Genomic DNA, 72,089 nt, shown 5'->3' on the forward strand with positions numbered 1-72,089 from the left:
GATCCAGATTGTTCTGAGTAGCCTTTAAATTGAGTGTTGACGAGTGTGGCGGGCATTCTTTGTTCGACAGTCGACGAGCACGTTTGTTGCTATCGCCGCCGCCGAGTTGCTTAGTTCTTTTGCGGGCGCAAGTCATCCCAATAAGGAGTTTCTTCAGTGCAATCACCGACCCTTCATTTGTGTCATCGACTCTGGTCACCACCACGTGACATCTGGTAGAGGTGTTGCCCTTGATCCTTCAAGCGAAGACCTCAGCCTTGTTACTGTTGCCCTGGAAGACCAGCCTACCGTTCACCGAGCTAGCCGCCGACGCCAAAACCTGCGACCCGAACACGGTCTGCTGCCTGACCCCGTTCGACTCCGGAAGGCTTCAACTTTGAAAATGGCCCAGTCAACAGCACCAGTCGTCTTCGTGCAGCCCAGGGAGCCCTCCATCTTCCAAGGATTGCCCAGTGAAGATTCGGAGGACTGGATAGACGTTTTCGACCGTGTAGCATACTTCAGCGGCTGGAACGACGCCGCGAAACTCAGGCAAGTCTACTTTTTTCTTCAAGGACATGCCCGAGTTTGGTTCTAAAATAATGAGGCAGGGATGAATAATTGAGAGATTTTCAAGGAAGCGTTACTGACTGCCTTTTCAAGCATCGTCCTAAGGTGAAATGCCCAGACCCTCATTCAGTAAAGACTTCAACTCCCTTACGAGCCTGTCCTGGCGTACGTTGAGGAAATGAAGCGCCTCTTTGGCCGCGCCGACCGTAAAATGGCCGAAGGGGAGAGAGTCAAATATTTAATGTGAGGCGTTGAGAATCACATTTTTCAGGTCTTGTCCGAAATCCGCCAAAAACCGTGGCGGAATTTCAAACGGAAGCGTCTACCATCGAGAAGACGATGGACACTCGGATGCGCCACTACGCGCGACCACTTCAACCGGACTACTCAAGCCACTACACCAGCGCATCTGCAAGCGGAGAGAACCTTCGGGACCTAATCCGGGAGATCATGCGGGAGGAGCTCCGCCGGTTGCTGCCATCATCACAACAACCCCAGGCGGCGACACTCTCGGATGTCGTACGTCAAGAAGTCCAGCTGGCACTGGGCGTTCCTCAAATGATGACTCCAACGGCTCCAGTGCATGAACCAGTAGCGATAAACTATGCTGCTGCATTACGTCGTCCTGCACCCCGACGCGACCTCCCAAGCTCTCGTCGCTACCATCCTGCCCCCGAAAGCCGCCCTTGGCCCCCGCCCGCCAGGTCTACCAAAAATCGCCAAACACCAAAAAATGCGACGCCTGGAGGACATCTAACAGCCGACCGCTCTGCTTCCATTGTGGTCAGGAAGGACACATTCTCTGTCACTGCCCGTACCGACGAATCGGTTTCCGCGGATTTGCTATCGACGCTCCACGACCACGCCCAGGTGAACGACCGCACGAAATCGACAACTATCTGCGTAGCAGTGAGATTGCGCTACCAAGCCGTCGGTTCAGGTCCCCATCGCCGTACAGGGCCCGCTTTGCATCTCCAGGCCGTAACTACAATGAGAGTGTGCGCCGACGGTGCCCAATCCCGCGCATGGGAAACTAAATAGAGCAACCTTTGGAAGTAAGGTTGCTTCGCGGCAAAAACACGAAGCTCCTCCATCCCCGATGATGAGTGACGACGATGTAATCATTAAATCGCCTATCCACAGGACGACAATGTCAGCGATATCACGACCAGACTTCATGTGGACATCGCCGCCCAGCGACGTTACGACGGTGCGCCCAGCCCGTGACCTCAGCACAAGACGAAGCAAAGATCGAACACCGAAGCGAACGTACAATAAAAGGACCCGAACAAGCGATCTTGAGGTTGCTGTCGACGGACGCACGGTTACCGCCCTAGTGGACACCGGTGCCAACTACTTTGTCATCAGTGGAGCTTTCGCCACCCAGCTCAAGAAAGTGACGGCCATTTGGGATGGCCCGCTAATCCGCACCGCTGGTGCTAACCTTATTACGTCGTCGGGGCGATACACCACAAGGATTACAGTAAATGGACGTACCTACCCTACAAGCTTCGTCGTCCTAAGGCACAGTTCCCGCGATGTGATTCTGGGCATGAATTTTCTGAACGAACATCGAGTGATCATCGACCTGCGATCCAAGCTCATCAAGCTCTCTGCAGACAAAGCCATAACTGCTATAATGACGTCGGCGCAACACGTCGCTCTAAACGTCCTCGACGGAGAATTGATTGTGCCGCCCCGATCAAGCATCGCAGTCAGCGTAGGTAGCGCAGACATTGAAACCATTGAAGGCATCGTCGAAAAAAATATCCATTTGCTCTTGAAACGAGGTGTCGGCATCGCAAGAGGCAATCGCAAAATTCCTGAGAGGACAAGCTCTGGTGCTGGTAACAAACTTCACCGAAGAATACCGGTATCTCAACAGAGGCACGACGATCGCTTTTCTCGACAAATTAGCGGACCTCAAAGACGTATTCGTGCTCCACGACCAACCACTTGAAGATTCCGGTCACTTGCGTACGTTTCTACAATGTTCCAGGTTGTGCTAGTAGCAGTTTGTGACGTTATCTAGATTGTTCTGAGCAGCCTTTAAATTTAGCGTTGAAGAGTGTGACGGGCATTCTTTGTTCGACAATCGACGAGCACGTTTGTTGCTATCGCCGCCGCCGAGTCGCTTAGTTCTTTTGCGGGCGACGTCAGCCCAATAAAGAGTTTCTTCAGTGCAATCGCCGACTCATTTGTGTCATCGACTCTGGTCACCACCACGGGACAATATCGACCACTATAACCCAGTCATTCCTTGTTGTAATGTCCCCAAAACTGGCGGGCCCACATCGACCACTATGCCAAAATATATTCAATGTAGATGAGTGTCACCCGTCAATAATTAGGGGGTATTATTAACGATGCGCCCTTAACGGTGCGCACACTCCCAGACACCCTTAGAGTGAGTGGGGGTAGCTGTTCCGGTCGCGAAGGAGATGCCCTCGACTTGCGTGGCAAGCTGAGCCGGAATCCAACTACCTAGTAGTGGCAGAAGGGGGTGGCCGTTTGGTGCCCAGCTGTCGCCGGTTCAAACCAGATTAAGGATCGGAGTCAGAAGTAACAAACAAAACACAATTTATACACAGCAAGAGACGATACAAAGGAACACACAAGATCACTTGAAATACAACAGACGAGAGGTTCACAGAATAACAAACGCTAAGCATGCAATTACACAGGTACCCAATAACGTAGAGGCTTTATAACAGATGAAACACGAGAGAGTACATAAACAAACACCAAATTGTTCACCGGGCACTGTTGCAGTCCGACGCCTCAAGAGTCACGATGTGGCCGCCATAGGAGACGAGCGCCGCTCCCTTGAAAGTCCGTGGGCTTGCCAGCAGCGGGTGATCCCCGGGAGTCCAACCGAAGCACAGGCGAATACGCCGCAAAACACGGACGAGCTGACTGACTGACTGACTGACTGACTGACTGACTGACTCATCAAGCGGCGCGGTCTCTTTAAATAGGGCGCGCCGCGTCTGTTTGTTAGCACGTGCCAAAGCTAGCGCGCACACACACTTAGCTTCGCTGGTTATAGCGCTCTCTCTTTCTCCCGTCGAGCCGCGCGTCGCCATTGGCCAGATCCCATAGAACATACTGGAGATTTCTGGCTGATTCCAGTCCGATGAACTACCGTCCTCCCCGGGCAATGAGAAAGAGGGTGACGGCAACGCGTACAAAGCTACGCGCACTCCCGCGCGGGGAAGGGGGCTTTTCTCTCTATGCCTTCCACGCGACGCCGTGCGGGCCTCGCGCCGTACCGGCTTGATGAAAATGGGCGCCGATTTCGTGACAATGAGCCAGCTATACTTAGAGGATCGTGTCAATCAATGCATACAATGATGCGTGCAATATTGGCGTGCAATCGCAGCTGCCCATAATTTATCGACCACTGTAACCCATGATGGATACAATAATGGGAAACCATCTCAACTAGTAGTAAAATATTTACCATTGTATGGCAGTACATATTTCGAGTTGACAAGCCATCAATGATGGCAAGAGAATATTGATGAACCTATGTAAATATGTATAGTATTCTGGCCATTACACTTTGCCAGGCAACGTCGACCACTGTAATTGCAAATATAAAATTCTGGGAAGCCAAGACGACTGGCGGTAGGATATTGACCAATGTATGCCAAAATACATTCGATGCTGACAAGCAATTATACTGGCATTGCAATATTCATCAATGTATGCCATGACAGGTGCAATGCTGGCCGGTCTCCAAAGGTCACTGGAACCCACTAGAACCAACAAGTATGCATTGTTGGTAAGCCACTAAGACCGATGGGATAACATTAACCAATATATGCCAAGACATAATAAATGTCGGCAAGCAATACTGGCAAGACAATATTTACCATTGTATTCCATTGTCAACCATTTTATCTGCAGATATACGCAATGTTGGGAAGCCGTCACGAATGGCAGGGGGATATGACCAATGCATGCCAAGATATATTCAATGTTAACAAGCCGCCAATACTGGCTGGATAATATTGACTAATGCATGCCATGATATGTCCAATGTAGGCAGTGGCTACCATTCATTGGGTAATATCGGCCATAGGAAATGAAGATGCATACAATGTTGGCAAGCCACTAAGACCGTCGCGATGATATTGACCAATGAATGTCAAGCTATATTCAATGTCGACAAGCCATGAAAATATTTAACAATGTGTGCCATGATTCGCGAATTATGGGCAGGAAAATATTTAACAATGTGTGCCATATATATATATATATATATATATATATATATATATATATATATATATATATATATATATATATATATAAATTGTTTATTTATATCAAAAAATTACATACAAATACGAGCCTGCCCAAGCCAACAATGGGCTTGTGGGGCAGCGCTCGGCAGAATGGAGCAAGCCCAGGGGCGGCACAGTAAGTCAATTACACAAAACTAAAAACTAAAGAAAGGCAGTAAGAAATTACGGGGAAGAGAAAAATAAAATAAAAAATAAAACACAAAAAGGAAAGAAACAAAATTACACATACAGATCAAAGATATAAGATTTTACTTCTTTCCGCGTGCTGGAAGATAAAACATTATCTGGCAGGTCGTTTAACACATCAGGTACATAGAAGGCACGGACACGTTTCCCGTATCTTGTCCGTACTCTTGGTAAAGAAAAACGGTCGCGTGGACGTAATGTTCTGGCGGGGACATACGGGAGGCAGAAATCATTGTTCCATATATAGGAAAGGATTACTGTTTCTTTGAATAACAGCCTAAACGAGGGCATGTGCGAGCATGAAAAAAGACTGGGATTGTTAGTAATGTGCACACCATACATCACCGCCCGAATTATGGATTTTAGTAACGAATCAACTTTATTGCGCCAAAACACTGAACAGAAATAAAAAGAACAAATTCCATATCTCAGCACACTGTACGCCAATGCATGTGCTATTGTTTTCCTTACGTAAATTGGGCATAGTGCTTTGATAGAATACAGCAGGCAGGCTATTTTGCGCAGCTTTTCACAAACGTTAGCCAAGTGAGTGTTCCAAGACATGTTAGAATCGAAATGAACACCGAGATAATTGACACTTGAGAGGTATGGAATAGGAGAGCAAGAACAATTGTTACAAAGAGGAGAATGAAGAAACACTGGAGTGATGACAGGAATAGATTTCAGCGGATCGTGAAAACATACTAATTTCGTTTTATTTTGGTTAATAGAAATCAAGTTATTACGGTACCAACTGATAACATTTGTAGTGTCAGTTTGTAATTCAGCCACGGCTTGATGGTAATTAGTATGACGAGATACTAAAAGCGTGTCATCTGCGTATTGAAACACCCGACAGTGAAAAATTGCTTGACTGAGATCATTAACGTACAAGTTGAATAAAAGGGGAGCTAAAATCGACCCCTGGGGTACTCCAGCGCTCAACTGCCTAGGTTTGCTTTTAATATTTCCGAGAACTACTACTTGGATTCGACCGTGCAAATAATTCTCAAGGAAAGTTAGGAAAGGCCCTCTGAAGCCATAGCTATGAAGTTTACGAAGTAAAATTTTATGGTTTACGGAGTCAAAAGCTTTTGATACATCTAGAAATAATGCACAAGCGAATGCACTAATTTCAAGAGTACTGTTAAGGTAATCGGTTAATTCATCTAATGCTAATCTAGTGCCACGCCCACAAGTAAATCCGTACTGATTAGGCGACAGTATGTTGTGCGCATCAATAAAGCTCTGCATTACGTGAAAAATATGCTTTTCAAGTATAAGAGCAATGCACGAAAGTATCGAAATTGGCCTGTAGTTTGTGACAACATTGACCTGTCCGCTTTTGAAGAGAGGAACTACAAGCGCTTCCTTGAGGCCAGGTGGAATTTCTTGCGTGGTTATAATGTTATTTATAATTGCTAAAAGAACATGCCATGATTCGCGAAATTATGGGCAAGGCATTGCCGATGGCTGGGTAATATTGGCCATCATATATCATTGTTTATACAATGTTGGCAAGCAATTCTATACGCAAGGTCATTATTGTCCGTTCGTGACTCATGAATGCCAATCATGGGGGCAACATGTAAATCACTGGTCCAAGAGTAATCAATGTTATTGCATGGCTGTATCATTATTAGTAGAGTATTGGCAACGCCGGGCCACTGGTGGACCAGACGTCGCCAATCAATTTCCAATATCGGGCCGGTCGCATGTGCTACCTGGGTCCCCCTTATGGAGTAGGCATCAAAACTTCAATTTGTTCCTTGCTGTATTTAGTTACATTTTATTTTAGGTAAATTTTATTGCCTTCTAAGTGCTTATACACTCCTTTTCTGCTTATCGGCAAAGGCCTAATATAGCTTCAAATTGCATTAAAGGCAGATAACAAGTTAGGGCTAAACTTTTTTTCTTTCCTGCATTCTTTTTTATTGCTAAGTGCAGTGGTGTGCAATCTAGTTTTTTAATTATATTATTACATTCCTCAGATTTGGCAATAAATAACAATACAATCAGCATTTCGCTTTTGTGTCGTCTTTGTACGTTATAGGTAGGCTTTTTCAGTGGTTATCCTATTCTTTATACCCCTTCTAACCACAGGACACAGACATTTTAATGGTGCTGAACTGTTGGTTTTCGCACCAGCGATACAACTCAATTGATCCATTTCTACGTAGAAAACACACCCGATGAGGATCTAAAAATATGAAAGCATGTATGTATAGGTTAAATCACTCACACATAATAAAAAAATATGATTTGAACAATGAAATCAAACGATCACACATGGAGCAACAAGAAAGTGGTGGAGAGATAGGAATTGAAGCAATAAAAGGCGGTGGCTTACTGAACAAAGCCAATAGCAAGAGGTGCAGCGTCTATAAGAATAGGCAATAAAATTAGGGCACATTTAAAGGTGCGCATGCAGCAGGTACAGTAATGCAGTGTTACCTTTTTTTTCACTGCAGTGGTTGGTACAAGTATTACAGCAATTGCTAGACATCTCAGGTACCCCCATTGAAAACCCCATCCAAGGTACCGAGCATAGCACAATTACGCGCAGCACAATGAAAAAGAAAATTAATGAAGGAAGAAATTAAAGAAAGGCATAAGAAGCATTCATAGGTCTTGTAGCGTCTTCAACAAACTCTGAAATAAACGCTTCCGGAGGAGGCCGCACAGCCGCTCAGCTGGGGATGCTTTCTGTTGTGTCTTGTGCGTAGACGTGTAGACGGGGGGAACAATGAACCGCTCAACCAGTGGGCGATTCCCGCCGCGGTGTTGTATTCGCAAGGGCTGCGCGTGAGAGCGAAGGACCAACGACCCTCTCGACGTTCAATTCCTATTTTTCCCCCAACCCTCACCTGTCTGCACCAGCCAGCCGTGTCTAGAGAGATATGCCTTCGGACCGCGCTGATGAGCGGCCGCCAGCTCGTACCGCTCGAGCCGAGTTGTACTGAAAAGTGTCTTGTGTTTGCGTCTGCCTTGTTTCTTCAAGCCAGCCGCGCACAAAACATTTTTTTTAAATAGGAAGCCTCCCCATCCACCGCCCATGGTTTTTTTCTCATTGTTGGCTTCTGGTTCTCCTGCCTGAGCATCGCGGAGTAAACGTCCACTCTTTCTGCATCTATCCCAGTCCCCCGCATTAAGTGCTGTTAAAACAGAAGCTTGGGTATGTTGGTAATCCATTGTGTAGAACAGCGCGAAAAAAATGACAGGGACGAAGGAAGACAACGAGACGAGCGCTGTCTTTCAACTGACAAGTTTATTGCATGCCTGCATTCATATATATGAACACGTTCACACAATAAAAGAAACAAGAACAATAAAACAATAAGTGCTGTCTTCCCAGAAAACCAAGGTGACGACGGTGCAGAGTCAGACTGTACAAATGGATGGGAAAGAGGGAGGGAGTGAGCGAGCCTCGCCTGCATAGAGAGGCCTAACTCTCTTTGACGCATAGTGCGCACTCTATTGGCGCATTGGGTTGGGAGGACGAGAGCAGAGGCGTCGAACATTAGAGAGCAGTACAGGAGCACGTGGAGCGAGGGTGTAACTGTCCTCCCACGGGAACGCTCTCTGCGTGTCCAGAGCAGAGCGCCACGACCATGTGGCCGTAGTTCTCTCCACAGCATTCTCCGCCTGCCCGCAGAGGCGGCAGTTGCAACCAGAGGAGAGGCCAACGCTTCATGTAGAACCTATTGTTTTGTATTCCTTTGTTCTCACAGGAAAAGCAAAAAGGCCACCGACACACACCCCACTCGACACTACTTCATCGAGAGCGTGGTATACCTGAGAGAAATTCTGCGTGCACAAGATAATTCTCCGGAGTGGCTACCTGTACTGGACCAGCTGGCTTCAGTAAAGCCCTTTTAAATCCAGCGCTTTAAGCACAACGTGCCTAGTGCTTTTAGCATTCCTTTTGTTTTGCTTTGTTGTTGTGTATTCAGAGTGTATGCTGTGTGCTTAAAAAAATTGGTAATAAGGAAAAAAAAAGAAAAAAAAAGCGTGGCCTTATGGTAGAGCATCCGCCTCGTGTTAGGGAGGTACCAGGTTCGATGCCTGGTGCCGCCGGTTACCCACCGACTTTTCAATGGGTACAAGCTTTCCCCCGGCCTGGTGCTCGGCTCTTGGGGGTGAAATGTTTGTGAAAGGTCTCAAATAGTTGCTCCGATTTGGCAGTGATCAGTTCCGCCATCGGACAACAATAGGTCCGCCTCGTGCGGCAAAAGATCATTATATGGCCTTTTTTTTTTCTTTGTAGTGTCATATCTTTCTCGGCAGCCCGCCGAGTGTGTTTCTTTTTTGTCAACCCGACCTTTGGAGGTCATTAGTTTGTTCGAAATTTTAAGCCCTCGAAGGAGCACAGCAGGGTTAGCAGAGCCTCTTCCAAACACACACCCCTGTGAGAGGCCATGAAAGGCTATCTTGTAATGCCATGAAAGGCTATGCGCGAAAAAGGACAACACAAAACAGAGTAAGCGACAAGGCTAACACATTCTAACAACAATATTCAGAAGCTAACCTCTAAATATAAAACATGTAGGCGCAAGCGCAACGAAAAGACCAACAGCATGCCTCATAAACGCGAACCACCATCATACCCTACAAAAGAGCTTTCAACAAAGCAGACTCGCTTCTGTATAAGGCGATAGACGAATCGCTGACACAGTTGTGCGCTTTGGTTATCAAAAAAGACTCATATATTTCGCGTGCCACTACGCTGCTGCTCCGAACAAGAATTTTAATCTCATTTAGTGACGGCCGGTACTTGCGATTTCGGCAATGTTCGGTCAAATTTGTACTGCATTCCTTATCCCCTAACTTGCGCGCATGCTCCCCTGCACGATCATTAACGCATCTTCCTGTTTAGCCGATGTAGGCCTTTCCGCACTTTAGAGGAATTTCGTAAGCAATGCCTTTCTTGAGATTGCGGTACTATTTTCAGAGTACCCCTTCAAAATAGCATCGCATTCTCAAGACGTAATATAATTAGGCGCAACCTAAATTTTTCTATGATACCACTTCGAAAGGGCCTTAAAGCCATTATGTATTGCACAGCTCACCTGATGGAAAAGTGCTAAATATTTTAAATGAGTTCTCGGTAGTCATTATGTAGGAGTATGCATGTAACGTATTAACATATTAGCGAACCTTACGGGGCACTTTACAGTTCTGTGCAAAGATAAGCCGCTTATATGGCAAACCTCGTGTTTGAGGTAATAAGGGAGTAATTACTCATTGACGTCCACCTAAGCGCCGTCATGTTTCTGCAAAAGAAATGTGTGCAACTTTCTCAAAAACCTCATATTTAAAGAAAAGTAATACTCACCCGTGGGTCGAACCCACAACCACCGCCTTTCCGAGGCAGTCGCTCTACCAGTTGAGCTAACCAGTATTTTGTTCACTTTATTGCGTGGAAGTACTTCGAGCCAATTTAACCAGGTCGCATCCTGCAACCTGCCATACACAGTTAAACCGGCATCGAGCTCTTACTTTGGCAACACATCAAAATTCAGAGGCATATACATGCGTTTAGTAAAGGTAACCAGGCAAGAGGTCGATCTTGCGCTGCTATACTTCCCGGACCTTAGCAGTGATCTCTGAACAGACTTCAATGAACATGGCGGCTCTGCGCGGCGATCTGTCATGCGGTTCTTCCATAGGCTAAAGAGTCCCATGAGCAAAAAACGGTCGCATGGCACCTCAGAGGCTTGCATTGTAGGCAAATACCTTAATGTGCAGGGCGTAATATCAATGTCCTTTTTTAGAGTCTGTTGACGAATGTCCCAACAAAACACTGCATCAAGGAAACACGCAAAGCATTTATCTATAATTTTTGGCTGCTGACGCAGGCGACAGTCCACTGACCATGACACAAAAGTTTTTTTTTTTTTTACACTAAGCCATGTTGTGCCAAGTAAGGTTAATTTTTGAAGTTTAAAAAAAAACGTCTTTGTGGCTGGTTGTATATACATCCGTTGAACACGCTTTAATAAATTATTCTCTAGAAAGTGGAGGCAAGGCTGCCAATACATCGATACAAGAATTATTATCTCAATAAGAACTTTTGTCATCTGTCTTCTGGGTAGACTGTTTAGGTATTCCAAGGAAAATCATACAGTGAGGAAAAGGAATGTTTCGGCAGCTTCCTTAAGAAAACCCCACAAAGGACCTTCACTTCTATGACAATTGGGCAAACACAAATTAGGCAAATAGGCACTTAATCAACTATTAAACGCCAGTAAGAGGAAGGATGGCTTGCTGTATAAAAAAATAAAAACTATGAAACAAGCTGATGAACAAAAAACAAGGGCAGAAGGCCAGCTCCACCAGCCTCCCAGAGGGACAAAGAAATTATCTCGACGCATAGGCTCCCACTGAGGGCGCCGCTCAAAAGTATCAAAAATTATATGCATGGATTGTACTTTGTTTCTTGCACAATTCAACAGCTGCAATACATAAGTAAGCTTCGAAATCAAGAAGAAATTGCAAACTTATGCTCTTGAAAATAGAGGCAGCTCCCTATCTATCCATGCCTGGGCTTGTCGCTTAACTGAAGAGATCTGAGAATTCCAGTGAGGCCCACTATTCCGATACTGCTGCAAAGGAGCCCCGGCAAAAAAAAAAAATTAGGCTTTGCACCCCAGTGCCCTAATCAGAACCCCTTTAATTTATAAGTGACCTAATCAGCCCCCCAAAAGTCACCAAAACGCTCAGTTACGCGCCAAACCTCGGTCATACTTTTTATCAGTACAGAAAACGGCATTGTCATCAGGATAAGCCAAAACCTTAATTGCACATTGCGATAGTGAGAAGCCATGCTTTGTTTTTGATGATACTACGACATAGGGGTTTCAAATATACCGCGAATAACAAAGGCGATAGCGGACAGCAATGTCGAACAAATTATTTAAGCGGAATAGGTTTGGTAGCGTTTTTATTAACAATCAGTCTTGGAGGGGTCGCTTTATAACATAGTTCGATGCTTTTAAAAAAGCAAGACATCACTAATGTTAGCACTCTCTGACACAGCAAACAAAAATACATGAGGCACCTTATCAAAAGCTTTTGAGATCAATCTGAATTAGGGCCACTTGAATGACCTCATCTGACACTGCTTCAATCAAAGAACGTGCAATATGAATATGGTTTTGAAACCTACGACCTTAGATCTCACAAAAGTGGTGTGGATCTAATAAATATAATGCCACAAGCTGCAGACGAGAAGAAAGAAACTTATAATCTACGTTGCATAAGGATATCGGACGGCATCCTTCAACAGTTTTCAACCAACATGCGTCTGCGGATTTCGGGATTAGTATGGTGTGACCAGTATAGAACGTGGGAGGGAAAACGTCTATGTGATAAGCTGCACTGAAAATTTCCAATATGCCAGGTTCTAAGGTAGGCAGAAATGTTTTATAAATTTCACTACTTAGGCCATTCACTACAAAGACTTCTGGCTCTGTCTCTGTAGTGAACAAATGGCCGACTTGACCTCATCTAAAGTAATAGATTTCTCGATGGCTGCCCGCTGCTCATCCTGGAGACGAGGAAATACGTTTAAAGGACTGACATCAGACCCACAGTATAGTTACGACTATTAAGAGTCACGAATAATACTTAAAGAAGGCACCCAGAATGCCTGGCGCGCCAGTGTATGTATCACTTCCATAACGAATTTCTAAAACCTCCTTAGTAAGAGCCGCTTATCTTTCATCACTAAAACCATGGCGAGATGGTTGTTCATTATCGAACCTCCGTTTGCGCGATCTAATCCAGGCACCCTGGTGTTTTTCTGCACTAAACTGTTGTAACTGCGCTTGAATATTGTTGACCTCATCAAGTTACGACCCCGGAGAAATTCTTTCCAACTCATAAAGTTTGTCAGAGGTGCGCTTCAATTCACGAATGGGAAAGCGCTTCAAGAATGTGATGCGTGATGATGTTTCAATTGCAAGACTCAACCTCTTGTTTAAAAAAATCCCCTTCTGAAAGAGTGATAGATCGGCACAAGCGTACATGTATTTGACGCACGCAACTACAAAGCATTGAAAAATATCAATCCGAAAGAAGGGAAATATTTATCTTCCATAGCTCCCACTGCGGTGGGAGTGGACGTCTAGTATGCTTTTTTATCTGAAGAAATATCATGCAGTGTTCGCTAAAAAATATCGGTCTCACCCAGTATCCATGCACAATATGTATCGTGCCAGCTGAAACGTAGATCTTGTCAAGTCAGGCATTCGAAGACGATGGGAAGTGCGTGAAATATTTGCTACCTCTTTTTAGTCGGCCAATGTCATCAAGGTTATGTCCACAAACTAAGTCAATGGGAACAGCAGCACTCGGGTCATAACATCCGCGATATACTGATCGCACCTCATTGTTACATACACAATTGAAATCTCCCAGCTAACCAAGGATGGTCAGCAGATTAGATGGTATACGGCGAGAGCAAATTGATCAATAACGCGAAGTGTGAACTGTGTTGATCAAATATTCAGGGTTATCCTTCAAAGCAGAGTAGATTTGTAAAAGGGAGTAATTACTCGTTTACGCCCATCCAATCTCAGCCATACGGCTGCAAAGGAAAGCTATAAAACATTCTCAGAAACTTTCTCAGAGGGGTCATAGCCTCAGCAAACATCTTGACCTTCAAAAAGGAGCCGAATATACAGAAACTTAGTTTGATAATGAGCTTTATAGTAAGGCGAGCTAGAAAAGGGGGAAACACCGGCGGCGACTGTCGGGTTATTTCAGCGTAAGTAAGCGCCGCTGTAACAGGATTGTGCGAACTTTTTATGAGCACCTGAGCCTCTGCTTGGAGTGGATTCTCCCATGTTTATTACAAACTACGTCAATATCTGGACAAACATTGGCCGCAGTATAAGCAGCCACAATTTGTATTTGCTCGCTCCTTGCAGTCCAAAATTGCAGTTTCGCTTTGGTCAGTACAATGTTTTGGTAATGTTTAAGCTGTACTTCTGCATGGTCCTTTGACCAGTTGTTACCATTTAATGCAGAGAACCTGACAACTACTGTAATAAATGGCCACTTGATGATTACTTATTACAGTACCCACTACAATAGCTATTTTCACAGATGCCTCCCAAGGCTATGAAAAAGCGACGCTTGCTATTTATTGCCCGGCGCTAGATTGAAGTTTTCCTGTACGGATCCCAGGTTATACACCAATATTTGTTGCTGAATTAGTTGCAATTGATATGACCTTCAAAACGTTCCCTGTAATATTACTGACGTAATCATACTCGCTGACTGCCTGTGTGTCTTAGCAACACTGGAGTGACCGAAGACGCCTCTTCTGAAGCAAACTCATCTTCTTCCTTCCCTTGCTATTAAAGAAAGTGGGTTTTCATTCGGTTCCAGGGAACAGCAGCATTTCTGTGAATATAATGGCCGATTTCATAGCGAATTAAGCTCTTAATGATCCTGTTGCCAATGTTGTGCCTAACTTCATTTTGCTAATTATACCCTGTCTCGAATGGTTCAAAATACTGCACTCCTTGAGCCATACGCCACGACTTGCGGCTCCGGAGATTTCATAGCGAAATAAGCTCTCAATGAGCCTGTTGCCAATGTTGTGCTTAACTTCATTTTGCTAATTATACTCTGTATCGAATGGTTCGAAATGCTGCACTTCTTGAGCCATACGCCATGCCTTGCGGCTGCGGAGGATCAGCATTTCCATTAAAATAAATGGTATTGTAGCCCGCGGGCGTATTGCCATTCCTCGAAAACTGCAGCAACGGAAGTGCTGGGTGGCGTTACTAAAGAAGAAAAGACAATAAAAAGTAAGTCAATAAAGCTATATGTTTTTGAGTATACATTGCAGAGCATAAACTAAAATGCATACGCAATAAAATAGTTTACTGGAATAAAATTGCTTACAGTAATCCTGTGACCATGCCAGTTGCATCCGTCGCGCCATCTTTAGTACGTTGAATCAAAACGAATAAAAGCACATATAAAGATCGCACTACCCGTCGCTTCTGTGGCGCAACCCGGTAGCAGCCTCAGGGTTCAGGTAGCAGGCGTAGCAAGTGTTGGGTTCCTTTCAGTGCGGTTTTCAACTGATTATTTGTCTACAGTAAAATGAAAGAAATTTTATCGCGCGCTGTGTCACATTATGTTCCCCGTGCCTTTGTACAGAGCCTTGTACAATGGAGGGCCAGGCGCAGATGTTTTAAAAAGAGTAAAAAGAATGCAGGTGACGGAAGGAGCAAAAACCGCCTTTTTTAAATTGCACACCGGAACCTTGCCGGGAAAAACATTTTTAGAGAAAAAGGGATTATTCATACCCTACACTCTAAAAAAAAAGGTAGTTGAGGTTACTACATTTTGGGGTAGCAACAACCGTCACATATATGACTACCTAGGTAGTGACTGTACGTAGTAACTGCAAAGGTAGTAACATTTACTACCTGTGGACAGGTAGCAACAGCAACTACCTTCTTTAACATTTACTACCACAGGGTAGTAAGAATGGTAGCTTACCTAAAGTAGTAACAGCAACAACCTCGTTTACTACCTTAGTAGTAAGCTTAGCTTTGGTTTGACGGCCAGGCAACCACTAACCTCAATAGCATGTTAGAAGCACTATGAAGCAGTGGGCCTATATGGCTTTCAAAAAACAAATTCAACACAAGTGTAGTTCAAAAGGTTTAACTTTATTTGTTGACTCAAACTTTCTCAATTAAGCTGATCGCCCGCATCACGAGGGGTGACCTTGCTGCCGAATTGAGGCCGCAGAAATGCTCCATCAGAGCAAATGTGTTCTTATTCCTGCTAGAATACTGGATGTTCATTATCCAATAAAGTTCCATGAGGGCACTTGTCCCTGATATCAGGTCAATCACTTCCACCTTGTAGGACTCAAAAGTGGTGCATATTTCTGTGGCAATTAGAGCCTTGTTGTTCATGACAAGGGAGGGGTAGCTGTCCTGTAATGAAATAGAATTAATAAGAAACGAGACAATTTCAAGCAAGCTACAATTAAAATGAACAGTATAATCTTACTGGTCCTCTCAGAAAATTGGGCTGCTCCTTCACTAAGTGCGGGAGGAGCTGCAGGACAGCAACTGCGAAGTAATCTGTGCACAAAGAAAATTTATAGAACACCCAGATGATCACAAAAACATAAAAATAAGAAAAGAAATTGGAACTAAAATGCAAAGCTCTGAACACTCACATTTCTTCAAGTCGCCTTCTGCCTCTGAAATCGCCTGTTCTGCTTCGGCGAGGGCACTTTTTGCGGTACGGGACATTTTCAGGAGTTGGAGACACCTCTCTCCATGTGTGTTAATAAAGTTGAGCAACTTTGACTCAAAGTCCACTTGTGTAATACTCATGAACTGCTGGCGAAGCTGAAAATGAACAAAAATGATAGTGGGAATTTAGCACATTATTTGCAAAATACAAAAAGACATCATGTCGCTCGTGCACAAGTGTCCAAGCCAAGCACTGGACAGTTGTGCTGTTGGTGCAAAGTTGGAAAGCTAGTCTAAAGGCTTCATAGTTGCTTTCTTTCATCATAATTTAGAGGTTGCATCATTCTGATTTCTGTTTAAATATGTCATCAGTGATGCACTGAAATTTTTTTCTGAGGGAATAAGGGTGAAGCCATTAATAAACGTAACTATGTAGGCTGTTACCATCAATCCCTAATTGTTTAATAAAACAACAGCGCAGGTGTTGTCTTCTTCCTTGTCCTTCGTCTCCGCCCTGTTATTCCCTAATTGTTCCTAATCACTTTTGGGAATGCATCTTTGAACCCGTTGTGAACCGAAATTCAGAACCTGTATCTCTTTGCCTTACATGCACGCTGACTGGTGCGTTCGCATTTCTTCCAAAAAAAAAAACACTGCAGCTGGAAAATTACGCAGTATCCATAAGCAAACACAACTAAAAATAAAGCAGCAGATGCCCCCAAATGCCACTGCAATCATGACCTTGCATAAACATTTTTAGTAGCACATAGAATACAAAAGTGGGACAGAGAGGAACGCAATTATGCAGAAGTGCTCAAATTTCAGTCGAAACATAAGAAATGATTACTTCACGACCCGCTGTGGCTTCAGCAGTTATATTTCAATGTTTTTACGATTACAAAACTGCCCATTTAGTCTACCAAATAAATAATTAGCACTAACACTCTTTATCAATCACCCATATTCACCCTTCTCCAGCAAACCTAACCTGTTCCTCCTCATCAGAGTAAAGGTTCTAAATACCCTTACCAGTGATGACTGTGCTCACCCAGATGAAGACAAATTCTTCAGTTGAAATGTTTCCTACCAAGCAATATTTCTCCCATGCTTATATGTCGTTTTATGTTGTCAAAAATGCAATCTTTCTGTTCTACCTTCTGCAGTGGATCTCTGCATCCTGATTTTGCAAACACTGCAAATGTTTAAACTAAATAGAGTATTTTCTCATAACCTACTGAGCCTCTTACAACAGCCGACTATATACTGCATGTCTCTGTGAAGCCCGACTGATGGCATGCGTACGACCCATCATCAAAAAGCATTTCAGGAAACCGGCCTGATGCTACACGTCTTAAAACCTTACCAGTTCACGAAGTGCCAGCGCTGGGTACCTTTCCAGCAACACCGCTGTTGATGGACTGCTTTCTTGAATCCATTTCCTTCGTGATGAGAAGGTGGCCTTCATTGAAGCTTTCAATTTTGCAATGTCAGGAGTGCTTCGTTTCACTTCTTTAATCATAAATTCTATGTGAGCAGCAACGACTCCATCATCTTCTTCGCCTCTGGTTTCCAAAGCACCAGTTGACTTGCAAAAGAAATGATAAAAATAACACAGTTGAGTAAAATATCACAAGTAATGCCAATCATATTTTTAGGTAATGCAGACCTAAGATTCCAAAATCTTTTTTATGATCTACAACCTGTGCAAAGGTTGAACACAACTGAATATCAGTCTGTTTGTCAGCACTTGCTCTACAGCTGTATTACTTACGTTTAGGAAGTGCTTTCCTTCCATTCAATACTAAATTCCTTATAGTTCCACCATTGCATGCGTTTTTATGTATTGCAATTAACTGTGTAGGCTACAGTTTGCTATCTCTTTTGCTCTGGCAAACCTAACAGCTTTTAAAAAGAGATGCAGGACCCAACGTTTCTTTGCTTTTACCTTTGTTTTTTTCTCATTTTTCCGTTTTTTTCGCCGCTTTTTTCTCGTTTCATGAAATGTGTGGCCAGAGAGGGGTCTGCACCGATTTCCTGCCTTCCATTTACTTTTGTGGCTATGTCTTCTTTGTTTCACCAGTGCAATACCATGGTTTTTTTTTTTTGGCTGTTATAATTTGTTCTTTAAGTCAGTATTTACCACCACCTCAAAACAAAGCAGAATTACTATAATCAATTGCGCCTACTGGAAAAGATGCAAAACTTTTCCAGATATTTGTAATACTGGTGTAAATCAGGGGTTTCACTTACCAGGCGGCACTGCTTCTTTGGATGACATTTGTCTTGAAAGTTCCCCTTCCTACAAAACTTCTTTCTTGCTTCTTCAACCTTAGGATTATTATCCACGGATTTTCGAATATTGCACATCTTGTATTTAAATGCGACCCTCCAAGAATCCTGTAAATCAAAACCATCACATTGGAAATGCAAAATCAATGAAACATCTGCAACAATGATATGACAATACAGCAATGATATATACAGACTTTCCTTGAAGAAAACAGACTCAAACGGCCATAGGCATCATAAATGCTTCCGCACAAGCCACTTGCTCTTACTGCAAAAAAAGAGCTAAAAGCAGCACTGCATTGTTCTAGCCCGAGCCGAAATGCATGAGCAATCTGTGGACGCATCTGCTGCTCAGTACATTATTAAAGCTGCAAATTAACCTGCTTAATTCCCTATCAAGGATGTTTGCAAACCATAGTGCATGTGCAGACCTCATGAACATCCCGCAAGGGCATAAGAGAATTCACATCTAATTACTGTATTGTGTTCTATCCCACCAATATTCAAGAAAATTTTGTTCACAAAAAAGTGCAGCAAACTGATGCCTTGTAAAATCATTGAAGAGGAGACAATGCATGTGCACAGAACATTCCCAATGTATGCCAGAATGGTCCACAAGCAGCAGTGAATTCCACACGAGAAAAAAATATTACCTCAAGGAAAAATACCACCTTAAGTAAAAAAGTAAGCAGTCAAGAAAATAGGAGGTGAAATTTTGCTTGCCAGGCAGTATGTAAAACATATGATGCAAACACAGGGAAAGAAGCAGCTATGATGAGGTTTGGTTTGTGGGGTTTCACATTCCAAAGCGATTCAGGCTACGAGAGACGCTGTTGTGACCCCGCACCTCCACCAAGATGTTACGTGGCAAGAGGCGTACACACCACGAAAAACACCGGTATAATGCGACACAAGCACAGGGTGCACCGGACGTCGCCAAGTGCACACACACTTCGTCTGTCCCATCTTTGATGGGTCGACCGGTCGCAATATGAACCCAAGCATGCGTTGCATACATGGCTAGTCACTTCATCGCATGCTTTTTTTTCTCTTTTTGAGGAAAAAAAGTAACGTACTCAGTGCAAAGCATGTTACAGATACTTTCCTTTTATGCTTCAAAAGACGGCTCGTTTTTATACTTTGATAGTAGGAGTAACCTCGGAAGGTGTTTTTGAGGAAGATATTACCAGCTATTTGTTTACAAAGACTAGCAAGCAGGTAGGAAACTTACGAAGCCTGTTCCCATCGTATCCCGGAGAACTGGATATTTCAGAACAAGAGCCCTAGCTGCAGGCTCGTAGAATTTCCCAGGATACCTGCGAGCGCAAGAGAGGTTGCATGAGCAGGATTTGAGCATACAACAATACTAAGTGGTACTTACAGGTCAACTTGCAGCAAATGGGATGTAATCCAAGACACAATGCGGCTTTTTGTGCGACTTGACACTTCTCCTAATGTTGTTCTGTCAATGTCGAACTTGATGTCAACTGGAACTGGAGGCAGTTCATAATGCATTTGCTGAAAACCACTGCTACATGAAGCCACCACTGATGGTCCATCGTTAGTTCTGAAAAAAGAGAGGATGGAATTAAGTGCACCGTAAGTATCATGACTGTAATGTCCCATGTTATAGCTCCAGCACAGGGTTAAAGGTGGCCTACTAACCCAGTTTTGAGTGGCAAGCTTTCTTCATCACAGCTGTCACTGGCAACCAGATTTATCTTGTCGCCATCACAAAATATGTGTTCTTCCGAGACCTCGACATATGTTTCAAAGCGGGAATTGTAGACCTACAACAAAAATGTGTTTATGAATTGGAAGCCAAAAACATAATAATGAATGTGGATACAATTGATTTAGTAATTATTTCATTACGAGCATGCTGAAACTACTTAGTTTACCATCTGTTTATAAGATTGGCCTACACATTATGATGGCTTCCAAACTCTCCACGCGCGCATGTATGGAAACACACTACTCCTCTTCCACAGCCCGTGTGCGCGCCGCGTACCTTGAACCCTGCGAAGGCGAACGGCCGCTCCAGCTCCGCGAGGCGCGCACACGTGCAGTGCAGTGTAAAAAAAAAATGTAAAAAAAAAACGTTTTTAACGAAATCATAATCCATTTGGAAAAAAATTCTGAATTCTGAAGCAACACTAGCGCTGCAGTTAACAGCGCGACAGGCATCGCTATTGAATGCTCGCCTGTTGCTCACAGCTAAGATACAGGCTCTGATATATATACATCTGGCACCGGTGTCTATCCTAAGCTTGAACGCAAATTTTGGACAAAGCACAGGCCTATAAGCAAACCACGATACTACATTGGCCTGAAGCGCATAACTAGAACGCGATTATATGCACAAGTACAGGCCCTGAAAGCACCAAGCGATTAAAATCTATCGTATAAAAAATGTGCATACCTCTATTCGGTCGCACTGCAACGATGTCCACGATTCCGTCAGCATGGCAGCATCAATCACATCGGACTTCTTGTGATCTCCATTGACAAGAAGAACCTGTTTCCTGCCTTTCCAGGTAACCAGGCATTCGATGGGCGACGAAGACATTGCTTATAGCAGGATCAAGGGCCAGCACATGCAGTAATTCGGTTGTTCTAAAGGAGGGCTCTTCTATCCACTGATGCAAAACATACGCCATTTGCAAAAGTAGCAAAAGTAAGACTACACAACGTATGGACAAGTTATAAAGACCCCATGAATATAGTACTATGGATAGACCAGTTGAAGTCGATCCCTTTTTGGCGCTGCAGCAAGCGCCACCTACCAATAAGTAAAGAAAGTTGTTTTTTTTTTGTACTTTTGAGCCCTCCGAGATTGGCAGCAGCGCGTCGGCGCGCCTCATCACGGAGGCCACGTTTACTCCTGTCACTGCTCTACCTTTTCAGACATTACGCGTTGCGCAGTTATGTTTGTTGTGCCTGTATTGACAGGCCAAGGTCACTTTCGCTAGTTTCGAGGCTCCGTTCAGAAAGTGGCTTCAACTAGCGGCGCTGCCGAGGTCTCTACTGCTCTACTCCAGTTTGCTTTTATCTACCTCCCTCGGAAATGTTTATCAACCAAGCCTCTCTCAGCTGTTGCAGTTGACAGTGCATCAAATGGCTGGCCTAATGGTGTGACAGTGAAGTATACGTCACCCGCAAGTATACGTGTTTCAAAATGATTCATACGTGTCCACGTTGTCCCTTTACGTCTGTGAAGTTTTGCAAAGTGGTCAGGCACATAGGGGACCACCGCTATGATAGCAATTTTTCTGTGATGTGTGGTGTGGAAGGCTGCGCAAAGACCTACCGTCTCTTTGAGTCGTATCGGAGGCACGTTTATCGGGACCACAGAAGCTATATGGACCTCGACACACCTGGCGATGCCGCTGTCACGGAAAAAAGCAGTAGTGGTGAGCTACGGTTGGACACTTCGGCGAGTGCTTCCATTGCGGAAGGCGACGTTTTAAGTGGAAATGAACTGCTAAGCTCTAGCCTCCTCATGGACGATACCGATGGAGAACAAGAGGCCGCATCCTGTACTGGTTTTTCAGCTGCCAGTGGAGCTATCGACTTCAAAGCGCGAATGAAGAAGCACCTGTGTTTACTTTTCTTCCGCATGGCAGAAGTACACAAATTGCCACACTCTACAATGGAACGCGTCATTTGCCATATGAAAGTGACTTTGTGCGATATGTTTCGCCTTTTTTCCACCAAGATTCAGCAAGACATTCATCCTCTGCCGCTTGGAAAAGACTTGCACACGTTGCTTGCTTGTGACTTTCTGGATGAGATTTTTGAAGATGTGGTGAGCAAACACAAGAGAGAGCAGTTTGCCAAGAAATGCCTTCCTTACACAAAACCTGTGGAGCATGTCTTGGCTGCTGGAGAAACATTCCAGTATATACCTGTCACTAATGTTCTGCAAAACCTAATGCTTTCAGAATCCTTTCGCAGTCATTTAAATGAGGAGGCATCAAATGGAGAATCATCTCCACTATTGCATAACTTTTGTGATGGTTTCATGTACAAGCAAAAGCTGTCGGCACTTATACAGGAAGGATCTCAGTTCACACTGTTTCTTGTGTTTTATACAGATGAACTTGAGATTGTTAACCCGATAGGACCCAAGCGCAACGTGCACAAGCTACTTGTTGTGTATTTCAGTGTATTGAACCTTCACGCACGTTACAGGTCCCAGCTTAGTGCCATACATATAGCAATTATTGCAAAATACAAACTTATACTTAAGCATGGAATCGATGCAGTTTTGGGACCACTTATCGTTGAGCTCTCAGCTATAAGCACAACTGGTTTCACTGTACAGCTGCATGCAACAGCTGTGAGAGTCACAGCTTTTCTTGTCGCCTTCTGTGGGGATAACCTCTCAATGAACCGGTTAGGTGGTTTCACTTGCTGCTTCAATCGAGGGCACCCGTGCCGTTTTTGCACTGTGGCATTCTCAGAACTCGGCAAAATTTTCCACGAAAAAGATGTACAGGTACGAGATGCAACTGCGCACAAAAAGCATGTTGAACTTGCAGTTATAAACCAACCACTAAGTACAGCAATTCATGGGGTGAAAAGTATGTCGCCATTGTCAGGTCTCAATTACTTTGATGTGACGCAACAACTGCCGCCTGACATCATGCATAATCTGCTCGAAGGATCCATAACTCATGTTTTAAGACAGATCTTACAAGGCCTCATCAGTTCGAAAGTAATGAGGTACTCTGATCTGGAGCGGGTCACTTTGTTTGAGTTTGGGCCACACGACAGGAAAAACAAACCTGAAGGACTCGAGAAATCTTTTGTGAAGGGGGAAGCTGCTTATAAAGGCACTGCATCACAGAAGTGGTGCCTGTTTCGTTTCTTTTCACTTATATTTGGTGACATTGTTCCAAATCTCAATGAGCATTGGGAAGTCTATCTTCAACTCAGGAGGATTGTTGACATAATATTTTCTGATGATATCCCACATGACCATATTGCTTTCCTTCAAGAAGAAATTAGGTTTTTTTTGACAAATTTTGTAGCTCTTTATCCTGGAAAAATGACCCCGAAGCTCCACTTTTTGGTGCATTATCCAAGGCTGATCAACCAGTTGGGCCCATTGAAACAATATTGGTGCATGCGTTACGAAGCAAAACACCAATATGTGAAAATGATAGTATGTCGCAACAGAAATTTCAAGAATATTTCGAAGTCAATCGCAGAACGGCATCAGCTGCTTCAGAGCTTCGAGCTGTCTGGAGATGAGTTAAACATGGGCATTCAGACAACGAAGGCCAAGCCTCTTAGACAGGAGGACTTAGCCCCATTCACTCATGAAGTCTTCCCTGAAGGTGTTCCTGTGTGGGGAGTGTCATCCGTTACTGTTGCAAGTTGTAAATACAAAGTGTTAGATGTAGTGGTCTTGGAGAAAGACCTGCTGCCTATTTTTGGACAGATCATAGGTCTGTATATGTACTGTGGGTCAGTCTTCATTCATGTGAGTGTTCTTAGAACTGTGTTGTTTCAGCGACACCGCTGGTCATATACTGTTTGTCGAACAACAGAAGAGAGAGTTATACAGCCTGCAGAACTGCAATCGTTCCAAGTTCTAGACCTGTATTTTGAGAAGGAGCTGGTACTGAGGCCAGAAATAATGATCACAGATTGAACTGGCAGTATTATCTGCAGGCTGGCTACAATTGTTTAATTGAAAATGTTTACACTTCTTTCCTTTGTGCCCCTAGAATAAAGAGTACTTTTGTATTTTATTACCATGTATTTATTTTATTTAGACAAACTGTTCTAGCCTTTGGAGAGGCTGTAGTAAGGGTTGGAACACAGCACTCATGTCGCTGACAATGACTGCTCACTTTACGGATTAAAAAAATTGCATCGTATGTCCAAAGAAAAAAAAAACCACCACAAAAGAGTAAAGCATTGAACATGGATGCATCTTGCAGTAAAACCAGAAGGAAAAATGAGTGCAAGTCAGGCACAGTAGTTTGAGGTCGTTGAAAAAGTGCAATTAAGAAATTTAACTAAGGAATGGGACACATACGTGCTGCATATATGTACTATCGAAAACAAAAACAGCACTGGCAGTTTTGTTGCCATTTAGGATGCCCTTTTCATTATATAAAAAAGTGGGGCACCAAGTAGCAATGTCACCAGAAATGTTAGTATACATGCACCTGCATATTCCGATCATCCATTTCCATATCAAGGTAGTAACGGTTACTACCAGGGCAATAGTGAGGTAGTGCAAGTGTAGTAACTGCCAAAGAACGTAGTAACAACAGACCTCACTACCTTGTTACTGCTTATTTTTTCTTTGAGGTAGTGGCAAAGTCGTAGGAACATAGTACATATGTAGTAAGGGTTAAAAAACGTTGTAACAGCAGCCGTTACTACGTTTTCACTACCTTTTTTTCTAAGAGTGTAGGGATCACACTGTATAATATGCAGGAAGCCAGAAATCATAGACCATGTTTTTTTACACAGCTCGGAAGGCGTATATATTTGGGATGTATTGCAAAGAACGCTAATGAACGATTTTCCGCTAGACCCGCATAGCATTCGCTACTTATGCGTAGAAAGTGAGGTAGGATACCATTTGATTTTATTATGCTAATGGGCCTCCACTGTATATCACACTCAAGAATGGCGGGTTACCATTACGATAAATATGCACGACCTGCCAGGATTTATTTTCGGGAAAGCGTGCCCAGACTTTTGGAAATCCAGAAATCAGCAGCAGAACCTCCCGAGTGGCTCTCAAGGCTAGAACCTTTGTTGTGTATGCGTGAATTTTAGTGTGAGACTCCGCCTTGAGAGCGAGCTGACGCGGTTCACCTCGGCTCCGTGTTTTTCGAATTGTGTATGTGGATTTTAGACCCGATATGGCCTGAACCCACTCGAAACGGTCAGTGAAGGTGTTCGGCACCTGTTTGCAACAATTTTATTTTCGGCTCGCTGTTCGATTCGAAGCTTTCAAGGACTAGCGTTTCTGACGGGCTAAGCCTAATCGACACCCTCAGGGCCCACCACGACCACGGCTGCTCCCGGGCCACAGCCGGGCGGCGCTGCCGCCACAGCGCATCCGGAAGATGTGACCTTCAAAATTTTACGCCCGGCGACCTTCACTCCGTGCCAACCACCGACTACGACCCCACAGTCAAGCCAAGTTACAAGGCGTTCCGATTATCCGCCATTACCGGCGGGTCACGAGCAGATGGATGCTGCGCCATACTACGTATCCAGCCAAACCCTGACTCCGACACCACAAACGCCACAGGTTACACCGACTACAACCCCACAGTCAAGCCAAGTTACGAGAAGTTGTGATTACCCGCTCTTACCGGCGGGACATGAACAGATGGACGCGGCGCCGTACTTCGCATCCAGCCGAACGCTGCCTCCGACGCCACAAACGCCACAAGCTACAGGGAGCGTTGATTACCCGCTATTGCCGACGGTGCAAGAGGAAATGGATGCCGCAGCTCTGACTGTCTCTGCAAGCCCTCCTGCTCAGGTTAAGACAACTACAGGATGCAGCATGACTTCAACCTATCGCAAGCGTCAAGTGTCCCCGCAACGTCTGCACACAGAACGGGTGAGTCGTCCTCATTTCACTGTTCTGATCAGGCCACTTAACAAAGTGCACGTCACAAACATCCCGAAACAGGCTATTACCAACGCAATAGAGCAAAGCGCTCCGTCTCAGTATTTTTAGGATATGGCCATTCTCCGCTTTGATTCTGCTGCTAACTGCATCCGCATAACTGTCAGGGACGCTGAGCATTTCAAGAAGCTGTGTACATTGACTCGTTTAATCGCGCGAACGCGGGATTCTGTCCAAGCGTTCGATGTGGACACGTCCCCACTGAAGCAGCCTGCGGTTGGCAGCACGCGAGGTGCGATCAGAATTAGAGAAGGTCTCACGATGGCACGATGGACTGCCCCGCCGGGGTGGTGCAGTGGTAAGACGCCCGACTACTGTGCCGGAGTTCCCGGGATCGAATCCCGGCCTCGGCGGCTGCGTTTCGATGGAGGCGAAACGAAGTGGCGTCCGTGTGCTGTGCGATGTCAGCGCACGTTAAAGATCCCCAGGTGGTCGAAATTACTCCGTAGCCCTCCACTACGGCCCCCTTTCTCTCTATCCACTTTCACTCCCACCTTCATCCCTTCCCTTACGGCGCGGTTCAGGTGTCCACAGAGCAAGTGTGACAGATACTGCGCCTTTCCCTTCCTATGAACCAACCAACCAACCAACGATGGACTATATCATGGCACATCTGCGCTGCGAGACAGCTGAAATCACAGACATACGCATGCTCGGCAAGACAAATTTGCTACTTCTGACCTTCGCATCAGACGCATTACCTTCTCGGCTAGTATTCGACTACGAGATTACACGAATCCGTGAATACCGCCCGCGCCCAGTCGCATGTTATAACTGTCACCGCATCGGCCATGTAGCCAAATACTGCTCGTTTCCCGCCGTTTGTCGGGATTGCGGTAAGAACCCGCACCCTGAGGACCCCGGCTGCAAGCAGTTTCCTCATTGCGTAGCCTGCGGCGCTTCCACGCATATCGCCCTGAGTGCCCAGTGCCCGGCTCGAGCTTATGCAAAGCCTGTCGACAAATCGGCACCTAAGGAGTCGGATGATCCGAATACGCATCAGGTGACATCCTAACATACTGTCTCCAAACATGTATCATATGCTGAAAAGACCTCTTCTCCAGGTTTAGCCGAGGTCATTGAGAGCCTCAGAGCAGAAATATCTGAACTACGCCAGGAAAATCAGCGTCTCCGGGAGATGATAACTAAGGACAAGATAACAATGGACACCCGAACTCGTTCCCAGACTCCGCAACGCAGCCGCTCACAGAAGGGCCGCAAAAGCCGTTCGCCTACCCGCCGGCCGCAACCGGTCACAGCGTCTGATTCCGCCTATACCCACATTCTCGGGCTAATCCGACAGGAACGCGCCCAAGAGACACAGAAGCTGGAAGAAACTCTGCGAAAGGAAGTTAATGCAACTCTTACTGCTGCCCTCACTTCCATGCAGAGCCATCTGCAGACTATGTTTGAGGAGTTCCAACGTACCACACTCACAGACGATAGTAAGCGCCGTAAATCTGTGCCCCTTTCATGAGCACTATGGCTCATGGGATTCAATGGAACTGCAGAAGCTTCAATCAGAACGGTCCTACCCTTCGTACAATTGTGCCTCAGCGCCGTCCTCTTTTCATACTTCTTCAAGAAACGCGCGGTCCTTGTAAAATTCCTGGTTACTGCACTTACCAGACACCTACTATCCAACATAAAAACGGCCGTTCAGAGAGACAGGCGGCAGTCTTAATCCAAAACGATTGTCCTTCCACTCCGCTCTCGCTTCAATCCCTTTGCTCTTCCACTCGTGAGATTGTTGCAGTAAAAATCTTCCCCCCTGGCCAAAAACCTTTCGTCGTAGCATCGGCCTATTTCCGGCCAGGTAACGTCATGGTAGAACCCTGTTCCTGGCTCCCTGACCTTGAAAACGCAGCACACCCTTATCCTATTCTTATTGGCGGAGATTTCAACGCACATCACGCAGCCTGGAGCTCATCTCAGCCTAACCAACGTGGTAAACACCTATATGACGCCCTTGATCAAACTCTTCTTACCCTGTGCAACGAACCTAACGTGCCGACCCGTATCGGTCTCCATCCCTCTCAAGCAGACACTACACTGGACCTTACATTCTCATCACGGCGTCTTCTTCGGAGCTGGGAAGTCCTTTCTAATTCTTGGGCTAGTGATCACTTGCCCATCTTGCTCACTCTCAATCGTAAATGTCTTCGCGTTCGGACAACACGTTCGTTTTTCAACTGGGACAAGTTTCGTGCTAATACTACGACCCCCTTCTCGGATGTTGGCTACTTTCTGTCTGTACTCCGAGATGCCCGCACTCAAGCTGTCGAATATATCCCCTGTGACGATTCCACAGTTGGCATGGATGCTCACCTGGCTAACCTTTGGCGTCGCGCAGATCACCTCACGCAACGTTTTCGGACACGCGGAAAACGTCACAAAGATCTCGTGCTTCTTCGACGACAATTCAAGCTTATCCGGGCATACCAGCTTCACCTGCAAAGTGAGGCTTGGCACTCTACATGCGACCGTCTTGGACAAGTACCGGGCCTATCACAACTTTGGCGCATCTTTCGTGGCCTAAATGGCAAGGCACGCGGGGCACCACCTCTCGCCGATCTCCTTCTCAATGGCAACCCGGCTGATGTTGAAGATGAAGTTATACGCACCTTTTTCCCACACGCCAGCCTAACGCCTCCACCAGCAGTTTCCATTTTCCCAGTCGGAAACCCTGATCCAGACCTGGATCGCCCAATCTCAAAGGAAGAACTGCAAGCAGCCCTCGGAAGAGACGAGCTCGCGCCACACCCGGGCATGACCGAGTTAGTTGGCAGGAGCTTCGCAATCTCGACTCGGCAGCCCAGGATGCCCTTCTCGACATCATTAATTCTTACTGGGAGACCGGAACGGTACCGGATAACCTCAAGCTTTCTCTTATTCTTCCTATCCCTAAACCTGGCAAAAACCCTCGACTTCCTTGTAATTTGCGTCCAATTGCACTGACTTCACATCTCTGTAAACTCATCGAGCGCCTGCTGCATACCCGGATTAGTCACTACATTGAATACGTCAGTCCTGGATTTCATCCAGCTCAAGCCGGCTTCCGCCCTAACCTTGGAACGCATGACTGCCTTTGGCTTTTGCGAAGAGTTCTGAATAGAGCTCATCGTAAAACGCTACCTGACTATCTACTGGCTGTCGATATACACAAAGCTTTTGACAATGTTCGCCATGAGGTTATCCTGGAGGAACTCGCCAAACGCTTTCCTAGTAATCGTGCCCAAATCTGGATCCGCAATTTTTTGACATCTAGACCCATTCAGCTACATGGCAAAGCTCCGGGATGGGTGCCCAAAACCTATTACTTGGATAGGGGTGTACCTCAGGGCTCCATTCTCGGACCCATATTGTTCAACTTGGCCATGGCACGCGTCGCCGAGAATCTGGAAATCAGCACAAGCGCAAGATTCGCTATATATGCCGATGATATTACCGTCTGGACTGAGGCAGCGGATTACGTAGACAAATATTCTATGGAGACTGAACTTCAGGCGGCCCTTCTTTGTCTTGAAGATACACTAACCAAAATTGGCCTCGAACTCGCACCACATAAAACAGAATTGATTAGTATCGACGGAAAACATAAAACCAACTCCAGTATGCAGATCCATCTTCACATCGGAGGCAACACCATCACCTCCTCAAATGGGCAAATTCGCATTCTTGGCCTGCCCATATCAAGCTGCAACAGCCCCCAGAAATGGGTTCATCAGTTACAACGCCTTTGGCCAGCACTGCTACATACTATTCGTCGCCTGTCCAACCGGCACGGCGGTGCGCGGCAGCATGCCTGCCGTGCGATGGCCAGAGCAGCGGCGGTCGGAAAAATCCTCTATGGCACACCGGTCCTCCAACTGTCGAAGACTGACTTCGCTAAGGTCGAATGCCTTCATCGCGCAACACTACGCACTATTACCGGTCTACCTAAGCACACTCCTATAGCCGAACTTGAGCGTTTTGCCGCTCTTCCACCGCTCACTACCATCGTTACCGAGTCACAGACGCGTCATCGAATACGTCTAGAGAACACTGTCCAGGGGCGTCGCCTGCTGGCCTGGGATGAACAGCGTAACGACAAAACACCAGCCCTATATGCATCACTTCCCCCTTGGGAGATGCCAGTAGTCACACGCGTCCATCGCCGACCTATAAACCGCGATTTTGTCATTCCCCGGGAGCTCCTAGCTGCCCATCACCGACAAGAGCGAATCCCCGATACGACTGACATATACACCGACGCATCCATTACAAGCGAATTCGCATCTATGGTCTGGGTATGCGATGACAACCCTTCCCTTTCAGGCGCTTATGCCTGCCATCTACCTCAGGGTACCCCTCTTCACGCTGAACTCTTCGCGATTTGGGGAGCCTTGTCAGGAGGGCCTTGCACCGGAACTGGGTCACTACGTATTCTTACTGATTCCTTTGAAGCTTACAAGGAAATCGCTACTCCGGGTTCACAACATGCAACAGCTACGGCTATGCAGCGCCTCCTTAAACGCCACCAACTCGCGACCAGAACTGTCGCTATTCACTGGACCCCAGATCACTCGGACGAATCAGGGGGCAATGCGGCGGCACACGCCGCGGCTGCCTTGGCAGGTGGGATGTCCACATTTACTTCCCCACCCCCCTTGCTTCATCCTTATTCGACCTTGGGCGGGCAACTCACCCCTTCTCTTGCCCTTATGCACTATACTCGGACCAGTCTTCGTAGCCTCAGTCAGCATCGCATGCAGGTGGCCACACCAGACCCACCTTTTACGTGAAGAACCCACCTCACCCGAAGTCAAGAAGTCTTTTTGAATAAGCTCATCGCCCATGCGGCGTACACGCCACGTATTATGGCCCGCTGGCGTCAGTATAAGGAGGAAATGATTACGTGCCCCCACTGTACGACTCTAACCAGCGGCGGCATATCTCATTTACTTTGGGAATGCCCTGCTTTTTCTATTGGACGCCCCGAGATCGAACCCTACCGCCTGAACTACCGTTCCCTTCTAGAAACTGATGCAAACACACAGATGATATTTGCCAAGTATGGCTCGCTTAGTGGCCTGGTTAGAGCAATGTGATTCGAGTGACGACCTAAAAATGAAGATTATGTCTACTCCCCTTTATCCCCATCCATGGCCATGAGCCTTCCCATTCAATAAAGGACATTCAATCAATCAATCAATCAATCATATGTAAATAGCGTTTGTAAATAGCATTTGAATGATTTTTGTTGATTTTGTTCCCGTGAAATGCAATCTGTCAAGGCCAGGCAATAAAAAAAAAGCTTCTGTGGCGCAATGGATTAACACCATGTACCTCATTGTAAGACATGTGTTCGATTCCTGCAGATACATTATTTTTTTAATTTTAATTTTTTAATTCAGTTAATTTATGGCCATATGTCCTGGAGTACGTTCCCCTTTAGGTTGCATAATACGATGCCTTTGTTCTTAATAGCAACAAAATCAGACGCGAACGCAGCCAGGAAGAAACGGTACGACATACCTTCACCGTAATCAGTTCCTGTTTTCAGTGAGTGTATGTTACCTTTAGGTTGCGTTCAGAGACAGCTCTCAGCAATAATCGCCTTTTACCATGCTTTAAACTCATTTTTTTATGGATTTACGCCGAGGCAATTTTTTTTGTCAACTTATTGAACGTAGCAAAGATGGCACGACAGATGCCACCGGTGTATTACGCTCTTTACAGTAAGTAATTTCAATCCATAAAACTATTTTATTAATACCGCATCTCGATTTCCGTACTGCGCTTCAAGCTCGAACAAAATGTAAGGTTGTGTTTCATTTTTGAGGGGCACACCCGGCACTTCTGTTGCTGCAGTTTTCGGTGAACGGCAATACACAGCTCGCGGAAATGTGAGGTCTCCATGATGCTTTTGCGTTGTAGAATTCTTTGCCTCAGTAGTTATTTATTTCGCTCAATTCACGCCGTCGAATCTTTATGCCTCGTCCGATGACATAGAAACAACTGAACATTATATCCTCTCCTGCCACAGAATTGCACCTCAAAAAAGAAATTATTTAGAAACTCCTCTTGCTCGCTTAGGATTGCAGTTTAAGAGTCCTATCTTCCACTCCTTTTGCACAACCGTCAAAGAGGATGCCCTAAAAGCGGTGTGTGACTCCATATCTATAACATTGCGACAGAAGATTTGTCTGTTATAGCCACTCCGTCAAATATTTTATTAAGACGAAAGCCTTTAACGGCTCATCGTTGTCGTCAGCAAAAGTTCCAAGCTTTTGCAGCGGCTCTGATACTCAAAAATAAATTAACTTTGTCTCCCACAGGGGAATCAAACCTCCATCCTTTGGATCCCCAGCCCAGCGCTTTACCGTTGCACCACGCATCGAATTTTAATGGCTCATACTGTCGTGGAAAATGTGTGTCCCGCTTTTGCGGCGGCTGTCGCGTGGACATCCTTGGCGCGTGTGCAAGTGTGAGGTTGCAGATTGCTGGAACGCTAAAGATGAGACTTCTGGAGGAAAGGCACAGTATCTGTCACACTTTCTCCGACAAGTGAGTGTTTGGATGGTATGCCATTACTCATGTCACGTGGCTTTCCTTGGCGCGCGTTCAAGTGTAGGATTGCAGATGGCAGGAACACTAGACGAGATGAGACTTCTCTGGCTTTCGCCTTTCACTACTTTAGTCACTAAAGTACCTCGTAATTGTTATTGCCTGGATTGGGAATACGGCATAACACATGAGGAAACCAATAAAACATAAAAAAAGACACTAAAATGGGGGTATGGGGCTCGGGTATCTCTGTTTGAGCCAGGTGATCAATCGAGTTTTGTTTTTTCGGGACGTTTCCGACCCATTCTTGCGCACCGTCTGCCATTTTAGGCTGCGGTGCCTGTTGCCTGAGTTGTCTCCACCGAAGAAGTAGCGTATGGCGGTGGTGATGGTAAGAACCTTTTTTTAGCTATACAAGGGCCAAGAGGTATGTTAGGATCAACCCATAGGGACCGGTCCTTACAAGCACTATAGGTGAACTTCCCTAGTTTGGCACCCCATTGGCGGTTGCTGCCACCCGGGCGCGCCCGACTAAGGATTTTTTGGCCTGTAAATCGTGGCAACCGAGCAGAATCTCTAACCAGTCCTCCCGGGTTGGGTTGAGGAGGGTGGGGCAGACCTAGGTGGAGGGGCAGACCTGCATCATGTGATAGATGCCAGAAGACACCGCTCCACAGTGTGAGCAGCTACCACTAAAGGAGGGGTCAAAATGTTTTAGGGCTGCCGGGCACAGCAATGTATATTGGTGAAAAGGCGAAGGAGCCGCTCATCCGCCTTTTAGAGGCCTTTACATGGGCTGGGGTAAAGGCGATGACAATTGTGATAGTACATCGTGATATCTTTGAAGATGTAGACTGGATTAAAATCGGGTTCCTGATCGGCTGGGCAGGAGAAAACATCCCGGTGAGATAGCACGCGGGTGGCTGCATCTACTGGCTCGTTTCCTGCCAAACCCTTATGAGCAGGGGCCCATATAAGGTAACAGAGTGCGGGGTTCGTATCCCGTGTGCAATTTGAGTATATTTAATATGCTAGGAAGGGAGTCCAGCCTTGTCTGCGTTCCAACAGGCTCCTTGCTAGTCGGTAATTATGTATTTGGAATCTGAGTGTGAGGCTGCAAAACTAATCGCCACCTCTTCTGCGTGTGTTGTACTGTGGGCTCTGAAGGTGAGACCGTTAACCATTTTGCTGTTGTGCACTACAGCGGCCGTGTACCAAACCCCGTGGTAAGGGCCGGAGGCGTCCACATAGTATACACCTGTTTTGTTGCCATGATGTCGGGCTAGGGTTTCCGCTCGGGCCAGATGCCGACTATAATAATCTTCGTGTGACATATTGGCTGGAAGAGGTCGCACACAAAGGGCGCGTCTCCACAGTTCTGGGATGCGAAACGTGTCTTCCATGAGAGGGTTGTGTTCGATACGGAGTCGAGCAAGAAAGCGGCGACCCGAGTCCGTTTGCGATAAACGCGTGTACTGGTTTGTAAGGTGCCCCTCCCTGAGCTTCCGGAAAGTATTCACCACCACCAGGGCCATAAGACGGCTGTTTGAAGCAGTGTGGGATTTATAGATATTGCAGGGAGGTCATCGAGAGTGTTAGATTTCTCTCAGCGCGGCTATACCGCGATATGGGATATTGTCTTCCCAGAACCCTTGTAAAGGGCGAGATACAGGGGAGGCCCTAGCTCGTATGTATTAAAGACAGCAAAGAAAATGCAAGTTCCGCCAGAGCTAAGCCCTTTTTAAAAAACATTACATACCGGAACATTACCAGTAAAGAACATTTTAGAGGGAAGGTTTTTTTAGTTGCCGTTTGAAGAACATTGTTTAATCTGTAAGCAGCCGGAAACAATTGATCATGTGTTTTTGCATTGTTGGGAAAGGGTATATTTTTGGGATATATTACTACGAACCAAAAAGAAGGATTTTTCACTAGACTTGCACGGCATTCGATATTTAAGCATACAGAATGAGGATGGGGTTCTATTTGACGTAATTATGCTTATGGGTCTCCACTGTATAAGGCGCTCCAGAATGGCAGGCTATAACTGTGACAGGGATACCAGACCTGCTGGAATTTATTTTCGAGAGATTATGGAATGGTTTATTGCCATTCAAAAAGTAGCTGCAGAACCTCTCGAATGGCTCTCAAGAGTAGAGATTATGTTGTCGCTGCGAGAGTTTTAAAGCGACAAACCCGTCTAACACTGGCTGATCATGACATTCATTCGTGTAATACATTGCCTTGTGCGCCAGGCCTCGGATCGTGAAACGCTCTTGATAATTCCCTTTGTCTACACTTAAAAGATAGCGAGGTTCCGCGAGTGACAGATACTGCGCCTTTTATTTCATATAAATTATAGAACGCCGGTGCTGTTTGTGTTCGACAAGTGGCCCGCGATGTACACTCACCATAGACCTCTTCAATACTACAGCTTCGAAACTTCCCATGGGCCCTATGTATAAAAAAGGGCGGTTTTGATAGTTCAGAAGTCGGAGAATGGTGGCGGCCCCCGCGGCCATAAAAGGGGTACTGCAGTGGTTTTCAATTGTCTCAATAGCATAGATTTTTGATGTAGATTATTTTTTGATCATGCCTATAAAGTTATTTTTCGATTGTGCATAAACCACCCACGCACTCGCTGACTGAAAGCGCGCAATTCAAGTTGCCTGCCCCCACGCGACTGCTACAGAGGAGGAAAGCGGAGAGAGAAACCTCGTTTCTCTGTCCGTCATGACGTCACCGTAAGGAGCCGAAGGCATTCAGAGCCAACAGCTTTCGGCGTGCGCTGTTCCTCGTCTTGCGTGTGTTGGGGACGTACAAAACACCTCAACTTAGTGTTGTGCACCTGATACAACACAACTCTGCACGTGTTTGGATGCACCGACAGCTGTGGACGCGACGATGTAATCTTCCATTGCGTTAAAAGCTCGCGGCGAAATGCGGCGTTGCTGAGAAGAGAGGTAAATTCAAACCGGGTAAAAGAAACATTCTACTCGAAGCATTTTCGTGACTGTGACTACATGCAGTTTGTCCCTAATGCGATTTCTATAGGGATTTGACAAAAAGGCATGGCTGAACCATGACGCGTTTCCTTCTATTTCCAAGCACAAAAGAGGCGGGACAGTCATCATTACCTAGAAAGGAAGAAAATGGAGGTAAGGCTTGTACTTCATAGTTCCATTACTTCCTGACTATTCAGGTCTCATTTGTATGTGACCCGTTGTGTTTAGCGTTGATTGCGATCCGTTCATGGAGTGAAATCTCGCAATGGAACGGGCAGACAGGATCAGCGTATGGTTGCATTCGTATGTCTCGTTTTTTTTTTTTAATATTTTGCGCAAAACCTCCGCGCAACGGCTTCTGTGCTAAACACAAAAAACTCATCAGCAGCACGCGCTGATGATTTTTGCCAACTAGCAGATAATTACAAAGAGCCTGCTGTTTCGCAGCCAGGGTGTGAATGCTTTGCGGGATCCTTTCCAGTCCGGCATGTGCTCGGGAGCATTACTAGAAGATAGGGAGTGTACCGCTCAGCTAGGTGTAGGCGCATTCAGGTAAGGTGCACACAGAGCGAGGTTTCCTTCCATGCGACCAAGCAAGCACTCATCGAAGTTGTTCATATAAAGCCTTGCGGTTTCTCACCCGTTGCAGCCTCATCATTTTACATAGTCCTGTCTTGTTTGGGGATGCAAACCAAGCAGGGAATGAAACCGACCAGGCTTTCGTGAAACAGCACTTTTCGGGACTAGGTTTTCTCCTGAAGGTATGGGTGCGGAGGAGCTGCAACCTGTCTTTCAACATACCTCGGCCGTCAATTCACTAAACATGTATTGTGAGAGTACCATAAAAACAAGGAAAGGTTCTCTGCGTCTGCTGAATGCCATATGACTCAAGCAGCATTCTGCGCGCATTTGACTTGGTCTTCAACACAATGGCCCGTCAATCCGTCGTATGCATTGCAGAGCTCGGCAACCGTGCTTCGCTTATACTTCATTCGTCTGATGGTAGCTGTGTACTGCTTTCATCCTTTTTATAAAATTCTTCGATTCCTCAAAGGTAAGGCGACTGGCACTCAAATTAGGATTTGGTACACCAAGCCTTTGGTTCATTTTTCCCAACAATAACCTTTTGTGCGAGGCGAGAGGCTTGAGACGGAGGTAGTCGGCTAGGGCATTGTTCGCTGCCCTTCCTTCCAAAGAATATACGCGCCGAGGGTTCGCTGAGGGCCATGTAGATTCTGCTAATAACGACACACACTACTTTTCAAGATGCCTTACTCTAACCAAAGAAAGTTTTCATGTCATACCTACGCTCCCAACAACGGAAGTGCTGCATCGTTTGTGGGCGTGCCTGGTACCGATGCATACGGTGAAAATGCCGATGGTCATTCATGTGAAAATGGCATGCCATAATGACATTCACAAAGCTGCAGACAGCTGCGATCAGCACACAGCGCTGCGAAGGAGCCACATCGGCAGCTTCCCCGGTTCTCCAAATGTCGTCACCCGACGTCTTGGCCAATCACAGGCGGCGGCGCGACCCGCGATGAGCCCTGTCGCGCGGGATGCGTATTTCTGTCGAAAAAATGCTATTTGTGCCTTCTTCTGCATAATTTTAATCTGATATTCCAGTTCGCGGTACGAAAAACTGTGGGTTTTTGCTGAACGTCCAATGTTTGCAAAAAGTGCTGCAGTGTTACTTTAAAGAAAACTGCGCCTAAATTCCAACTTTCCGATAGTTGATAAATGCATAACCATGATGATGATGATCATGATGATGAAAACATTTATTGACATTGGCTTAGATGCAAAATAAAATTAGTTGAAGACTTGCAGTGGAAAATGTTGTTAGCATAACAACCATACAGTTAAGATGGAAAAGAGGGGTGAAAGATTCGACTTCCAAAAGTCAATGACGGCAGTTGCAGAAAGATTGTATTGCGCGAAAATTCATGGACACCAAAAAAATTCGTGCAAAAGTCGGTGACGTTTTGAAGCGTTCTTGCTGTTGTTTCGGCTGTAGGTAGAAGGAAAAGAAAAATTTGGAGGACGCTTAAGCTTCGCCTTCGAGAGTGGAACGCGATAGCGTTATTGCACCTCGTCGAGAAAACTTACTAAACGCAAGGGTATTGGGGCATCCTCGCACCGGTACCCGCGCGGTTCGAAGGGGAGAAGCGGGTGAGCGAAGATAGTGATCTAAAGAAAGGAAAGACGCTTGATTCTGCAACCTGTGAGGGTGCACGGCGAAACGTCAGGGGCGAGTGGCGCGCCACGTGTCGGGGTAGCGCCGCACATTCCGAGGAGGGGTTCTTCTGTGTTTGCCGCAAGATGGCTCTGCATGTGCGCAGAGCGCAGAAGAAATGTAGCGGAAACGTACTTCGCTACTCGTGTAACTGCGACTTCTGTAAGTAACATGCTCACAATTACCGATATACACTGCAGTATAACGTTCTACGGCATGTTTCTAAGGCAACACCGCATTCACTAGAAGCGCTTTTGTACCGCTTTCAAGCATCGAACTCGTGGCTGAGTTGCCTTCCGAACTCAGCCACGAGTTCGCGCGTTCATCTGCAATGTTTTTTTTTTATTATTTCAAAGATATGGTATGTAATGAATGTTCTATGTGCGTCACGAACTGCCATTCAAAAAATTCATCGTGTGTTTGCGGTTTTTCTTTGGACTTCGACCTGGGAAAAGACGAGGCGAACGAATTTATTTTTTTCTTTAAAAAGCGGAGGAGTCGGTTTGATTCATTCGTTTCTGCGCCAAGTGGTATCGCGCTTTTTTTTTCTTCGCGACCAAAATGACACCGTTTTAAGAACAGTCATGCAAGTGCGGCTGCAAAGGCTGTTACCCGGATTTGTTGTCTCCTCAAGTGAAAACATGCGTGGTGCTGTCACAGGATATTTGCGCGAGGTAGTTCTCTCTTACAAGTTGTTAGAAGTGCGTTTTTCCCGTGAATATTTGTACAGTGTTGGCAAGAAAAAGCTGTATAAGGACCTAGTGGAAATAATGCTGCTGGCACCTTTGTATAGAGAGCCCTACCGTGGAGGCCCAGGGCAGGATATTTTAAAACGAGTGAAGAGGATGCCAGTTCGACGGGCTGCCAAAACGTTCTTTTTTAAGTTGCACTCGAACACTCTACCCGTCAAAACCTGGCTTCACGAAAAAGGAATCTATGTCCCTTGGACGACAAACTGCCTGCTTTGCAAGAAGCCAGAGGCAATTGAACACATATTCTTAGACTGCTGGGATGCAGTATTTCATTGGGACGTGCTACAAAGAACAATTAAAAAAGAGCTACCACTAAACCCTTATGGCATCCGGTTTTTACCGCTGGAGAACGAAGACGTACCCTATGATTTAATAATGCTTCTGGGCCTCCACAGCTTGTGGAAAACACGGATGCAAGTAAGGCATGAAGATATTAACATTCGCAGTGTACGTGAACATTTTGTTGAAAGTGCTGTTTATCTACGGGAATGTATCTGCGCGCTCCCCGACCCACCACAGCGGGCAGAAGTTCTGGATGACCTGGTAAAATTGAAGAAATTTTAACCTCACACGCGTCAGCTCAAGGGCAGCTGAAGTGTTTTATTAAGTGTGACAATTTGTTGTTCATGTATACCTCGGAAATAAAGAAAAAAAACTCGTGGCTGAGTGGTAGCGTCTCCGTCTCACACTCCAGATGCCCTGGTTCGATTCCCACCCTGCCCATCTTGGAACTTGCTTTTTATTTATGAAGTGCATGTTTATTTACGAAGTGCATGCCGGGATTTATCGCTCACTGGACGCCGACGACACCGGCTTTTCTGCGACACGAGCTCCTTAACGCTACCGCGTTAAAATGCATGGGCCTGCTACTGGCTCTGTAGCTAAGCCCCCTCCGCTTCCTGATTAATTGATTTATAGGAAGAGAAAAGGCGCGGTAACTGTTTCACTTGCTTTCTGTGAACACCTCAAGCACGCCGTAAGGGAAGGGAGGAAGGTGTGAGTGAAAGTGTAAAGAGAGAAAGAGGAGCCGTAATGGAGGGCTACGGAGCAATTTCGACCCCCTTGAGATCTTTACGTGCGCTGACATCGCACAGCACACAGACGCCTCTTCGTTTCGCCTCCCTCGAAACGCAGCCGCCGAGGTCGAGTTCGAACCCGCGTACTCCGGCACAGTAGTCGCTGCCTCGTGCGGACAGAATTAAAAAATAGAGAAGAAAGGAAAAGAAGAGGGAGAGAAAGATGCTCGCCGCAACAGCCGTCGTCCACCACCGAAGCGGTGGCGGGTGCAATGACGGCCTACAACAGATGAAAATTCTGTGGCAGGCTAGCCCCCGCCGCAAGCGGTGGTGACCTACCAATATCACACAGGTGCCTTGAGCTCCCACCCAAAGCCGAATGGCTATTACCTAACCCACTACAATGGGAGGCGGCGGTGAGCAGCTCCGAACCTGGGGTACAACTGCGGGCGGTCTTGTTGTGGCTGTAGGAAGATGGAAAAGAAAATGCACGGGCCTGTACTGACTCTGTAGCTGAGCAACCTCCGCTGTATCGTGCGGACAGAAGAGAAAATAGAGAAGAAAGAAAAAAGAAGCGGGAGAGAGGGAGAAAGATGCGCGCCGCAACAACAGCCGTCGTCCACCACCGAAGCAGTGGCGGGTGCAACGACGGCAACAAATAAAATTTGGTGGTTGGCTCGCCCCCGCCGCAAGCGGCGTTTACCTACCGTCCCAGCTCCGTAGGGCCACCCTTCCTGCGGGCAGTGTTGTTTGGTTTGGTTTGGTTTGTGGGGTTTAACGTGCCAAAGCGACTCAGGCTATGAGAGACGCCGTAGTGGAGGTCTCCGGAAATTTCGACCACCTGGGGTTCTTTAACGTGCACTGACATCGCACAGCACACGGGCGCCTTGCTCTTCGCCTCCATTGAAAAGCGGCCGCAGCAGTGTTGTTGTTGTGGCTGTAGGAAGAAGGAAAAGAAAATGCACGGGCCTGCTACTGGCTCCGTAGCTGAGCCACCTCCGCTGCCTCGTGCAGACAGAAGAGAAAATAAAGAAAGAAAAGGAAGAGGGAAAGAAAGACGCGCGCCGCCTGGCTCTGCGGGCGGTGAGCTGGGCTTTGGAAGTCGCCGAAAGACACGGTCTCAAGGCCACATCACGAAGCCAAAGAAAAGAAGCCCATTCATTGATCATCTGACAAACGTTTTTCTTTTTTTTTCTTTATGAAAATAAAGTTTTCATCACCACAACCTACCTGTCCCAACCCCATCAGGGCCAGTATCAGCCACCCTGTTTCGCTAATGGTATGATCCAAAAGCTTTGGACACGACAGGTCATGAAGTCACAAAGTGATTAAGGCATATACGAAGCTGTCCCCACGGGGCGCCCTTTCATTTTCTGCTTCCTCGAACGCCGCACCCCACAGCAAACAGAAGCAGACCCAGATATCTAGGAGGCGTTAGCACAACATGCATAAGCAGCGTTTGAAATTGATTTACCGGATAGAAAAAGCGCACTATCTGTCATAATTCTGATTTATTGATTTATAGGAATGGAAAGGTGCGGTAACGTTCGCACTTGTTTTCTGTGGACACTTCAATCGCGCCGTAAGGGAAGGGGAGAAGGTGGGAGTGAAAGTAGAAAGAGAGAAAGAAGAGCCGTAGCAGAGGGCTACGGCGTAATTTGGACCACCTGGGAATCTTTAACGTGCGCTGACATCGCACAGCACACGGAGGCCTCTTCGTTTCGCCTCCATCGAAACGCAGCTGCCAAGGTCAGTTCGAACCCGGGTACTCCGGCACAGTAGTCGATCGTCTTACCACTGCACCACCCCGGCGGGGCTGTCACAATTCTCCGCGTACACATGTACCATGCCATAAATCAAGGAGAAATGTGAAGCAGTAGTCACCCTCTTTACAATTCTGATTAATTTATAGGAAGTTCCGGAAAGGCACGGTAACTGTCTCACTTGCTACCTGTGGACACCTCAACCGCGCCGTAAGGAAAGGAAGGTGGGAGTGAAAGTGGAAAGAGAGAAAGAGTATCCGCAGTGGAGGGCTGCGGAGTAATTTCGACCACCTGGGGATCTTTAACGTGCGCTGACATCGCACAGCACAGCTTTTTCGTTTCGCCTCCATCGAAACGCAGCCGCCGAGGTCGGGCTTGGCTTGGAGCTTGACACGGACGCTTGGTGTTTGCATCAGCTCCTCCAATTTTCGACTGTGAGTGCGGAATTCTTGACTGTTCATGTTTCGAATAGCCGCAATCGACGCATGAAGGTGTTAAGCACCTGTCCACCCTCTCTTCGGGTCCGTCTTCCCGAATTTGCGGATAAACTTTGAGATTGCTCTGGGAGCCGGCCACCGCCACATTAGGCCTAGGCCTAACCCTTTACTCCCCCGACTTCACGGCCCACCAACAGCGGCATGGTGCGCACTGAAGATGGGACTACTGATACTGCATCAAGATGGGACCGAGCCATGGAGGCTCAACGCATGGCTCACCCCGATGTCCTGTCTGCCCGGCAAGCCCCCACGAGCTCGACTCATCAGCCCCCGACCGGCACAGCCACACCAACGCAGCCTACGCAAGGCAAGTCTTCCACCGTTCTAAAGCGTCCGCCACCGTTGCCCAAGCTCCCGACACGAGACCTTAAAATCGTGTTCCGCCCCGGTGGAGGCCTCGACCTAAGTAAACACAACGGGGGCTATATACTGTCTCTAGTCACCAGCGCTCTGCAGCTACCGATAGACGCAGTGCGAACACAAGACGCCATCCGAATCAACCCCAGGCACAATTCGTTCACTCTCAGCACACCAGCCGAAGACCGTGCCCGCAGATATGTACAACTAGAATCTATAAAGATAATCGACCAAGTCTACCCAATGAAAACGTATATCGCTCCTCCGGACAACGCCATTCGAGGCATCATTTATAATGCTATCTACGACCAGACATCTGAAGAAATTTTTACAGAGCTAAAAACGTTCAACCAAAGCCCCTCCTATCTCATCACCAATGTACGCCGACTCGGCCACACCAAATCAATTCTGGTCACCTTCATAAATACCAAATCAGTACCTAAACAGCTGCGCTTCTATGGAGCGGTCTACCACTGCCATCCATTCATCGCCAAAGCAGAAGCCTGCTTCAACTGCCGTCGTCCTGGACATCGCAGCGACGTGTGCACGGCACCCAAAAAGGACTTATGCCAAAGATGTGGGGAGACCCATGTACCGACCGACCCTCCAACGTGTCCACCCCAGTGCATTCTATGCGGCGGCCCCCATTTTACGGGCTCCCGCGATTACTCGGAGCGATTCAACAGACCGGGCAACAAGAGACTGACACGCTCGACAGCTGGTGCAGACGCCGAGCAAACAACCCGGCAATCCCGAAGCAAGCACCGGACGAGTTCCACTAACCGCGTCCGCTCCAGGTCCGCCGCGTCCGCCGCTTCCACCAACGCCAGGAACCGCTCACCATCTTTCCCGCCCCTGACCGACCAGCCTCCGCCGGAAAATAAGGTGAGCTGGGACCCACGATCTTCCTCCCTTGTCCGAGAAAATAAGCAATTTAAAGAAAAGCTAGAAACTCAGGGCAAGCAAATTCAGCAACAGAATGATCAAATAAAAAAAAATCAATGATCATATTGCAAAGCTCACTCAGCAAATGCAAACGCTAATTCACAGGCTCTCCCCCGCAGAGGGAATGGAAAGTTCTTCCACTCCCCTCCCAGGTCGCTCTACCCCACTTCCGCCTCCACCCACATGCAACAACACAGCATCTACTACTAAAACTCATACACCCGCCAAACGGAAGCCACCTCACCAAGACATTCCTACAGTGGTCGACTCCCAAAAGCCTGATCTGGTCGCCTCCATAGCTTTACTCGAAGAGAAGCTTGCGGAAAATTTTGAATCTATGACCACCAGCACGAACGCATGGGCAGCTGGAGTAGACGCGCGGATAGCGATGCTCGAGCAGCAGATGCAGCAGCAACAGATTCAGATTCAAACTGCTCTAGAAAAGCTACTCTCTACCACAGTATCTCAAATGATCCCACCCGAATCTCAGCCCCAAGATGGCAGGACGTCGACAGGACATTAAGGTGTAGCAGTGGAACTGCAGAGGCTTTCGTTCCAAGCGTAGTAATCTGCAGCTCTACATTCAATCCCTTCCGGTCGATGAAACACCAGTGGTAATCGCACTGCAGGAAACAAACTCCCCTGTAAAACTGCTCAATTACACTCCTCATACACCAACAAACTGTACTCAGCACAGAGTGGCGACGCTGGTTCACCGCAACTACACAGCAACTGATCATAACATGGACGTTGCAGATATCGACTTCCATTTTATAGAGCTGCTTCCCAAAGAGCGGAAATGAACGAGTCTATTCATTCTGAATATCTACAGCCCCCCGAAAGGGAAAACTGCTCCTCTAATGGCGGCCATGAAAAAAGCCCTTCAAATCAGCGCTAACCAACCATTGATAGTTGCAGGAGACTTTAATGCCCGCCATATCACATGGGGATACAAAACGACTTGCAGTAAAGGCGCCCGACTCTGGACACTTCTCCAAAATGAGGGCATAACCCTTGTCAATGATACACAACAGTACACGCGCATCGGCAACAGTGTACAGAACAACACCACCCCCGATCTTACACTCACGAAAAACATAACACAATGCTATTGGACAAACACGCAAACCTCTCTTGGTAGCGATCACTATATAATTGACACCTCTTTCTCACTATGCTCCATACCCCCCCGTGTAAAGAGGAAACTCAAAATCACCAACTGGGATCGCTTTCGCGATCTTCGTACCGCGGCCCCGAAACAGATAGACCACCTTACAAATTGGCTGGCTAACCTCAACAAGGACGTGAACATGGCCACATCGGAAATGCCGTGCACACAATCCTCGGAGGTGATTGACAGCCGATTACTCCATATGTGCGAAGCTCACTCGAGCTTACAGAAGCGATGGCTTAAAAACAAACACAATCGCGCCCTGAAGCTACGCATCTCCGCTCTCATAAGGGAAATGGAGACGCACGCGGCACAGCTCAGTCACCAGCAATGGGGTTAAGTATGCGACCGCCTTGCTGGAAACCTAGGACTTAAGGACACGTGACGGTTGCTACGATGCCTTCTTGAACCCGATCACGCCAAGAATGTACAGCATAAAAATGTGACGCGTCTTATCCATGGCATAGACATGGACAACGACAACATTATTCAATCCTTAAAAGATACATACCTCACAACCACACCGAAGACATCCTTACCACAGTACCTTGGAACCCAAAACCATGAACTAGACGAAGACATCACAAAGTATGAAGTCAGAGCAGCCATGCTCCAACTTCGCACTACGTCTGCTCCAGGAGCCGATCAGGTCACGAACAAAACACTTAGAAACCTCGATGAAAACTCCATCCAGGCAATAACAGAACTCTTTAACTGGCAAGAGGGAACGCTTCCCTCAGAGTGGACACACGCTCAGGTTACCTTTATACCTAAATCCGGCAAACCGCTCACTCTTTCAAACCTTAGGCCCATTTCGCTAACTTCATGTCTTGGTAAACTTTTTGAACACGTTGTCTTGACTCGGCTACATACACACATGCAAACCCGCGACCTTTTTCCTCACACAATGCTGGGTTTCCGCAGCCGCCTATGCACCCAAGATGTCATGCTACAGATATGAGAAGAAATTCTCCATCCCCGACACTGCAAACGCACAAGAGCATTGCTGGCTCTAGACTTGCAAAAGGCATTTGACAATGTCTATCACTCCTCTATATTGGATGCACTATCCAATGTGGGAAACCGAACACATGCCTACATTTCAGCATTTCTCCGGGATCGCACAGCAGAAATTCGGTTCGGTCCCCTAAAATCCCCCACTTTTACCCTCGGTAATAGAGGCACCCCGCAGGGATCAGTCCTTTCCCCCTTTTTATTTAACATCACACTCATCCCCATGGCTAAAAAGCTGTCACAGATCCCAAACCTCTCCCATTCTCTATACAGTCGTGACCCGTTAATATGACCCCCGTTAATATGGACGACCCGAATTATGGACAGTGTTTCTGGGGACGAAACCTTTGCAATGTATTTATGCCTCGTTAATATGGAAACTCGCTGTCCGGACAATGAACAGGGGAAGAATGCACGCGCCCCACTTGGGCCCATGTATTTTTGTCTCGTTAATATGGACAGTGCTTAAAAAAAAGCACAGGAGTCCGAACGCAAGTTAAAGAAGGGCGCGCCGCCCGCGAACCTACACGACAGCCGATACGGCGGGATGCCTGAACGAGTCCTGTGGGGTTGCAAAGAACCAAAGCGGGCGTGTTACCGTTCTAAGGGAGGGGGAGCGCAAGAGCGAAGAAGAACGTACACAGCAAACCGAGGGTCAGCGTAAGAAAGACCCCGAAAGGGGGGAACCACGAGGTTTCTGGGTGCAGCGGAAGTGCCGCCGCAGGCGGGAAAACAGCAACATGTGGTTGCAATAAATTCTGCTGAACGTGAACATAGAGGCCGGTAAAAGCGTAAGAAAGAAATGACAGGAAGAAAGACAAGTGCCTACAGTGGCGGTGGGAACTGAAGTTTTCTTTCCCAAAGCGCAATGTGTGTTCCATGAAGCCGTTAACGCTTTTCGGTGAGAGTTAAGACACACAAAGTAGAGCGACAAAAGGAAGGCGACGTACGAACACGCAACCGGGACCGGGCGTCCCGTCCTGGACGCGCCTCCCTCTCAAGCTCCTGGTTTTCGTCCCTGTTGCGCTGCTGAACTGCCAAACTACGCACACTAGGCGGTCCGTATGTCGGCTTCGCTTTGAGTCAACGATGCGGCCTTGACAAGGCCTGAGCTCTTCGTAGTCGGCTAGTCGTCGTTCTAAACTATACTTCAGCTTGCAGTGTTTGTTTTATAATAACACATAAAAACGGCGCCAAGAAGATGGGATGTTCGATAACTCTCTGCATAGCAGCTTGCCAACTTGACTCCCTTCCTTCTTTACAGAAACAGTACAAGGCAAAAAAAGAAAGAATCAGAAGAACGAAAAGGCAGAAAGGTTAACAGGCATAAGTGCACAGCCTGTAACCCTTAACATGAGTCTGGCTTTTGGCATGGCGGGAGTTAAACGCAAAAGAATAGAGCTTAACGCAGGCGCGAAGAAATCCGTGAATATAAGCGGCAAAAACCATCTTAGTCAATTCAAGCTGCGAGGGACTAGTATCGACAGCTCAGCTGTTTCCTCGCCTCAGGAGAGTCTAAAGCAACTATTTAGCGGCTACTTTGCTCAGTGAAGAGGCCATTTTGCAAGTGGCGGTGATTAGAGAATCAGACGCTGATTCATCGGCCAGTGAGGAGTTCGTGCTCGAAAGTTCGACCAACAAAAAGCCCAACATCACGGGTGTCATGGTGAGCGAGTCGCTTCATACTGCACTGCAATTCTTCGAAGACAACAATGGCCAGGATAATGCACTCAAAATTGCCGGTGTTCTGTGAAAGTTTGAGTCCAGTGCGCACCGTTATGTACAAAAGCTGTCGTTAATTACAATTCTCTTTTCTCAATAAAGTCCTTTTCGTTTTTATTCATGACTCGTTATTATGGACGACTCGCTTTATCGACAGTTTTGGTCGGAAACCAAAGTGTACATATTAACGAGGCACGACTGTATGCAGATGATATCACCCTGTGGACCACCACTGGGAATGTAGGTAGCATGGAAGAAACTCTTCAGGAGGGGGCAGACTCGGTGTCAAGATGCGCAGCTTCAATAGGCCTTGCATGTTCCTCCACCAAATCCGAGCTCCTGATACTCCACCCAAGCCCGCGGAAACACCATCAACCCCCTATGCTCATCACCGTAGAAGGTCAGCCAGTACCACAAGTTTACAAACTTCGAATACTAGGTATGTTCATACAAGACAACGGCCTTAACACGGATACACTCTCCAGACTGACTAACACAACACATCACATCACCCGCCTAATCAAACGTATAGCCAACAAGCACTGTGGAATGCGCGAGCATGACCTCAGACGCTTAGTACAGGCATTTATTATAAGCCGCATTCTTTACTCGATTCCGTATTTATATCTAACAAAAACAGAGACAGACAAGGTGGATGCTCTCATTAGACACGCTTACAAGGCAGCTCTCGGCTTACCTAAGCGCACCCCAACCTATCGACTCTTAGGCATGGGAGTTCATAACACCCTCAGCGAACTGGTGGAAGCCCACTTCATCGCCCAACTAGGACGGCTCTCCACTACCCCAACTGGTCGCCACATTCTTTCCTTTCTCCAACTTAGACCGTTAGGTGCCCCTCCAGTAGAAACTTATGCAGTTCCAAAGACAGTCCGCGATCACCTCACTGTCCACCCACTTCCGAAAAACATGCATCCCCTTCATAACCAGGCCAGACGGAAAGCGAGAGCACGTGCTCTACACAGAGCACATGCGAACGAACCCGACACGGTCTACGTGGAGGCCGCAAAATATCCACACCGCTCAGGTTATGCGATATGCGCGGTATCCAGCCGCTTCGAACACATCACATCAGCCTCTATCATTACCCGAACGTCCGTAGAAGCGGAAGAATCCGCTATAGCCATCGCGATAGTCTCTTCCACTGCCACCTTTATCCTCAGCGATTCTAAAACTGCCACACAAAATTTCGCCCGAGGCCAGCTACATGCTGCCTCTCACAAAATCTTAACTACCAACGTTCAAACACCCCGACCCATAGACCTTGTCTGGGTACCAGCCCATTCCGGCAACCCCGGTAACGAAGCGGCCAATTCTGCTGCACGAGCATACGTCGACCGAGCAACAGATACCGAGGACCTAGGCAGTGCCAGAGATCGGCTGATCACCTACAACGACATTACACTACACTACCGGTCTGAAAGACTTCACTACCCTCCCCCACACCCCTCCTTAACTAAACCACAACAAATAACATGGAGACACCTTCAAGCCCGCACCTTTCCCTCCCCAGCACTGCTCGCACTCTTCTCCCCCTCTACTCATCAGTCCGAATGTTCCCTCTGCGAGGCCCCGAGAGCTACATTCGAACATATTATGTTCAGATGCCCGGAGTTTCAACCACCGGCCGAATGGCGCCTTACGGACAACGAGGCTTGGGAGATCGCGGTCTCCAGCTCAGAACCGGCTCCACATTGGAGACTGGTCGACTGGGCTGAAGCGGTCGCCGTCAGGCACTGCCTGCTGGCCACCACCCGTGATCAGGAGCCGGCCCAGCCCTTGTAACGAGTATTTCGCGGCTCCACTAAAAAAAGTTTTTCACCACCACCACCGAGGTCGGGTTCGAACCCGCGTACTCCGGCACAGTAGTCGGGCGTCTTACCACTGCACCACCCGGCGGGGTTCTTTACAATTCTCCGTGTACACATGTACCATGTCATAAAGGAAAGGAGGAATGTGAAACAGTAGTCACCCTCTTTACTCGAAGCATCATTCACCGCCACATTCGGAACCAATGCGCAGCAGAATGCGGCACTAAGGCTTTCATCTGTCATCAGTTAAGTCGCCAAAGTGTGTCGTTATTTTTAATGCGGAAGCATTACTTCGCTATGTTCACAAATTGCTATCCGCAGATCGCGCCCCCCGGCCGTGTTCATAGGCCGTGTACACAGGCGGTGCCCGCAGGCCGCGTCCGCAAGCCGCGTCTACAGGCCACGTCCACAGGCCACGTCAGCAAAATCGTGTCCGCAGAAGTCGTAATTGAAATGTGGTAGATGTTATTGAGTGATGTCAATCAATAGAGGATGACATAATGTTGTGTCCGAAAAAATAATTAGACCAAAAAGTTAATTAGGTATTAATTAGAGGCAGAACACGCAAAATTATGTCCGCAGCAGTTGTAATTGTGAAGTGGTATAGGTTAACGAGTGGCGTTAATCGATAGAGGGTGACATGTTTTTGTCGAAAAAATAAGTCTAAAAGATAATTAGGAAAATAATTTGAGGCAAACATGTTAAAGGCGAAAATGGTCTAATTAGAAAATGGCTTGGGGCCACACTTGAATGTATCAAATACTATAGTAGTTAATTTAGTCAATTTTGGTGACGTCAAGGATGTTACGTCAGGCAGCCAAAAGTTGAGCCGAAAATGTGCATAGGAAGGATTGGCGCGCAATTTGAAAATACCGCGGGCTGAAATGGGTAAACAAGAATTGAATTAATATGATGCCAAGGATGTGACATCACGCAACTGAAAGGACAGCCGAAAAAGAGAACAGGAATGGATTGGCGCGCAATTTAAAAGTAGCAAAGACTAAAATGGGTAAACAAGAAATGAAGTAATGTGACTTGGAGGATGTGACGCCACGCAACTGGAAGTAAAGAGCCGAAAAAGGGCATTGGAAGGGATTGGCGCACTATTTGAAAGTACCAAAAGCTGAAATGGGTAAACAAGAAGTGAATAAAGCAACTAGAAGCAACGAGAAGCAACCAACAACAGCATCCGTGCTTTCGCATTACTTTAATGCATATTCTGCATTGCTCTTTATTTTTTGTATTAAGTATTGTCCTTTTATTGATCGCTATTTATGTCACCATAAAATTATCAACACTAATTTCAAAGTAACGAGTTATATATCATACAGTCAAAGTCAAGATAATGTATTGAATTCTCAGACATTTACTGAACTCTGGCCAATCCGCGGCTGTGGGTGCGCGCTATATGGACGAAGTGGAGAAGAAGAAGAAGAGTAGCGTTTCTGGGCGACATATTGGGTACATTATTACCTCCTTCATTTTACATTTATTGTGGATCAGGGAATTTTTGAAAGGACGAGAATTCTTTTGCACTGATAGCTCATTAATCTCAGATGCCTGTGTACAGACAAGAGGGGTGCCCCAGGGCTCTGTGCTCTCACCACTCCTTTTTAATATATTATTGTGCGATACTCCGGTTCATCCTGATGTCGCTGTATATGTATATGCAGATGACATAGCATGCTTCGCCTCTGCAAAAGATATTCATGACCTCTATCGTTCACTACAGGCTTACCTAAATGCGCTTGAGGTCTGGTTGGACAAAATTAAATTGGTTTTAATTGTGTGCAAAAGTAGTGGGCTATTTTTTAAAACCAAAACCCCTTATATGTTTCGTTAAACTACCGCTCAGATGTCATACCTCAAGTGGAACCTGCGATATTTAGGCATTACGTATGACGCTATTATGAATTGGAGGCCTCACATCAAGTCTTATGTTCGGAAAGGTGAGCGTGCCCTTAGTAGGCTCATACGGATAAGTAAGAGGAAATTTGGTATGCGCTGAGGTACTATTCTATTTTTGTACAAAGCCTATGTGAGAATGATTCTGGAATTCTTTTTTCTGGGTGTCCGAAATATAAACTGCATCCTCTGCTGCTTTTAGAGAGACGGGCGCTGCGTCTCTGCATAGGGCTTCCACAGTCAGTCTCTACCACTGTTCTGTATTTGTAGGCCCTCATTCCAGATCTTAACTCCCGTTTCCGCCTTCTAACTATTAGATCATTCTTGAGATCATTTGAGCCTACTCCCAGTGTGGTTATACCTATTTTTGTGTCAACCCCAGCCCTCTTTCTCACTCACCAGTGGCCAAGGGTCTGCATGCCCCAGGTTGTTTTCACACAGAGCATTTTAGCAAACATTGGTGCGGACCTCAGTTCTATATGTCCTATTGGATGCTCAACGTCATTTGTGGATACAAATTATGATTCTGTATTTCCATCTAATGTGAAGCACTTACCTTCAAGTCTAATATCCAGTCTCCTATGTGATCACCTTTAAACGTTCCCTGATCACACTGTAATTGCAACTGATGGGTCTGTGACTGCGCAGAAAGCAGCGATTAGAATTTTTTCAGAGTCTCTTACCTAAAGTTCTTCGGTGCGTATCCCGGATTACACACCGATATTTTTAGCACAGTTTATGGCAATTGGGCTAGCACTACTAAACGTTCCCTGAAGTCAATGAAAAATAATTTGTGGTCACTGGAGTCAGCACGGGATGCTCTTTTGAGCCGCTCACTAAATTATTTCATACCCCGGCAAATCCGGTATTTTTGAAACCGAAGCGGCCGATTTCCTGGCTAAATCAGCTATTGATGCATCTGTTTCATGTACCATCCCTAATATCACCATTTTTGGAATGTCCCGTTTTCAGCGTTATCATAACAATGCCTAGCCGCTTCATAACAATGATCTCTTGCTATCTACAGCCAGCATCTCATATACTCATGGAAAGTTCGTTCATGTAAATCACGGCATTGTTAGGTAACCATCACTCTCATGAGATGCAGGATTCCTCGCCTAAATCTTTATTTATGCAGATGCGGGATCAGCCCCACAAACGTTTGTGAGGCTTGCGGTGAGATTGAAAATATTGATCACTTCATTCTCGCTTGCCGTTTCACATCAGAGAAGGGTGTATTTAGCAATTTCAATTGCACGCTTGAGATTTACCTTGTCGGTCCCGCTTGTATTCTCCATCGGTGCGAGTGCGAAAGTATTTGCGCTGCCTCAAATTTGTCAGTACTGGGTACATCACAGCTACGGGCAGATTCCCTTGCTAATTTTATTCTAAATTTACAAACTTCCTTATTTTTACTTCGTATTTTTTCCTTTCAATCAATTCTGTGATCTTGAATCTTATGTTTTTGTTTAGTTGACAATTACTTTAATGCACTAATTCAGTTTGTGTAGGACATTTGGTAGTCCACACTGAGCCCTGCCAATCCCCCTTCGTGGGTATGTGCCATATATCAAGGCAGAAGAAGAAGAAGAAGAGCTCGTGGTATCTGGCCTTCCAGCGTTTCGAGCCGTTGAGAAATAGGGAGCCGTGAAAGGGCAACGATTCATACGCGCTGCAAGGTAGGCCTGTGCAATCACAATCGTGCACGAAGCGTTTTCCTAGCGAGCTACGTCCTACAAGCACATTGTTCTCGCTGTAGTACAATCCATCTTCTACGTAACCCTAGCCTTAGGGAACGGTTGTATTGCGTTCAGACAGCAGATAAAACTTAGGAGCATTGTGAGAGTCGATTTATACCGGCATCTACGAAGCATAACCCAAGATCGTCCTATTAAAATAGGTTTAGTTGGATTTAATGAGCTCTAACGTGCAAACGCGATTCAGGCTGCGAGCTACGCTGTACTGTATGGCTCCCGATTAATTCGCCCACTATGGCTTTTTAAAGTGCACTGATGTCGCACAGTACATGTTGCGTCTCGCATTTTTCGTCCATGAAAATCTGAGCGCCCCGGCGGGGATTACGCCCGGCTATGCCGCTCGACAGCTGTGCCCATTAGCCATTGAGCCAATTGCGGCTGGGGGATTTAAAATTGTTAACATGTTTGCGTGCGTATCTGATTGGGAGGTTCCTATGCATCCCTTCTGATTTTTTTTGGCACTAGCAGGTTACGGCTCCTGGCCCGTACAAGTGGGTGATTTTGCAGACCTGCCTCAAGGACAAAGTCACACCTAAAGCTGTCACTTTCATCAGGAGGTGAGCGAATACTGCTACAATCGTAGCCCCTCGATATTGCCGAAGTACATTTGTATCAGACGTCTTGTGTTTCTGCCTCTTACGCAGCTTTAAGCTCAATAGCATGTTTTTTTAAGGATCATAAATGTGAGACAGTCAGTTCATTACAACAAAGCATTGAAAGCTACTAGGACAAAACATAGATTAGGCAAGTACAGTGCTTGCCATTATAACTAAAATTAGCGATCGACATTCACAACTATTGTTGTTCGTACAGGCGGTGGAACGTGCTGGAATACTTTGGAGAGCTCCCTACGCCACAACATTGAACTACTCAGGCTGGTAAACCTGAATGTGCAGCGGGCACACATATTTATGTGCACCTACTAGGAATGGGGTGTGCTCTTAAGCGAAAGGGCCCAAAAGGAACGAATGCTAATTATTTTTTCACAGATCGTTGCGTATGTGCTCGTTTCTTTTTCGATAGCAAAAAAACAATGTCCCTTGACATAGACAAGCATCTGTTCTCACCATTTCAGATATTTGGAACAAAACGGATTCGTGATAAGGGTAATTACTAATTGACATCCACCCAAGCGCAGCCTAACGGCTCTAAAAGAACGTTTTTCTGGCCGTATGGCTGCGCTTGGGTAGATGTCAATGAGTAATTACTCCTTATCGCAAATCTACTCCACCTTTAGAGATTCCGCTAAATATTCGATCTACATGGATTTGTGCGATATGCAACAACCTGGGTCCAACTGGATCACTGTTCCACATGTCCGGCTCGCCATCTGATACAGCGTTTTATTTAGTGATTTAAGGAAATTTGGTAGTTTTATTGGCAGCTGCTTGGGTGGGCTTCCCATTGGTTAATGAGTGCAGTAAATGTGGCATAGCATCGCAAGCTCGGCAGCAATTCCATCGTCTGTTCACGACATCGCTATTTTCGGGACAAGCCCCTATTTTCAAGGCGAATTTTGGTGAGAATAATTTAATTGCGAAACGAATACTACTCGCACTTTCAAGCCTTCGCGTGACCAGGTAGCAGTTACGTCTTACCCACGTGACGCTGTGATGTCAAACCCCACGTGACAAACGGGCTGGCAGGTGTTGCCAACTTGGGTCTATCGTTTCACATGGGACGGTTATGTCAGAATCAGCCTGCTAGGACCCTGGCATTCACGTTACCCCCATAGGCCACTAAGGCACGTTCATAAGGGTTGGTTAAAGCAGGTTTTTATATGTGAGCTGAGGAAGAAAAAAAAAGAGAAGAACGCACGGTCACCCTCAGCTAATGCTTTCGCTCAATATTTGGTTCAGCAGCGTTGAACCCCTGTAATTTTTTTCCCGCATAGCCTGAGATAGCACTATGACATCGCCAGAAGTTGATAGAGACTTATATACGACGTGTCTCCTCCGCACCACAGACGTATCGAGGAAAATCAATACACCAGTGATTACCTTTCAAGAGGCTTGTACTTTTTTTCTGGTGTGTTGACATCAAAAACGCAGCTTTCGTATGCGGCAAACATAGCTACTTGGTGCGAGCTTAGCACAAGCTTTGAAGTCAAAATTTTGCTTCGCGCATGCAGGTTACACAAATTTCGTCGATATGCTAATAACAGTTTCTTACAGTTTCCCAGCGTTGTTTATCTATTAAATTCAAATTCATCTCCCTCAAAAAGGGCTAACTTTTTAACCTGTGACATTTTTCTCCCTTTTCTCACATTATTTGCATCATTTAAAACGTGTTAGCCTCCTATCTCTCGATGTAACCAATTCTTGTATTTGGATGGTATAATTTCCAGCCATTTTAAAGTCACCATCATCATCCGCTGGATTATACCCACCGCAGAGCAAAAGCCTCTCCCTTCTGGAGACTTTCCTATTTTAGGCTGCTGTTGCGTTGCTCAGCAACTTCTTCAAGTTGTACTTCACTCTCTGGTGCAAGTGCAACTGGCTCCGAAACGTCCTTAGCAGTTTTCTCCTGATACGCCAAATCGGGGAAGAATGGCCTCCCATAATTCTTCAGGAGCTGCTCCGAGCTGTTCGAGAAAAGGGAGGAAAATTGCTCCTGGAGGGCTGCTGACACAACGACTTCTTTTACCTTTTACAAAATCTCCTTGCATCGTAACCAATACTATGAGTAAACAGACACTGCTCCTTGGTATGCTGTCGTATCCAAGCGCATTCTCCCGTAAACTCACTCGGATAGACGAAAGAAGGGTGGACAATATCCATAGCCGCTGTTTGTCTGTTTTCCGAGTTGTCGTAAACGCCTTTCTCTTCGCAGTTATTTGCTATGTGCCCTTCCTTTTTAGAACCATCATCATCATGCGCAGAATTATACCCACCGCAGGGAAAACGCCTCTCCCTTATTACTCCAACTAACCCGGTCCTATGTTAACGGCATCCACTTGACAGCTCCAAACTTAACCTCATCCGCACACCTAATATTCTGCCTCCCCCTGCTATGATTTCCTTCCCTTGGAATCCGATTTGTTACCATCGGTTATCCTGTCTTCTGTTGTGCCGTAGAAGTATGGCCGGCAACTCCTGTCCCCAGTTTCATGATCAACAGCTGCCTGCTCCCTTGATGGTAGTGATGAAACCGAGACAGCTTCTAAGTTATTAGCAAAGGCGTCTTTATACACAATGTATAGGGCATTATTTACATCAAAATGACTAACTTAACCATATTGCTGTTTCCTTTTTCTTGCCGCTGCTTCAAGAGGCAAGTCCATGACGCAGTGTTGAAGGTTCAGACAACACTGACATATTAATGACAACATCAACAGTTTTTCTACATCTTCCCTGTACTTGCGGAAATTTCATCTTCATGTTTTTGCGCTTTATGCGTTCCTGTTTTTTTTTTTTTGTAATTGTTGCTCCTCTTGCCAGGAACCTTCACAGGGTCTGCAGTATGATGAAATAATCAGGCAATAATTATGAAAACAGACCCTTTGAAATCATTTGGGTCGTAAACACACGTTTGAGGAAACAAGAGGGTCATTCAATTTGTCTCGATCTGCATCCTACGGTTAGCCACGAAGCACTGAACATAATAGGCTACGCCTCGAACGCACAACTTAAAGCGTTCGCGTTTGCACTGAAGTCTCTTCCAGCAAGCGGCAGAACATCTAGCAGTATTGGGGCGGTTTGCCTCGCTGCGCTCCATTTAAGCTCTGGCTGTTCCTTTCCCTGAAAACCTTTCCCTCCTGTTTCTGCACGAAAAAACACGCGAGCACAACTTACATGCTTTACTCAACGACTTGTCCTTCTCCTTACGTTTTGCGCACCAGTCGCGCTTTTGCTCTGCATGGGCGCTACCGTTGCGATCATCGTCGCTTCTTTTACTTCCATGATAGTTCCAGCTTTTTTTTTTTTTTCTTTCGATAGCAACAGTCCCTCTTGCGACTGCCTTACCGCTCTTTCGGGTGGTAACAATTTGGTGCTCGCTTTCCTTTCTCGTTTGGTAGCTGTTGCCGCTACTTGGCATGAGGCCAGCACCTCGATTCTCTTAACATTGTCAGTTTTATCACAAGACGGTGTAAGCATGTCGGTGATCTGCTGCCTAGCTGGCTCACGATTACTTTCTTCCTGAATGTCTCTAAACCCACTTTAGTGCACACGTTTCTTGGCTGCAGTTACATCCACAACGTCCGTCAATTCTTTCTCTACACCGTCAACGCTTTTGTGTTTACAGGCACTGAATAAACACTGTTCTCGGCTGACATGAACGCTGTCGGCAGCTCACTTCGTTTTCTTGTTTCGACTGCAGTCCGCTCTTAGCAGCTGGCCGTAATCGGAGCAAATGTAGCGCGGCCGGCGTCGTCAAAGTGCGGCGCCGCGTCTACATCGCTGCTAGCAGTGCCTCACTCTCAGCCATGTCCAAACAAGGCTCGCTCTCGCCAGCCCCGAGCTAGATATTTCCTCTACCGATTAGGCACTCAAGTTACCCCGATCTGCCGGTGTGCCGCATCGCTCAGCTCTAACCTGACGCGAAGTCAAGTTACTTCTACAGTTGGGACGCATCGGATCGTGCGAAGGCCACATTAGAGTTCGTAATAGGACGATTGATTTCACAAATGCAACTCAACGCGCCAAGGCATGAACGATCCTGTTTCTTCTCTAATTGCTCGCTGCCAACTTGCTAAGTGTGGCTCTCTACAGTGTCCGCTTCAGGGGTCTGCCTTCGCTGATCAAATCTCATGGGCTGCGAAATTTCCATGCGCATCACTTCATATTTCTGCGTTTCACGATTTATGGCAACGCCTATTTCAGAAATTACAGCTTTGTCAGCTTCTGGCACGACTTCATGTCCGCGGTGTTCTCCAACGTGCTTTTGACTCAGCAAGTGGTTCCATTCCTGTCACTTCCAGGCTTTTATTTGGTAATACTGAATCACTTACAGCTATGTGGATCGGCGTGAAATTCATCTCGCCTGACTGCGTCACTGCGCCTTAGTTTTCGATGGAGCCGGTGCCAACTTTATCCGCTGCCGGTGGCTCGACCATGGTAAATCGAGACTTTCCTATTCGAAGCTCGGTCGGCTCGCTGCTGCTGTCGCTATGCTCGGCAACTTCTCCAAGCTGTACTTCGCTCTCTGTTGCAAGTGCAACTGGCTCCGAACCGTCCTTAGCAGTTTTTCCCGATACACCAAATCGGGGGAAAATGGCCTGCCCTGATCCTTCAAAAGCTGCTCCGAGCTGTTCGAAAAGAGGTCGGAAAATTGATCCAGAAGAGCTGCTAACACAGCGGCTTCTCTGAAGCTTTACAAACTCTCCTTGAATCGTAACCATTTCGTAACATTGCTCCTTGGCACACTTTCGTATCCAAGCTCATTCTCCCGTAAACTTGCATCAGAAGACGAAAGAAGGGTGAAAAATATCAATAGCCGTTGCAGAGTCTTGAAGTGATATACACTTTTTGCTGTTTACATAAACTTCCTCGAAAAGTGTCAGGTGTTTGTCTGTCTGCCTAGTTGTTGCAAACGCAACTTTGTCTTCGCAGTTCTTTGCGATGTGCTCTTCCTTCTTTCAGTTATAAGACTTGACACCTACCGTTCTTGAAAAGAACATCACATCGTTGTCCAGCTGGGAACACCGTTCGCATTTTGAAAGTCATTCTGTCATTCTCTTAACGCTTCTTTTGTAAGAGACGAGTATTTCCGGGACTTCCGAGTCGTAAATGGCTTCCGTTCTCTGGGCTTCCTAGAAAAAACATCTTTCTTGTCTGCTTTTCCCACGCTAACGGCCCTGATGTGCAATCATCGGTGGATGTAACATTCTTCCGCTAATTCTGCTGCCTTGTTCAGCTTAACCTCAGTTAGCCTATTTAGCTACCAGAGTCTGACATCATCATCGATGCAGCGCTAGAACTGCTCTAACGCAATGCATTCTACGACTCTTTCGCGGTCGTCGTAAACCTCTCCGCCTTTGAGCCACTCCACTAGGTCGGATTTAGACGAAACGAAAGTCAAGATGCGACTTTTTGCCCATATGTGCATACCGGAAGCTCTGTCGGAAAGCTTCAGGCGACAATCTGCATTCCCGCCGTAGCGCTTCCTTGATATTACTGCAGCTTTCAAGCGCCTACATCGACAGAAACTTATATCCGGCAGATACCTCCCCGGGAAGCAAAACTAATTTATTATGTGCACAGAGGGATCGCTTGATGTCATTCAGTTCGTAGACGTGCTCATATTCCATGAGGAATGTTTCCATATTCTCGCCGACGGCAAAAGGCGGCAGTTGGTCGCGGATTTTTAAACCTCTGTACGGAACTTTCGTAGGCGCAAGACTAGGCACTGGCGAACTTTTGAGGGACTACATCTCTCATTTTATGCGCGCACTTACGGCGTTCGTTTTCTTTTCCTCCTGCTCACGCCTTTCCTTGGGTTCTGCCGAAGCTTCTGCATCTAACTACTCACGTGCTTAGTCCGCATGATCTCAAGGATCTCCTTTTTTCGCTTTATTCAGGTTAAATCGGTAGCCAACTCAACACAACTTTGAAGTTTTCTGACCTTGTGAGTCTTCATCTGAAACATCGGCCTCGGGCTGTTCACTCGCTTTAAATATATACTAGACGTTCGCTACCTCACTCCTGCAAAACGCGCGGAAATATTTCACCCTTTACCTTGTTTACCCTTTTAGCATTCCTTAGCTTTCAATTACTCTTCATTTGTATAAAACAGGCAAGGTGTATTTCGAAAAATTTTTATTAGACATAAGACATTCACATGAGTGGCGACAAATGATCAAAACAGGAATTTATAACTGAAAGCCGGATCAGAACCTTTTTTTAAGCTATCATAAGCTTAGTAAGGGAAACTCTGGTCTTTTGAGGAAGACATCAGTTATCACGCCAGGCTGCCTGATGCCGATAGATCCGCAGCTTCCATCCTATGTTGCGAGGTGACTGGTCGCAGCCAGTTGCACGTTCACGCCTGGGACATCCGAAAGCTTTCTACCAGAGTAGTACCATGGTCACGCCTGGGACATCCCAACGCTGCCAACTGATGTTGTGCCGTAAGGCAGCGACGGCCTAATGGCCTACGGCGCGTCACCTCCTTGCGAGCGGCACAACACTCGACGAACGCTCGTGACGGTCTCGGTCTGTTGCGACTGTAGGAAGAAGGAAAAGAAAATGCACGGGCCTGCTACTGGCTCTGTAGCTGAGCCACGTTCGCTTCCTCGTGCGACAGGGGAGAATATAGAGAAGAAATGAAGAAAACGAAAAAGGAAGGAGAAAGACGCGTGTCGCAACAGCTGTCGTCCGCCACCGAAGCTGTGCCGGGTACAATGGCAGCGCGCAACATGTACAACCAACGTTGGCAGGATAGCGCCCACCGTAAACGGCGGGGACCTACCAGTCCCAGCACTTTAAGGCAGCCACCGATCCTTCTCGGTCTCCAGAAGCAATGTTCTCGCTTAAAAGCCGTTGGCACTGAAATTTTCTAATCTGGAGGCAGCACGTGATGGCGGCCCGAGAGGCCCAATCAGCGAGAGCGCTGATTGCTCGCTTCAAACCTGCGGAACGCGAAGGTGATTCGTTGCTAGGGGTAGAACAACATGCCGCGGATGCTTCTTGTCAATAAGCCGCTGCATCGCGGAGCAGCATTGAAGTTTTCGAAGGGGGTGTTAATAGGAGAACCTTGACGTTCGGTTGAGCGCAATCCGCGAGGCTGCACGCCCTCCCATACCCATTTCATCTTGATTTAGAATAGATGGGTTTTGGTTTTGTGGGGTTTAACGTCAGTAACCCAAGCTATGTTTCTCACCAACTCTGTACGCTACTTATCTGAAGTTTGTACCTACCATTTTCCGTTACATAGCTTTCTGCGTTGTCCTCAGATTTAGTAGAACCCTTTTTTGTTAGCCTCCACGTTTCAACCTCATAGGTGAGTATATTTAAGATGCAAGTTATATACTTTCCTCTTGAACGATGCCGGTAAGCTTCTAGAAATTATCCGCAAGTTATTGCCAAATGCGCTCAGTCCCAATCTTATTCTCCTGGTTATTTCCCTTTCATGGTCCGAATCTGCGGTTACTACATTTCCTAAGTGTACAGTCGTGAGCAGCCTTGTCTAGAGCGCGCCGAAGGTGCTCTGTGGAGCAACTCAGCTCCTAAGAAGGTTGGGTCGGGACACGAGCGGACTGGTAGACAGATACGCGGACGTACCGGACCACCTTAGGAAAACCATTAACGTGGGACCATTGCCGAAAAAAATGGACCCCAATCTTCACGAAAACAGACGAAAAGCGAGGGCCGAGTACGTTGAGAGAACGCTAGCCTAGTTAGACAACACCGTATACACGGACGCTGCCGTATATCCGTGCGAGAGAGAACGCGTAGCCGCGACGGTAGTGGTAAACAAGGAAGGAAACATGATCACGTGTGCCACTGCAAAGGTCGCCGGCCCAGCGGAGGCCGAAGAAATTGCCGTCGCGCTGGCGGCAGCAGAAGGCTACAGAACGAGCCGATCTCTCAACGTACTGACGGACTCGAAGGAGACGTGGAAGAACTACACGAGGGTCAGGATCAGCAGAACAGCCCTTAAAATACTCAGCGGGGCAACCTCCGCCGAGGAGAAACCCAGGCATAACCTAATCTGGATCCCGGGCCACACGGGCATAGGGGGGAACGAAAGAGCAGACATCCTAGCTCGAGGTTACGCATTCCGAGCAGGGCAGTCAAATGCTCCGGAGCTCCGCCTACAGGCTTGCGAGGGGGGATACGCAGAGATCTTGCACTTGCATAGGGGAGCTAGAATTAGATATCCACCACCACACAAAGCCCTAACAAAGGAGGAGGCGACCGGCTGGCGCAGATTACAGACCAACTCCTTTCCTAACCTACACATACTTAATAAAATGTTCCCGACACAATACAGAGCCACCTGCCCTTGGTGCGATGCCACACCTACACTTTATCATATCACGTGGGAATGCGAACGCAACAAAGCATTCCACCAACACGAAGACCCGAGTGCGGAGCAATGGGAGAGTCGGCTCACCAGCGGCGAGCTCGCGACCCAAAGGGCCTTAGTGCAGCACGCGACTGATGCAGCACGACTAAGTGGAGCCTTGGAATAGGGGCCCACCCTTGCTGACGAGAAGCCTCAAGTCGCCAGCGCCAGAGAAGACGACGGAGACTTCACAACCGCGAAACCCTTGAAATATTCAATAAAGTTTTCACTCACTCACTCAACTCAGCACCATCTAACGTTATGCTCCGGGTTTGAGTTATGCGTCCCGTGCACATGCGCGGCCAAAATAAAGCAGTGCCTGCTCGTGTGTTCTCGGCCTCATTTCCATTCAGTGATTGCGCTTGATGCCGCCAGTCACGCGCTTACTGATACGTAACAGCGGCCTGAAAACCAACGCGTTTCGCGCGAATCACGAAGCGGCTAGGCAAGTGCAATGTGATATCGGGTGATCGCTTGGTTCAAAAGCAATTGCAAGTGATAGTTGATGATCGCACGTTTCAAGCAAACACAATAGCAAATAGTGCGAGAATTGGACCTAGTTGGCTGTTTGGTGTCTGTTTTCGTCCTGTCCGTATAAGGTTCTTTAACGTGCGCTGACATCGCACAGCACACAGACGCCACTTCGTTTCGCCTCCGCTGCGTTTCGATGGAGGCGAAACGGAGTGGCGTCCGTGTACTGTGCGACGTCAGCGCTCGTTAAAGATCCCCAGGTGGTCACACCACTACGGCTCCCCTTTCTCTCTTTCCACTCTCCCTCCCACCTTCCTCCCTTCCCTTACGGCGCGGTTGCAGTGTCCACAGAAAAACAAATGAGGCAGTTACTGCGCCTTTCCCTTCCTATCAGGGTAGCGAGTATAATATAAATTATTTCAAATCCCCCACTGTTTCGAGTACTTTGCTGCATGACTGCTATGCTGTATTTCCAAGCATAACTATGACAGATGCAATATAGCAATCTTTTTCATAGTTCGATTGGCGTCCAATATCAGTTATTGCCTCTTTAATCTCTCACTTACTATAATGCAGCGAATATATCACTACATTACAGGAAGCGTTGAACAATAAGGTTATAAACCTCCGCGTTAACTAAGCTCTGCAAATGTGCCTGCAATTCCTTGACGCAGCGTGTCTGAGACGCCCACGCGTTTTCCGCTGAGCAGTCACTGTATAGTTTGTGTAATAAAAGGTTACGTAGCACCTCTGTCAGGGTTAAGTTGAAGACTGGTCATATATCGACGCTTTGAGGAATGGCAAGCGCGATCAAATCGTACAATGCTGTATCACTTCACCTCTTCTATCCTCACATTTAAGGCATCGAAGCGGCGCTCAGCGAAACAATGCCATGTTAACATGGAATAACATTTAAGAGTCCACGTTGTTGGATGGATCTTGGTACATGCTTAGGGATTTGAAATGCGCAAAGAAAAAACACACACAAGAAGACCACAAGGACGGGCGCATACCTTCGTGTGCTCTTTTGTCCGTGTTTTTTATTGTGCATTTTCAATCTGTTAACATCGATGTGACGAAAAACTTGTAAACGCAGAAGACGTGAAAAAGTGCCGTTCCGCTTGAAAAGCCCTTTATGTCGATGGTCTGTGTTTTGTTCTGGTTACTTCTTGCGAAGCAATAAAAAATGCTGCCACCCACGATAAGACGTAAGACGCCCAACTACTGTGCCGGAGTTTCCAGGTTCGATCCCGACCACGGCGGCTGCGTTTCGATTGAGGCAAAACGAAGTGGCGTCCGTTGTGGCGTCCTCCTGAGACGCACTGTGCGCGCCCGTCCTTTGCCTTTCCTTTCCCTCTCCCAGCTTTCACGGAAGTCATGTGACCGTTCTGGCTGTGTATATATATATATATATTTGATGGCTAATCAATAAAGAGGGTCATTCTTGGTCAGGATACGACGAGCGTCTGTCTGCTTATCTGACATGGTGTCACAAGTGGGATCAAAGCCAACCGCGATGTAGCGCCGCTGCAGCCCCGTCAACCGGCGACCGACCAGCAACCGCATTCAAGCGTTCCCGAGGCTAGCTACAAACAACGCTTCGGACTGGCGGGAATCAAGCCTCCGAGGCCTTTCTACTTCCATAACGCCGCGGACTGGCCTCCCTGGGTGGATGAATTTGGTGACTACAGGTTCGCGTCCGGACTACACGAGAAGCCAGATGAAGTTCAAGGACTCTTCTCTATACAATGGGCAGAAAATAGGAGATTATTCGATCGTTAAGCGTCTCAGACGAAGAAGTGAACGCCCTTAGCTTCATAAGTCGAAGCTTCATGTTACTTCGTCCGCACCAAGAATACAGTCTACGAGTGTGCTCGCTTTAACCAACGCAGCCAGCAGCTGGGCGAAACAGTGGACGAATTCGCAACCGAGCTTAACAGGCTAGCAGACAGATTGGAGTTTAAGGACATGAAGGAACGCCTAATTAGAGATCGGTTCGTAGTCGGTCTACGGGACCATGCGTTGTCCGAAGAACTGCAGACGGATCCGAATCTCACGCTGAACATTGCTTTGGCCAAAGCGCGTACGAGCGAAACAGTGAAGAAACAGCAAGCTGAGCTAAAAGGGTACGACAAAGTGATTCCCAGACACTTGCGTCGCCGCCGTTAATGTCTAAGAAAATGGCTTGTACAAACACATTTACACGCAGACAGAAGACTGCTAACTACCAAAACAGCTGCAGTTTCTGCGCCGGACCATCTTATCTGAGAAGCAGTTGCCCAGCGCAACAAGAAAGGTATAGGTTCTGTCGAAAGTTAGGCCACTTATAAAAGGCATGCCCAAAAAAGAAACAAGCAGACTGGAATCTCGACGGCGTTTCAGAACCCGATAAGAAATTTCTCGGCACGGTCGAGCAGTCACAGAAAAGCGCCTCTGCGCACTTCGTCTAGGTGCTGATAAATGACCACGACGTTTCCGTGAAAGTGGATACTGGAGCGGAAGTGACAATCGTAGAGGAAAATGTTCCTTTCCTTTCTCGTTCCTTGGACCAAACGGGCAATCTTATCGGCCCAAGCAATGTACACATCCGTACAATCGGTAAGTTTGTCGCTGAAATTGGTTGGAAAGACCCCCTCCCAGCCGTTCACACCAAAGTATTTACGTCGTGCACAATTTGCACACGCCCCTGTTCGGACTGCCAGCTATCAAGGTCTAGGAATTGTGCATTTTTTGGATGAGTTGTCGACTGCTGATGGCATGGCACGCAAATATTCCACAGTGTTCCTGGGGACTTGCTCCATAGCTGGGGAACATACAATGCTCCTCGTGCCAAATGCAGTCCCGTATGCTGTGTCTACACCACGAAAGATTCCTATACACATGAAAGCAAAGGTCAAGGAAGAACTCGGCAGGCTATAGCGAGAAGGAATGATAGAGAAGGTCAAAGAGCCGACAGAATGGTGCGCGCCTATTGTCCCCGTGGTGAAGCCGTCTGGAGTGGTTAGAATATGTGTCGACTTCACTCAACTGAACCAGTTTGTAAGAAGGGAGCGCCTTCAGCAGCCAACACTAGATCAAGTCATGGGTAGCTTTCAGGAAGCCAAGGTCTTCTCTAAACTGGACGCCAGTTTTGGTTTCTACCAAGTACAGCTTTCCAAGGAGTGTCAAAAGGTAACCACTTTTATTTCGCCGTTTGGGCGGTACTACTACCGCAGGCTACCATTCGAAATCACATCGGCACCAGACATTTTTCAAAGGCAGTTCTCGTAAGTCCTCGAGGTTCTAAACGGTGTGATGAACTATACGGAATACATTCTGGTGTACGGCAAGAACAAGGTGCAGCACGACAACCGCCTATGTAACGTGCTTGACCGACTGCAAGGGACGGGCCTGGCCCTCAATAAAGAAAAATGTTTCTCTGTTGAGCAGGTGAAATTCCTGGGCATTATTTTTGCTGCCAGTGGTGTGCGCCCAGACCCCGAGAAAGGTAGGGCCATCAAAGAGTTGCCAAAATTACAAAAATAATATTGTACGTTGACAGAGTACAAAAACATTTTTTACGGATATTTCGATATCGCTTTCCTTGCGTAACTTCCTGCTCTCTGAATCTTCCTTCTCTTCACTGTCGTTGTGTCAGAGTTTTAATGTTTCTGTACAAACTCCTTCATGGCCACACTATGTGCCCTCAGTTCTTAGAGTACATCCTACTGCGCGTTCCGCGAAAGAGCATGAGGGAATTCAGACCATTTCAAGTTTCTCCGTCTCTTCATTCCCATTCCCCTCTGGACAGAATGCAGTGGTTATTTAACTATTTTTGTCCTCACCTTGATATATTCCAAAACTCGCTGTGTTCATTTATATTGGATGTCCGTAGCGTTGTATTCTAAATCTAAACTGAATTTATCACATATAACTTCCACTTTCTAGCCTAAGTACTGTATTTAATTTATTTCACGTTTTGCTTTTTCTCCTGTTGAGTGCTGTTTAAAGTATCTTGATCTGCTTTTTATCCGCTTCTTATTTATATTTAAACTTTTTTTTCGAATCTTACTGTCCCGCGTTCAATTCTATTTCTTTATTGTATTTCCCTTTATTTATGGTCTTTGTTTTAAGTACGACGCACTTGTTGCGCCTCGCATGGTTGTTTATTTTATGTATATTTCTAATACTAAAATCAATGTCAGTTATTTGTTTTTTTTTCTCGATCTCTTGCTTTTTTTATGATGTGCTCTACAATTCTCTGACTGTGTATATGAGATGCTACTTATTGATTTCTTTCTTTCCGTGACACCTTTCACCTAAATTTCATGGGTTATTTGTTTCTTCTTTCGTGTTCTATCTGTGCGTGTAAAACTTGTATGTGCATTTTCATTTTTTTGTGCTGCAGCACGAAGACCACATGCTTGTTCCTGCGCACATTATTGATTGATTGATTGATTGATTGACTATTATTCTTATTACTATTACCACCGAAAGGCGTTGACAATCAAAAACGTAAGCTGGTATTTATCGCAATTATTTTTGCATAGTTATCGTCGAGACGAACAGCTGAGTACAACCCGCATGTGTCTACGACCAGGGATCTGCCAGATACGAAACCACCTGCGAACCCGAATTTTGACATTTTTGAACCTGCAAAGATCGATAGTGCGAAGCCCCCATAGTAGAGAAAGCATTGCAATTTTACGCGTATGAACCTACCTAATCGTTAAACGTCACTCCGGTCTCTCTAACACCATCCATTGGGTTACGAGGTTCGCTTAATAACATATCTGTATTAATATCTAAATTTGAGCACACCATCGATCACCTCGCCGGGGTGGCGCAGTGGTTATGGTACTCAATTACTGTACCCATAGATGTGGAATCAAACCCCGGCTTCGGCGGCCGCTTTTCGATGCAGGCGAAAAGCTATAGCGACCCGTGTGCTGTGCAATGTCAGTGCATGTTAAATAACCCCAGATGGTCGAAATTTTGGAGTCATCTACTATGGCTTCTCTCATATCCCGAGTTGTTGTGGAAAGTAAAACCCCATAAACTAAACCAAATCACCACCGACCAGCGTTCGTTCCCGGAGCATTAGCTGTCCAAAGCGGTTACGCACTGAGGGGTAGGCACGTTTGAATTTTACTCCTAGGTTTCAAATTCGGGTATTAATATTTGCAGCACGTAACCGCGACTCCTGTATCACCCCTGTCCTTCTGCTGCTACTAACTCATCCGCCATCATCATATTATTATTCATATAGACCTTATGAAAAATTGCTGCCATCTATCGGCCGCCGCGCGCGTTTCCGCCATGTTCAAGGGTTGCCGCATTGAAGAGAGGCAAGCGGCATAGGAGGTTACGCAGCCGGCTGAGTTAATGTTGTTGCCGATAATATCGACATACTGATGTGCCCCTTATTTTACTCAAAATTAAAATAAGAGTATAGAAGAAACGAAGCAGCAAGTTACATCCCTTGAGCTTTCTTTTTTTTTTCTTGAGGCTTGTGTTAATTTTCTCCCGCGTGGTTGTCGCGCTAGGCGCACTTTCGATCAACTGCGCGCCTGAATTGCAAAATATGTTATTTAGCTTGCATTGGAAGATTGCAAATCAGTACCCGGTGCAAAGGCAGACGAAATATATCGCCCACGGTATGTTACGTTTGCCTGTACATGGACTGCGCATCGTTTTTTTGCATAAAAGATGTCCAAGAGTGTTGTTCCTGATTTCCTTTCCTTGTTGCACTAATTCTTCTCAGCTTTTAAGGTTTTATGCATACAAGCTGTCAACAGATTTCGCCCATATGTATACGTCCAAGTATCCAGATAGAACAGGTTTCGGCACTTCTAAGGCGCCAGACCGCTCTCTTAAATTCCAGCGCGAATATTCTAATGTCTTCACGCATTCGATTCATCGATGAATTGAACACAGTCGACTACGTCCAGGCTTCAGTTGCTGAGATGCGTCTCCAGAACACGACTTTCAAAAGAAATGACTCCGAGTATATACGTGGCAGCAACTGCCCCTACCGTTTAGCTGCTCTCGTCTACCACGCGTTCGCATGATTGTTGTTGCTATAGTGATGGCGATCACCGCGCTGTTAGCTTTTTTCTATTAGTGCGAGATTTTTTTTCTGCGAGTTGCGTGCATCGAAAAGGAGTTACGGTTTAGTCTTGACCACGCCAGTTTTCTTTTCTCCCATCCTTATCACTGAGTAATGTAGTTTCTTCGCTTATCCTTCATGGTGCGCCATGAAAACAGTGTAATGAGGTAGGGATTGAAACTGTCAACCATTTGACACTACCTGCAGAGCAATATCGTTTGTAGCGAGCCTTACCGCGCTTAGCAGTGAGGTTTGCTACTGAAGCTATCGCAGTAGAAGCAAGAATGAGCGCACACATGTCTTCCAAATTTATTGTGTCTAAAAGTACCCAGCCCTATACATGTATGCATCACATTTTCTGTGTGCTCATTGCTTGGTACATTCTACTACTTCGCTGAATTTCCACTGGGAAATAACGTTTGTTGCTTTGCAATACGACACAAAACAAAACCCCATGCATCACAGTTGCACACTGAAAACATTTGTGTTCTTTCAGGGGTAAACTGACTGGACGCCCCATAAATTTGGACTTTCCAAAAATTCCATGAGAACGCAGTGCGATCAGTTTTTTATTCAATATCTTCACAAGCAGAGAAAGCCATTTGTCCTCGTTGCCCCCCCCCCCCCCCCCCGTCCCCCGCTGTCTCACTACTGAGCTCATCCCTGACATGGACAACAAAAAAGAATTGAAATATTTCAAATTCCGTCAAGAATTGCGGAAAGAAAAAGAAAAAATGTGGTATTGAAGAGGAGAAAGACTTTGCTGCCAAAACCGCGCATATCACAAAGCACTGCTCGAATACGTGTCCTCGAAGAAGCTTGACGTTGCGAATGGATATAGGGCACACCTCTGCTGTATGACTTCATTAAAACAGAAGCTTGGACATGTTGGTAATTGGGCATGGAAGACAACAAGCGCTCGTCTTGTTGTCTTCGTTCGTCCCTGTCGTGTTTTTCGCGCTGTTCTACACACTGTATGACTTCGCCGGCAGCAGTATCTGTTATATATTGATTTTCACGAAATGGTACCACGATGTGACGGCAACAGGAGCTACATATCATGAGGATCACCGCGCACGGAATCACATGGTTGACCTGTCGCATTTCGCCGGCAGATTCACGTGGTTGTGGTTTTTAGCCAGTAACATATAGAATATGGGATCTGCTATATGGTTGATAACACTCTAACGAAATATATCAGCTGCTAAACGTTTAGACAGAGGATGGGAACAGAACTGCGCGCGCCTCACTGGGAACTGTGAAGGTCCATCAGAGAACTTTGTTTATTAGGCATCAGTACTATATTAAAAAAATAAACAAGAAACAAAATTAAGCTCTTTCGTGCACGCGTAATGACATCGCAGACATGTTTTACACCCGGGAGCAATATCAATATGTTTTGCATTTTCATGACCGCGTATTTGAGTAGCGTATCGAGGAATGCCCCGGAGCAACAACGACGATTTTATCATTTGTAGCTGCGCTGTTACCACCGTTCGCAAGAAGTTTTGGTAGTGCAATATCGCTTCACAAATTAAAATTGGAATGTAGGCAGCGTGTACAAGTCAATCGTCTATTATTCCGTTTTTTTTTTTTTGTTTTTTTTTTGCTTTGAATGCCAACAAATACGCTGAAATCACAGCACAAAGCAGACGCAGCTAATGCGACGGCAGCAGCCGTGAGCGTAGCCGACGCACTCAATCCTTGAACATGGCCTCGCGTAGCGCGGTTCGCTAAAGGTCTGATAGATGACAGCAATTTTGCATAAGGTCTATTGTGATTGTACGTTAAGTGCTTTCACCCAGTTTTGATTTTTTTGCCTCTTAACGCTTCTTAGAGTGAACAATGAAGCCGGAAGCGTCGATACGATTTGCCATATGTGGGTACGTCGATGTACGGACCTACGTTTAATTTACTCCTCAATATACCGGCTTTAATTTAGATCCTCAATGCTAAATCGTTTAAGCGAAAGTATGTGCTGCGACACTTCGTATTCCTATAGCTAAAACGGCGAAGATTATTTTTAAAGTGTATTTCGATGGAAGCGCGCTCGCCGTAGTCGATTTCAGTCACGTACGAGTATTAATAGGCCGACGCTTATCGCTCATTAATTGCATCGCACTGCATGCGCGTCCTGTGGTAATCGTTTGTTTGAAGACACTGTTGTTAAAACTGATACACTTGGTGGTAAACAAATTCGCTAAAACTTTTGGAATACTCTTCAACTAGAGCAGCAGGAATCGCCCCGGGAGTAGCCACGGAAAAACCTAGACTATCGCCAAATAGAATACAAAAAAATAGCAACCATTGCCTATGCATGATATATAATAGGTCGCTTTGATTATTTCTAATCTCCCGGTCGGCGCTGAGCTAGTTATTACTGAAGGTGGACCGGCGACCAGCGGCAAGCTTGAAATTTGACGCCATCGACCGATCGTCGGACTCATACAAATTTGTCCCAGTATACATGTGGATCGATTAAATGCTAGCTTAAACCAATGAAGATCTAGTGCAAACGAACACGGTGTATCCCAAGCAACATCAACAATAGCTAGGTAAGGTTAACGCACACACGACGTAAACCACCACTGCATAAGTATACATAATCAGACATAAGATTTCCGAGGCATTGAAAATTACAAAGGTAACTTAAAGCATCGATAATAGCAGCACAGTTAACGAATCCAAATAAATATATCAGCCTGCCAACCACCAAAGCACTAATGTGGTTTCCCACAAAATACTTCCACCCACATGCTAATTTGTATCTAATATTGACCACTAGCCGCAATAGACGAGACAATGTTGCATAAGTGTATGCCAATGCATCTGACTTTGTCGGGACGTGGTAACAGAACTGGCAGTATTGTCCAGCAAATGCATATATTGACCAACGTCAGTGGAGTAACGGCTAACGTTCGATATAGCCATCCTTATTAATGGCAACGCCAATACCGGTGATAAGTAAGGTATGCTAATGTAGATCTGACATTGGCGGTCAATTGTAACAGAGCTGACAATGTCCGAATTATGTCATAGATTGCCCAACGTCGATGGAGTGAGGGCTAACGCTGTCCGTTATGCCATCCTTATCAAATGGCAACGCCAAAACCGGCGATACACCAGGTATCAGGACCCATGTTATCCATCCTCATAAAATGGCACCACCGATATTGTGAAAGTACCGTTTATGACGGGCCAATGTTGTTATCATTATAAATAGTCATAACCAATAATGATTGCCTATGGAATCTTCAGGGCCAGTGTTAGACGCGTTATAGAATGGCGCAACCAATACCAACAGTAGGATGGCAGCGCAGGGCCTATATGGGGCTGATTTTTTTCATCTCACGGACAATATGGGCCCATGCTCTTGTGCTGCTTGGGTGCTAACATTATGACACAAAGTAAGCAATAGATGCACACGAATATAACGACTGGCACCGCTATGTAATGCTCCAGCCGGATGACAAAGCCTGGATGTGGACCCCTGTCTTCCGCCCAGGCATAGCAGAAAAACTTAACCGCTACTTTAGACCTTACACAGTGTTGCCTCGCATATATAATGTTACATACGAGGTTGTTCTAGACGAAGCTGTACCAAGTTCTAGTCTTCAGCGCTCGTCTGACGTAGTGCAAGTAGTTTGCATAAAGCCGTATTTCAACGGCTGAAGGTCGTACTTCAAGTCCGGAACATGTCTTTGTTGGAGCATGAATTTTTCTGCAAGACGGAATAATCCCACCTGATGGT

At 46.4% G+C, this 72,089-nt stretch overlaps 2 protein-coding genes across 2 annotated transcripts; both read right to left on the reverse strand.

Moving 5' to 3' along the window:
- Positions 1-15,731: 15,731 nt before the first annotated feature.
- On the reverse strand, positions 15,732-16,553 carry LOC146209469 (uncharacterized). The gene is made up of 3 exons (XM_084587414.1): positions 16,267-16,553; positions 16,095-16,168; positions 15,732-16,018 (listed from the first exon to the last, which is right to left on the reverse strand). Exons 1-3 carry the CDS (start codon positions 16,424-16,426, stop codon positions 15,758-15,760), a joined length of 495 nt encoding a protein of 164 aa, XP_084443540.1. The 5' UTR covers positions 16,427-16,553; the 3' UTR covers positions 15,732-15,757.
- An 882-nt stretch (positions 16,554-17,435) lies between these two features.
- LOC146209470 (uncharacterized) lies at positions 17,436-21,262 on the reverse strand. Its single transcript, XM_084580389.1, has 7 exons — positions 20,997-21,262; positions 20,240-20,364; positions 19,956-20,141; positions 19,806-19,890; positions 18,536-18,682; positions 17,649-17,870; positions 17,436-17,462 (listed from the first exon to the last, which is right to left on the reverse strand). Exons 1-7 carry the CDS (start codon positions 21,141-21,143, stop codon positions 17,436-17,438), a joined length of 939 nt encoding a protein of 312 aa, XP_084436515.1. The 5' UTR covers positions 21,144-21,262.
- Positions 21,263-72,089: the final 50,827 nt, after the last annotated feature.

This window comes from Amblyomma maculatum, chromosome 1 (assembly GCF_055883805.1).
Source record: "Amblyomma maculatum isolate TAMU_Amacu chromosome 1, ASM5588380v1, whole genome shotgun sequence".
In the NCBI taxonomy this organism is placed as follows: Eukaryota; Metazoa; Arthropoda; class Arachnida; order Ixodida; family Ixodidae; genus Amblyomma; species Amblyomma maculatum.

Excerpts from the sequence above, each read along its gene's own strand:
- LOC146209470 (XM_084580389.1), bottom strand. The coding sequence starts at position 21,143 with ATGTCTTCGTCGCCCATCGAATGCCTGGTTACCTGGAAAGGCAGGAAA. Across the intron at positions 20,365-20,996 it reads TGCAGTGCGACCGAATAGAG|GTCTACAATTCCCGCTTTGA; the intron begins GTATGCACATTT and ends TTTTTGTTGTAG. Across the intron at positions 19,891-19,955 it reads CATTTGCTGCAAGTTGACCT|GTATCCTGGGAAATTCTACG; the intron begins GTAAGTACCACT and ends TTGCGCTCGCAG.
- LOC146209469 (XM_084587414.1), bottom strand. The coding sequence starts at position 16,426 with ATGAGTATTACACAAGTGGACTTTGAGTCAAAGTTGCTCAACTTTATT. Across the intron at positions 16,169-16,266 it reads AGAAGGCGACTTGAAGAAAT|ATTACTTCGCAGTTGCTGTC; the intron begins GTGAGTGTTCAG and ends CTTTGTGCACAG. Across the intron at positions 16,019-16,094 it reads CCAATTTTCTGAGAGGACCA|GACAGCTACCCCTCCCTTGT; the intron begins GTAAGATTATAC and ends ATTTCATTACAG.